Source organism: Solanum dulcamara, chromosome 6 (genome assembly GCF_947179165.1).
Source record: "Solanum dulcamara chromosome 6, daSolDulc1.2, whole genome shotgun sequence".
Taxonomy (NCBI): Eukaryota; Viridiplantae; Streptophyta; class Magnoliopsida; order Solanales; family Solanaceae; genus Solanum; species Solanum dulcamara.
Genome location: NC_077242.1, coordinates 25,334,962 through 25,407,050, shown reverse-complemented (window position 1 = coordinate 25,407,050; position 72,089 = coordinate 25,334,962). Strand labels below are relative to the sequence as shown.

The following is a 72,089-nucleotide window of genomic DNA, read 5'->3' as shown; positions in this document are numbered from 1 at the left end:
AATACAAGTTAATAGTACTGGTTACAGCAGTGTGGTTTGTTGTTTTTGTTTGCCTGTGCAGGTACCCCAAGAAGTTGATCACAACAAAGGATCTCACTCCTTGTGTAATTGACACCAACAAGCAACCTAATCACAAAGGAAGCAACAAGGAGATGCACATTTGCTGGTTTCTGTATTCTTCTGGTTTTGTTTGTCTATGCAGGTATCCCAAATCCAAAAGAGGGATCTACAACAAGCATATTACCACTTCAGCTACAGAGGAAACAAGAAATTAGTTATAGGAATGCAGCAATCTTCATTGCTTGCTTCCTTGGCTATTTGTATGTGCAGGTCCACATACCAGGAACTCTCCAGCACTCCCCAACATTCTTCATGACCTGCAGCAACACCAAATTATTTGGATTGCAGCACACAAGGAACATGGTTACAGCATCTTCCAGATTTCTTTGGTTGTGTGGTTTGTTGGTTTTGTTTATCTGTGCAGGTACTCCAAGAAGTTTAACCACTTCAAAACAAGCAACAAGGAGCTGCACACAAACTTGCACCAACCTTTTCACTTCCCACAATTGCTAGACCTTTTTTTAGTTGCTAAGGCAGGTTCACAGTTGCACACCTGCTACAACTTCAAAGTTGAGAATGCTTGGCTTCTCAGGGAACCTGCAGCCATCATCACCCACCCTCTGTACCTCCTATATGCAGCACAGCAGCAGAAGTACCAAAAGAGGGATCTACCACAAGTCCAAAATGCAAGCTCCAGCAACCTGCAGATTGGCAGGTTTGTATGCTTTCCTTTTAGGTGCTTGTGCAGGTATACTAAAGAACTCCTACACATGGAAGCTGCTGAACTGACACACTGCAACAACCGACAACATCAAACAACATATGGGAGTCTCTCAATATTGCAAATACAGAATTTGAGGAAGCCAGCTGCAACAGAGAAATGGCGCCACATTCAGAACTTTTGGAACTGCTCTTGGAATTGTGTGTTTGCTTGTTTGTTTGCTTGTTTGTTTGTGCAGGTTGTTGGAGATACAGGCAACAGTGGAACTCAGATGGAACTCCAACAACCTCATAGACAACATCCAAGAACCAACAACAATATCATGAGTAGCTGTAACATGTTACATCTCCATCAACTTCATATACATACTGTGGGAACACAACACCAAACAACTGCTCAACAACACACCAAACAACAACTCAACCACAGAGCTGAAGCTGAAAGTGCAGACTTGAAAGATGAAGTTCAACAGCATCAGCAACAACAAATGCCAAAACCAACACACTCCCATGTACAACAACCTCTAGACTTGGTTGCTTGTGTATGTTTCTGGTTTTGTCTGTCTGTGCAGGTATCCCAAGGACTTGACCATCATCCAACAGAGGGAGAGACAGCAAGGAGCTGGTTACAGAACTACAACAACCATGTTTTTTTGCTCCCTTGGCTACTTGTAGGTGCAGGTCTGCAGCAACCATACATTTGGAACCCCATGCAGGTGTTCGAATGCAGCTACACTTTTCTCCACAACAAATCCAAGGTTGTTGGCTACTATAGCTCCATATACTTCCTCTCCTTTCAGCCTCCTTAGCTGGTAATCATGATACTGATACAAAGGCACACTTCACCTGGATTTACTTGGTACGACAAGACTAAAAAGAGCAAAGATGAAAGGAATTTCCCATCCCATGCGAGATAGAAGTTTCGTATACTTGTTCTTCTTCAATGTAGCTATGTCTGGTATGTAGCATAGTTAAATAGGACTAGTGTAGGTTACTTTCCTTTTTTCTCATGGAAGGGGAGAGTCTCCCTCATTTATGCTTTCATAGTTGAATTGTACCGGGAGGAGTCCTCTCACAGGTTTACTGCTTTCTAGTTATAGTTAGTCTCTTTTTTGTATCGGGGATGAGTTAGCCGACCTTAATAGGTTAGCCGACTTATGAACCACCATAGGATCGGAGGTAAGGTTTATGTCCCCCTCCTTGTATTTTTATTTTGGTTATTTATGTTAAGGCTTGGGGGTGTTGCTTAACCCCTGACTGTGCACGAGAGGTGGGAGCCTCGTGTAGGGTCTGTTCCCATAAAAAAAAAAAGAATAAGACCACGGCTACCTCAAAGGAATAATATTACTAAAATAACAAAAACTAAAAAGAGTTCCCCCGAATACAAGGAGGCCTCGCCAAAAGCTAGATGGAAAATGATCTTCAATGATATGCCTATTGAGGATCTCTAACACCTGTATATGCATCATAAAATGATGCAAAGACGAAAGGCATGAGTAAATGAAATATACGGTATGTAAAATGGTTGAAAGTAAACATACTTATTGAAAAGAATATTGGAATGAATTTTGAATTGACTCAACTCGATAAAGCATGCAATTATGAAAATAAATCAAGTCTTTAAAATAGTCCCATTGAACTTTACTCAGTTTAACTCGACTCTTCTAAAACTCACTACAATCTCATAAAAAAGGTTATATTTCTTATACTCAATAAATGCATAAAATATACCTTTTGATTTCTCAAGTTAAGTACATGTATAAATGCTCACACTCATTTAGACACAATAAGAATCATGCTTAAAATCAGTGAATGAAAGACTTCACAACCTCAAGTAATATATAATGCTCAAAAATCCTTTCTCAATTAAGACATGAAATTTTATCATAAAATCAACTCAAAACAATACATAGTAAAAGCAATTGTAGATATTCAACTAGGGTTCATAAGAATGTAAACATGAACAACAATTCAAGCATCTCGTAGTATGAGAATAATTGCAATAAAATCAAATACACAAAGAACTCAATGAGAGATAATATAAATAACTCAAAAACTCAACATAAAGAGATTGAAACTCATGCTTGAACTCTTTAACTACGGAATTAAGATGTAGGGCGCGAGAAAGGACTCAATCCAACGCTATGAATAGTCTTACATACCTAAAAAAATGATTTTCTTGATGTGTTATATTTCTTGCCCAAATCTTTTCACCCTTGACTTCACCATAACGATCGGAGGCGTTGTTGCTTATAGATTCGCCAGTTTAATAAAATGAACTCACATTAATGAGTTGATAGTAAATTATTTATTTTGGTTTTGCTATTTAAAAATTGCAACCCTAGTTCATTTTTTATTATTGATTAAAATTGAAGTAGTTAAAGTAGTTAATAATTTCTCAATTTAACTTCCAATCTCCAATAGTGGTTACTAATTAGAATTGCAATAGAAAAGTATAATGATCTCTAACCATGCTCTCTATGAGATTCGACTTCAACCTAATTGGTTTACTATATTTGAGATTGACTGTTTTAATCTTAATTAAGGGTGTATTTTTGGTGACATGAAAATTCTGGTGTCGTTGTTGGAAGTGCAGTTTAGAGATTTATAGTTTGTAAAAACTAAATAAGTAGCTATATTTTTTAGCAAATTATATTATTTTTTTATTATATATTTTCCACAGTTTATGCTCGGTAGTAGGAGTCAAGGATCTCCTTTTGTACCATTTGATCCAAAAATTAAAGAACAATCAACCATTTGAGGTTAAATTTCAAAATAGATGAAGAGAAAGAACTGACAACGATAGCTGAGGCTATCGATGTAGCAGTGGATGCAGAAATGGGCCATGTTGGGGCCATTAGACCTCCACCAATAATCGAAAATACAACTTTTAAGAGCTCGTTTGGATGGGCCATTTTTAGCTTATTATGGTGCCTAATGCTAACTTTAAGCCATAAAGTTCTTAAAGTCAGCCAAAAATAAAAATTTAGGATTTCTAACATTTTTTTCTAAGTGCTTATAGCCATTTTCTTTGACCATGAAATTACTTTTATATCCCTTATATTTTAACTAAATTTCTAAACTAGCCTTTTTATTCTTTTAACCTTAAAATTCACATTATTTTCCTCATTTCTTCGGCATAAGCACTTTTATCCAAACACTCAACTGCTTATTTATAAAAATAACTTTCAGCACTTTAAAGTTCTAAAAGCACTTCATACATAAAAGTTATTTTTTTAAGCCCATCCAAACGGGCTCTAAATCACTAGCTTGATGTTCCATATACTAGTATGGAAAAATTGTTCGGTGGTCTACCTTTTGAAAATCCAAACAAACATCTGAAGGAGTTTTCTAGAGTATGTTATAGCTTACTACATCTCATGTATCTCTCAAGAAGACATACACTTGAGGTTGTTCTTATTCTCTCTGATCGGAGAAGCGACTACATGATTAGGAGAGTTACTAAGAACATCTATCTCTACTTTGGTAGAACTTACGGAAGCATTCTCTGAGACGTTCTTTCATCCAAGTAGATGTATTCAGATTAGAGATGAGATTATCAACTTCAACCAAGTGTCAGGTGAAGCGCTATATGAGGCTAGACTCAAATTTTTAAAAAAGGTAGTTCAATGTATTAATCATAAGCTATTAAATGAGACATTGCTAAACAAATTTTTTACAGATCCTAGATGTAGTCAACAAGTCAATAGACAATAATATTTTAAAGGATTTACTGATGGGCCACAGTTATGAGGAGGCTAGTGCTATGTGGATGACTGAGATGAACACAACTTGGCACACTAGAAAAATTAAGTTCATTAGTTTTGAATCAACAAGGAAGCTATAAGAAGTACTCAGAAAAGATGCCAAGGAAGAAAAGATGGCATAATTGATGACACAAATGGAGATAATGACTAAGCATATGATGGATTATCCAACACAAAAAATGAACGTCGTGACTGCTAATGATCAAGGGTACATGAATGATAAATCTTTCTAGACTTATAAAGAGGAGGAGGCTTACTATGTGAATAATCCGACAAGTGTTCCTTTTTAACCTATCAGGGTTTCAATCAAGAACCTTAGCAGCAAACACAACTAAATCAAGGGTCGACTAAAGAGTAGAATACAGGTTGGAGAGATAGGAATCAAGGCAATGGTGAACAAAGCTTCAACCACAGAAGTGTAAATCCATATGTCCCACCCTCAAGTGGTTGCCAAACTGCAGACCAATCATTAATTAGTGACCATATGACCTCAAAAATGGAAGAAAAAAATGTTGTCTTTTGTATTCAAAAAGGTCAAAATATAATGAGCATCATGCAAACACTACACAGTGATATTGCTACTGGGAGACAAGTGTTTAATTCTTGTGCTATCTCTATCAAGCAAATTGAAACTCAACTGAGCCGGATGTTGGTAAAAATGAATCAAAGGAAAAAGGGCACTCTTTCAAGGGACACCGTAAACAATAAATTTTCGAGCCGAGAAAAATAAATAATCAAGATCAGAAAATTAGAGTAACAAAGTGTAATATTTAATTTAAAAATATAGTGCGGGTTACAATCTCTATGATAATCCTCTGGTTCTTCAAATAATATGAAACACGTTGAACTTGAATTTGATTTAGAGTCAAGGGCTTGAATAGCTTATCTTGAATCTTCGTCTTCAAATTTGAATTTGAATTATTCGTCACGAACACTTGTTTGGTTATGAAGAACAGTAAATATGAACAAGTAACTTGATCTTGATATTCTTGATATTCTTCTTCGTTCTTGATCTTGAACTTGAACTTGAATTTGATTACTTGAACTTTGTAGCTTTGTAGAGAATTTGCGGTCTTTGATCCACGAGCTCTCTTCTTGCTTCTTATTCTTGAAAACCCCCCTTTCTCAGAATAATGAGGACCCCTATTTATAGTTGTAGGAAGTGGTATGAGGGTGTGATTTGATTGGTTGATTTGAACTGACCAATCAGATTTTTTTTTGTGAAGAGTTTTAATTTGATTGGTCAGAACATGTCACATATACACGTGGCATTATTCTAGTGGGTCATTTAATTTGACTTAGATTGCCACATAACTTCGACACGTGGCATGATTTTAGTAGCTTATTTAATTTGACTTGGATTACCACATAATTTTGGCACATGGCATAATTCTAATGGCTCATTTAATTTGACTTGGATTGTCATATAAATTTGACACGTGGTGTGATTTTAGTGGTTCATTTAGTTTGACTTGGATTGCCACATCATTTGGACTATTTTCTTGAATTTAATATAGTATAAATTAATTTACGGATTTAAATCCAATATAATTCTAATATTTATAAATGCCCCCTACTTCAAATCTTGTCGAAGTATTTTATACAAAGACTAGACTTGAAGTATTAATTAAACGATTGGAGTGACGTAGTTGGAGTAAATGACGAGACTCCAATTGGAGTATATATATATTATTATTATTATTATTATTTGAGCCATTTTATTATTATTTTTTTGCAAATATCTACCCTTTATTCTGTCTTCCAAATTTAATTAGAACTCCGAAAGGACACACTCCTTTTAGAATGTGGATAGCCCAAATTTTCACAATTTCACATCCAATTAAGATTTGGAGAGAATAAATTTATATCATTCTACTAAAGTCCTACCCAAAAAGTAATTATAATTACTTTGGAAGAAGGACTCCCTCACCATCACTACTTGTCTATAAATAGACTCTTTCCTTCTATTTATTTTCATCATTGGTATTGACAATTTTGATACTCCTTTGCATATCCTCTTGAGTTCATCAATATACGAGGTACGTTTTTTTTTGTTTGTTTGTTTTAAAAAAAATTGAATCATCATACATATGTACTCACAGTGATGTTGTAAACGACTTTTGGAAGGGTAAAACACAGATTATTATTTTTTTCATTTTTTTTTTGCAAATATTACTTCATATACAATAAATTTTTATTCTATTTGAGTCAAAGGCATCACATAGTCCAAGTAAAAGACTTTACACCGTTTGAGATAAAGACTTTACATAATTTGTGGTAAAAACTTTACACCGTCTGAGTCAAAGGCATTCCATAGTCCAAGCTAAAGACTTTACATCGTCTAAGGCAAAGACTTTACATAATTTGTGGCAAAGACTTTACACCGTCTGAGTTAAAGGCATTTCATAGTTCGAGCTAAAGACTTTACACCATCTAAGGCAAAGACTTTACATGATTTGTGGGAAACACTTTGGCGTTCCATAGTCCGAGCTAAAGACTTTACACCGTCTAAGGCAAAGACTTTATATGATTTGTGGCAAAGACTTTATATGATTTGTGACAAAGACATTATATGATTTGTGACAAAGACTTTACACCGTCTAAGTTAAAGGCATTCCATAGTCCAAGCTAAAGACTTTACACCATCTAAGGCAAATACTTTACATGATTTGTGGTAAACACTTTACACCGTCTGAGTTAAAGGCATTCCATAGTCCAAGCTAAAGACTTTACACCGTCTAAGGCAAAGACTTTACATGATTTGTGGCAAAGACTTTACACCGTCTGTGTCAAAGGCATTCCACAGTCCGAGCTAAAGACTTTATACCGTCTAAGGTAAAGACTTTACATGATTTGTGGCAAAGACTTTACACTGTCTGAGTCAAAGGCATTCCACAGTCCGAGCTAAAGACTTTACACCGTCTAAGACAAAGACTTTACACCGTCTGAGTCAAAGTCATTCCTTAGTCCAAGCTAAAGACTTTACACCGTCTAAGACAAAGACTTTACATGATTTGTGGCAAAGACTTTACACCGTCTGAGTCAAAGGCAATTCATAGTCCAAGCTAAAGACTTTACACCGTCTAAGGCAAAGACTTTACATGATTTGTGGCAAAAACTTTACACCATCTGAGTCAAAGGCATTCTATAGTCCAAGCTAAAGACTTTACACCGTCTAAGGCAAAGACTTTACATGATTTGTGGCAAAGACTTTACACCGTCTAGATCAGACATAGATTTTGCTCAAAGAATATAATCGTTCATTATTGAGATTCATTACCATGATTATTGAATTACTAATTTAAGCGCTAACATTTTTTCTTTTTTTACAGATTGAATCATGGTTTACTTTAGAGATTTGACTTCCTATTCTTCAGAGTTGCGATACCTTTTATGTTTCGATAGTACAAGAGATATATCATTATATGAGAGCACCAAGCTAGGAGAGACTTAATTTATCATAAACCAACCTTCTTAATCTAAAACATATCCAAAATGTATAGCTCAAGTCCCTCAGGATCATTCTAAACAAACTTCAAAAATGAACTTCACATGCAGGAAAGCTGACAGATTCATATTCGCATGATTTTATTAAAAAAAATACTCATATCTCAGCATAGAGAAGCCAAAAAGAAGGTTCTTAAAACTACACTGTGTACAATAATCATAGCTAATAGCTTTATAGATTTGTATAAATACTTCTTTGAAGTCAATTCAAATTCTGTCTTGATTGGCCTTCTCTAATTCACACGTTATATATGATAATCTACAAGAACATTGTGACGCTCAAATAATAGCGTGATTCATTTCTTTTGAACTTATGAGACTAAACTTAGGATGTAACTCACGGATTACGGTGAAGAGGGTCAAGAGAGACTATGAGTTCTTTGGATACTCATGCGACTGAACTCAGAATGTAATTCTAAGCGCCTACGTACATCAGCGAAGAGGATCAAGTCATAACGTAGTTCTGAGAGAATGATTTTTTTTTTCATTTCATTTTTTTTGTCCTAACTTTTGCCTAGGCCGCCTCTTTCGAGATTTTCAACCTAGCGGTCATTTTTATTTTGGATGCTGTGCACAGTTTATACTCTTGTGGGCCAGGAGTAATATGCATTTTATACTCGTACCTTAAGGAGTGGGTTTCTTTTCTTCAGGGATAGTATCTCTTTATGAACTTTCCGTTAATGGGGCCAATGCGCAATCCTTCTAAGTCAACCAGTTTGTAAGCGCCACTTGAGTATACTTCTTGTACCACATATGGTGCATCCCATTTAGTGGAGAACTTGCTTCCAGACCGACGAGAAGTAATAATGGGCCTTCTTACAACAAGAACTTGATCACCCACTTGGAAGAATCTAAGACGAACCTTCTTATTAAAAGATCGAGCTAGACGAGCTTGATAATATTCCAGACTTTGTTGGGCCTCTAGTCTTTTTTCATCAAGAGCCTCCAATTCTTCAAGGCGTAACCAAGCATTTTGTTCATCTGTGAGCCCTTCTTGAATGGCAAGGCGCAATAACGGAATTTGACGTTCAAGTGGAAGAACTGCTTCAACTCCATAAACAAGAGAATAGGGAGTCGCTTGTGTTGGCGTGCGATACGTGGTCCTATATGCCCAAAGAGCCTCTTACATTCTTTTATGCCAATCTCTCTTAGACTTGGAAACAACTTTTTTCAACAAGTTGCAGAGTGTCTTGTTAAATGCTTCAGCGAGACCATTAGCAGCCGCATAATACATAGAGAAATTGCGTTGCTTGAAGCCAAAAAGATCACATATCTTTGTCATTAACTTGTTATCAAATGGCTTTCCATTATCTGTCAATATGTATCGAGGAATACCAAAACTGTAGATAATATTGACTCGAATAAAGTTGGCGACATTCTCTTTCTTTACTTCTCTGAGAGAAACAGCTTCTGCCCATTTTGAGAAGTAGCTAGTTGCAGCCAGGATGTACAAATGTCCACCAGAGGACTTAGGCAATGGTCCAACAACATCCAAACCCCAAGCTTTAAATATCCATGAGGCAATAGTTGGGTGCAATACTTCTGGGGGTTGATGTATAAAATTTGCATGGAATTGGCAAGCTTTACATCTTCGGACGTAATCCAAGCAATCTTTCACCATGGTTTGCCAGTAATATCCCATCCTTTTTATGTGAAAATGAAGTTTTGGCCCAGACTGATGTGCTCCACATACTCCAGAATATGCTTCTTGCATAGCTTGAGTAGATTCATCTGCCCCCAAACATCGTAAGAGAACTCCATCGAACGACCGCCTATACAGTGTATTTTTATAATAAAGAAAACGAGGGGCTCGTCATCGGATTTCTATTTTTCTTTGAAGGTTTTTTGGCAATATTCCATAACACAAATAATCTATTATTGGTTATCGCCAATCGTCAATTTCAGCTTCCGAAGTGGCGATAACTTGTTGAAATTCTTTTTCATGCTCATTTGGAGGCAGAGTTATCCATCTTTGGCAAACCACAACCTGCATTTCATTAGGAGATACTAATGCAGAAGCTAAAGCTGCCAATGCATCAACCTTTTTATTTTCCATTCTTGGGACATGTTGAATAGTCACCTCTCCAAGCCACCCTATCATTTTTTAAGCGTAATTACAGTATGGGATTAACTCAGGCTTCTTTACTTCATAATTACCCAAGACTTAATTGATCACCAACTTGGAATCCCCAAAAACTTGTAGTTGCAATTATTTCATATCAATGGTCATCTCAAGCCCAAGTAAGAGTGCTTGATATTCAGCAACATTATTGGAGCAGTTTTGTGTTAGAGTGAAGGAGTATGGCAAAACTTCTTCATGGGAAATGACAAATACCACTCCAGCACCGGCTTCTTCACGATGTGCAGCACCATCAAAATACATCTTCCAAGGTGACTAAATTTCCACTAGCATTGCATCTTCATCAGGTAATTCATCAGATAACTCCCAATCATTCGGAATTGGATGATTGGCCAAGAAATCTGCTAGCACTTGTCCTTTTACTGCCTTTTGAGATATATACACAATTTCAAATTGTTGAAACTGGAGGTACCACCTTGCTAGTCTATCATTAAGACAGGCTTGGACATGACAAACTTGATAGGATTCACTTTAGAGACAAGTTGCACAATATGAGCTTGGAAGTAATATTTCATCTTTTGAATCGAGAATACGAGTGCCAGACATAACTTCTCAATAGGTGAATACTTGATCTCGTTTTGTGTCATTATCCTACTCAAGTAATATAGGGAATTTTCTTTCCCTTCATCATTTTCTTGTGCGAGAAGTACTCCTACTGACCTTTCTTGGTACCTTAGAATGCTTCTTAAGCTTCTCAAGTTTCTGGGAAGGCTCTTAAGTTTCTTAAAAATCATTATGTGAGTCGGATAGTTTATAATGCTATCAAATAACTCCAAGGAAAGGAGAATGAAATGCTTCATAATAAGGAATATTGTAAATAGGGTTATAAAAATTCAAAAGGAGTTGGAGGCCGATAAATGAGTCGTAGGACTCGATTTACCTACGTAAGCTACCAACTTAGATGTCTTACATACTTGAGTTGCTTAAGGACATACCAAGCTTACGTAGCATGGATTACATAGGCTCCTAAAATAAGATGAGATTACGAACCCACGAGGAAGGGGAAAAGATAACACGTGGAAGCCAATGGAGGAGTGACATGTGGCAGCACCTCAAGAAAGCAGGTGACCCACCTACTTAGGGTCAAGTAGGTGACCCACCTACTTGGGAGATGGGGCCCACAAGGACATGTGGCAGCCTCTCCTTAAAAGCATGGATTTGTGGCCCAATAAGGGTTTGACACGTGTCACCCTTAGGGGATGACATGTGTCACTTCCTAAGGGACCCTATATATGTATGTTAATGACTCTTAAGTCATTTGAATTCCAAAAATCAGCCAAATTATAGAGAGAAACGTGAGAGAAAGAGAGCTCACAACAGCAGCCACAAATTGGAGGAAATTAAGGTAAGTTCTTCACTTTTCTTTCGTGAATTAATTATCTACGGTGTTCCTCAATTACGTGGAGGTGTATATATGTATATTACGATTCCTACGAAACCATATTTTCAGTTCTTCACTTGGAAAACTAAGAGAAACGTAAAGAGAAAATGCTAGGGAACAGACCCGTTTTTGGAGGGGACAGTTGTTAGTAATATTGGTATAACTTCTTGTGTATAGCATAGTTTCAGGTGATTAGATATGTTTTGGAAAGGTATTTCATAGTTATATAACTTCTATTTAGACCTTTAAATCCAGTTTTGCTTTTAGCTTCGTGAAACAGGGTGATGAAGTGTAGAGGAGGTACTGCCCAGATTTTGTTTTGGAAATCCTACACGGATAGCTGTGAGTATTTTGGGCATATATTTTCGTACAAAATTGTTGTAGGGGTAATTCAAAAATTTTTGCGACCTTGATACACATATATATAACTTTCATTGAGGCCACAAATCCTGTTTCCCTCAATTACCCCTCCAAAACTAAGCGACAATATAAGACAGTGGGCTGTCCAGATTTCGCGTTTTGATAGTTTTGGCGAGTTTGACAAGTTTAACGTAAGGTAAGGCCTTTCCTTTTAAATTGGAGTTTATGGTGTTGTTATAGAGGATATTATACGTTGTGTAAGTTTCTGGAAATGTGAAAATATGATAAATATGCTTGACGTCCGAAATAAACCAAATTGGAATCGCTATAGTTAAATTGTAGTCGAAATGAGGCGTTGTGCGTGTGGGGGCTGTTGCAGGTGTGTGATGGTGTGTTGCAGGGACTAAAAGTATTCTAAAAGAGGTGTGGGATCTGCTGGTTGCAGCCACATGGTCCTCCGCTTCGTACGGTTAAAGGTTTTGCAAAACGGAAACTAGAAACCTTATTTTGGTATCGTGGTTTCGAGCGAGTCATTTGGAGTTTATGTGGTATAATATTGGTGTGAATTGCATATATATATGCTGTAGTTTATTGTTGTTGGTTGTTTGTATCTATTAGGAGTATAATTGGAAATTCGGATAGGGCACATTATAGGGGAGATGCTGCCCGATTTTCGTTAACTCTTTAACTAACTAAAGAACTAGTCGAGAAGGCGAGCAAGGAGATGAGTTCTATAAATATTTGTGTGTAACCTAAGGTGGTGAAAAGACTAAGGTTTTTGATACTTGTATTTCTTCTATGTTACTTAGGTTTAAAGGATGACGAGATAAACGGGATAAGAAGTAACCCGTAACAAGTATGTAAAGCTAACGTTTCCTTCTTTTGGCATATTTAGGTATACGTATGTAAGGCTTATAATTTATTTTAGTATTTCTTTTGCATAAGTATGTAAATCTTATTCCTTCTCTTAGCATGATTTTACATAAGTATATAAAGCTAATCTCCCTTTTTGGCATGGTTTTTACGAAACAAGTATATGATTTCCATATGATTCCCAAAAAGTCCTATTCTTAAAGCCACTAGGATGGCCAATTTTTCGACTTCCAAAAGATATTTTGTTATGCCTTGATACATATATATGATTACCAGAAGTTCTATTTTGATATAGTCCATAGTGACTTTCAAAAGGTACTTGATATGACTTTTGTCTCGATTTTGAAGGAAAGCTCATTTTGATTATTCCATCGAGTCTCAAATATGATTTAAATTGCATATAGTTTATCACTACTCCACTCGTGGATGCCTCAATATTTCCTTCACCGAGCCCGATCCAGGTTTTGTTATCTTGCATACTTCTCTGTATTGTTCGTCGTGCCCCGACGTGAGGGGGCAGGTACGACCTGTACATGGGTATTGTGGAGTTATGATGTGCCATGTACACATATGGTATGATATGATCTGATATGACCATCTGATATGATATGATCTGTTACGGAGATATTCCCTACTCTAGTGTTATGATGTGTTGTGGCACCAGTGAAGGGGCGGCGACCACGTTTTGTAGTTGTTCACCGAGTTCCTTAATGGGGCCGGATGTGGCATATGTTTTTCTGCATACATTATCTTTGATTATGAAAAGCATTTTGATATTCTGGATATTTTTCTCATTTTTGCACATTCTGCTCTGGTAACAACTTTACTTATTACAGTCCATGCTTTATATACTCGGTACATTTTTTATGTTGACCCTCTTTCTTCGGGGGGTTGCGTTTCATGCCCGCAAGTACAGACGCTCGGTTTGCTGATCCGCTCGCCTAGGACATCCACCCTGTTGGTTGGCAGTGCCCCTTGTCCAGAGCCCTATTTTGGTACTAGCATTTTGTTGTACATTTGTACATATTGGTTAAGGGTACGGCGGGGCCCTGTCCTACCATATGTTGTCGTTCCTATTCTTAGAGGTCTGTAGACATATATGTGTGGGTTGTTTAAGAGTTTATTTCGGTTATGCCTATGCGATATATTGTAAAAGCTATTATGTTGTGGCAGCCTTATCGGCTGTCTTTCCCCCTCATGACATGATGCAAATGAAAGAGGCCACACATGTATGAATATTTTATCACCCACTAGGTTCATGTGTTTGGTTCCTATATCTAGGAGGTTGTATGAACATGAAAATGTTTTAACCCATTGAGGTTTTTATGAGCAGTATCACGTTATACATAGTCTAATTTGACTATAGTTGATAGTTATGTAAACGGGGGTCCAGGTCGGACCCAGTCGCGGCCCACGGGGTTGGGTCGTGATAGAAGTGGTATCATAGTAGTTCATCCTTGGAGTGTCTACAAACCATGTCTAATAGAGTCTTTTTTATCGGTGTGTTGTGCACCACATCTATAGACAAGAGGATACAGGATATTTAGGATGTTATTTTTCTTTCATATCTATAATCGTGCGATAGAGCCGAGTCATAGGGAATGAAATTTCTCATACTAACTTGTGATTTCAGTAGAAGGACAACATCAATATAAGAAGGTTACTGACAATATTGGAAGTTACACAGCACGCAGGTAAGCAAGGCACGAATGATAGGTGCCAAGTAAGGTATTGAATTATGATTGACATATAAAGTTGAAAATTGAAAGGAAAAGTAGACGGAAAGTCTAAACAGGTGCAGTTCGAGTTAGACATACGAGGTAAGTCCATCAGTTTATACTGTTATTGATATTGGGCGCCCTGAGAGGCTGCGATATGACGTGATATGATACTTATATATGTATCTTTATGCGTATTGCCCTTGTGAGGCATTGTTGGTATTTTCTGCGTACAGGTGTTGAGATAGTAAGAAATACAGAGGAAACTCTGTCCAAATTTTCCTTAAAATAAAAGGAAAATGATTTAGGAAAGATTTGTAGTTCTGGATAGAACGATATATTAAGGATAAGACTAACTAAGAAGGGTAAGTAACCCATAGTAAGAATCGTGAAAAAGATTAAGAAGTGTTATACTATGGGGTAGAATGTGAACAGGATATGATGTGAATATAATGAGGATAGTTATGAAAATAAGTAAAGCCTTGTGAGAAAGTGGCTTCGCATAAATTGCTACGTGACTCGAGTACCCATAATTAGACTGGATTAGCACCTCATGATTGTGTTAAGTTGTCGTACCTAGGCAACCAAAGGTATGGAAGATATAAAGGAAGGCATAGATATGGTGCAGTATACCGAATGTGTTGGAAAAGAATCATTCGTATTGGAAAATTAGAAATAAGGGCGTAATGTAGAACACAACAGATAGTGACATGGGTACACCCTAAAGGGGGGAAGTGGCTTGAAGTGAGATCCCGTACTGGCACGAGTTAATAAGATCTAAAGGCCAGCAATAAATGGATAGAATCCATGATACCGAAGACAGTGCGGAGAATTAATAGTAAGGACTTGAATAGTATGACATCAAAGAATAGGTGCATACAAAGGGGATGAATACAACAAGAGAATTACGATGAGAACTTAAACATACTGTAAGAAATAGCCAGGCTATACTCGACTGAAGGTAAGACGTTGGTAACAAAGTTACTGACTACTAATATTGTGGTGTACAAGCAGCAAAACAAGGAAAGGATGAGAGATCTCTCCTATACTAGAATATGAGGAAACTCAAGGGTAAGTAGAGAAAGGAAGTAAGAAATGATACAGGTTTACGTACAGACTAGTATGGTGATGCTAAAGCATCTTTCGGGCTATTTTAAGCTCCTACACATGTTCGTGTAAAGGGTGTGATATGATGTGTGGTAAAGAAACTGGAAAGAAGTAATGGAAAAGAAATATCACTTGTTCCCTATGTCTACAGGTAATCTACCTTCTTAAATAGACCATATGAGTTGATACAAGGCCAATGAACGGCAGCCAGTACAAAAGAATCCTGAAGCACTCGTAAGACCTTATGAGGCTAGTTAACATTCGGGGATGAATGTTCTAAAGGAGGGAAGGATGTTACACCCCATACTTTGGTACCTTAAAATGCTTCTTAAGCTTCTCAAGTTTCTGGGAAGGCTCTTAAGTTTCTTAAAAATAGTTATGTGAGTCGGATAGTTTATAATGCTATCAAATAACTCCAAGGAAAGGAGAACGAAATGCTTCATAATAAGGAAGATTGTAAATAGGGTTATAAAAATTCGAAAGGAGTTGGAGGCCGATAAATGAGTCGTAGGACTCGATTTACCTACGTAAGCTACCAACTTAGACGTCTTACATACTTGAGTTGCTTAAGGACATACCAAGCTTATGTAGCATGGATTACATAGGCTCCTAAAATAAGACTAGATTATGAACCCACGAGGAAGGGAAAAAGACGACACGTGGAAGCCAATGGAGGAGTGGCACGTGGCAGCACCTCAAGCAAGAAGGTGACCCACCTACTTAGGGTCAAGTAGGTGATCCACCTACTTGGGAGGTGGGGCCTACAAGGACACGTGGCATCCCCTCCTTGAAAGCATGGATTCGTGGCCCAATAAGGGTTTGACACATGTCATCCTTAGGGGATGACACGTTTCACTTCCTAAGGGACCCGATATATGTATGTTAATGACTCTTAAGTCATTTGAAGTCCAAAAATAAGCCAAATTATAGAGAGAAACGTGAGAGAAAGAGAGCTCACAACAGCAGCCACAAATTGGAGGAAATTAAGGTAAGTTCTTCACTTTGCTTCCATGAATTAATTATCTACGGTGTTCCTCAATTATGTGGAGGTGTATATATGTATATTAAGATGCCTACGGAACCATATTTTCAGTTCTTCACTTGGAAAACTAAGAGAAACGTAAAGAGAAAATGCTAGGGAACAGACCCATTTTTGGAGGGGACAGTTATTAGTAATATTGGTATAACTTCTTGTGTATAGCATAGTTTAGGGTAATTAGATATGTTTTGTAAAGGTATTTCATAGGTCTATAACTTTTATGTAGACCATTAAATCCAGTTTTACTTTTATCTTCACTAAAAAGGGTGATGAAGTGTAGAGGAGGTACTGCCCAGATTTTATTTTGGAAATCCTAAACGGACAGCTGTGAGTATTTTGGGCATATATTTTCGTACAAAATTGATGTAGGGGTAATTAAAAAAAAAATTCAACCTTGATACACATGTATATAACTTTCATTCAGGCCACAAATCCTGTTTCCCTCAATTACCCCTCCAAAACTAAGCGACAATATAAGACAGTGGGCTATCTAGATTTTGCGTTTTGATAGTTTTTGGCGAGTTTGACAAGTTTAACGTAAGGTAATGCCTTTCCTTTTTTAATTGGAGTTTATGGTGTTGTTATAGAGGATATTATACGTTGTGTAAGTTGCTGGAAATGTGAAAATATGATACATATGCTTGACGTCCGAAATAAACCAAATTGGAATCGCTATAGTTAAATTGTAGTCGAAATGAGGCGTTGTGCGTGTGGGGGATGTTGCATGTGTGTGATGGTGTGTTGAAAGGCCTAAAATTATTCTAAAAGAGGTGTGGGAGCTTCCGGTTGCATCCATATGGTCCTCCGCTTCGTACGGTTAAAGGTTTTGCAAAACGGAAATTAGAAACCTTATTTTGGTATCGTGGTTTTGAGCGAGTCGTTTGGAGTTTATGTGGTATAAGATTGGTGTGAATTGTATATATATATGCTGCAGGTTATTGTTGTTGGTTGGCTGTAGCTATTAGGAGTATAATTGAAAATTCGGATAGGGCACATTATAGGAGAGATGCTGCCCGATTTTCGTTAACTCTTTAACTAACTAAGGAACTAGTCGAGAAGGTGAGCAAGAAGATGAGTTCTATAAATATTTGTGTGTAACCTAAGGTGCTAAAAAGACTAAGGTTGTTGATACTTGTATTTCATCCATGTTACTTAGGTTTAAAGGACGACGAGATAAACGGGATAAGAAGTAACCCGTAACAGGTATGTAAAGCTAACGTTTCCTTCTTTTGGCATGTTTTGGTATACGTATATAAGGCTTATACTTTATTTTAGTATTCTTTGGCATAAGTATGTAAATCTTATTCCTTCTCTTAGCATGATTTTACATAAGTATATAAAGCTAATCTCCCTTTTTGGCATGGTTTTTACGAAACAAGTATATGATTTCCATATGATTCCCAAAAAGTCCTATTCTTAAAACCACTAGGATGGCCAATTTTTTGACTTTCAAAAGATATTTTTTTATACCTTGATACATATATATGATTTCCAGAAGTTCTATTTTGATATAGTCCATAATGACTTTCAAAAGGTACTTGATATGACTTTTGTCTCGATTTTGAAGGAAAGCTCATTTTGATTATTCCATCGAGTCTCAAATATGATTTAAATTGCATATAGTTTCTCACTACTCCACTCGTGGATGCCTTAATGTTTCCTTCACTGAGTCCGGTCCAGGTTTTGTTATCTTGCGTACTTCTCTGCATTGTTCGTCGTGCCCCGACGTAAGGGGGCAGGTACGACCTGTGCATGGGTTTTGTGGAGTTATGATGTGCCTTGTACACATATGGTATGATATGATCTGATATGACCATATGATATAATATAATCTGTTATAGAGATATTCTCTACTCTGGTGTTATAATGTGATGTGGCGCTAGTGAAGGGGCGGCGACCACGTTTTGTATTTGTTCACCGAGTCCCTTAATGGGTCCGGATGTGGCATATGTTTTTATGCATACATTATCGGTGATTATGAAAAGCATTTTGATATTCTGGATATTTTGCTTATTTTTGCACATTCTGCTCTTGTAACGACTTTACTTATTACAGTCCATGTTTTATATACTAGGTATATTTTTTGTACTGACCCCCCTTTCTTCGGGGGGATGCATTTCATGCCCGCAGGTACAGATGCTCGGTTTGCTGATCTGCTCGCCTAGGACATCCACCTTGTTGGTTGGCAGTGCTCCTTGTCTAGAGCCTTATTTTGGTACTAGCATTTTGTTGTACATTTGTATATATTGGTTAAGGGTACGGCTGGGGCCCTGTCCCGCCATATGTTGTAGTTCCTATTCTTAGAGGTCTGTAGACATATATGTGTGGGTTGTTTAGGAGTTTATTTCGGTTATGCCTATGCGATATATTGTAAAAGCTATTATGTTGTGGCAGCCTTATTGGCTGGCTTTCCCTTTCATGACATGATGCAAATGAAAGAGGCTACACGTGTATGAATATTTTATCACCTACTGGGTTCATGTGTTTGGTTCCTATATCTAGGATGCTGTATGAACATGAAAAAGTTTTAACCCATTGAGGTTTTTGTGAGCAGTATCACGTTATACATAGTCCAATTTGACTATAGTCGATAGTTACGTAAACGGGGGTCCAGGTCGGACCCTAGTCGCGGCCCACAGGGTTGGATCGTGACAAATGGTTTTCCAGGTATAGGAGCTACAAGTACTGGAGGTTTCATCAGATAAGACTTTATGTTCTCAAAGGCATTGGTACAAGCTTGGTCCCATTCAAAAGGAACATCTTTCTTCATAAGGCGACTGAATAGTTGACATCTCCCAGCCAGATTTGAGATAAAACTCCTAAGATATGCTAATTTTCCTTGTAATTTTTTCAACTCATGAATATTTTTTGGCTCAGGCATCTTTAAAATAGCATCTATCTTATCTTTTTCAATCTCGATTCCTCATTGTCGAACAATAAAACCGAGAAACTTTCCCCGAAGTAACTCCAAAGGCACATTTTAAAGGGTTCATTTTCAGTTGATATCTTCGAAGTCGTTCAAACACCATTCTCAAATCTTGCAAGTGCTCATAAATCTTCTTTGATTTCACCACTAAGTCATCGACATAACACTCAACATTTTTATGAAGCATTTAATCAAAAATATTTTGCATGGCTCGTTGATAAGTGGCTCCAGCATTTTTTAAACCAAAAGGCATTACTTTGTAGCAATATATACCTTTAGGAGAGCGAAATGCAGTAAGTTCTTCATCCTTTGGTGCCATGTGAATTTGATTGTATCCAGATGAACCATCCATGAAAGACATTGCCTCGTATCTAGTTGTAGCATCAATCATAAGCTCAGGGATTGGAAGAGGAAATTCATCCTTAGGGCATACATTATTAATATCTCTAAAGTCAACACAAACTCGTATTTGGCCATTCTTCTTTCTTACAGGTACAATGCTTGAAATCCATGTAGGATATTTGACTTCACGAATGAAACCTGCTTCAATAAGCTTTTAACTTCAGTTTCGATCAAAGGAACCAGTTCAGGTCTAAAGCGACGTTGCCTTGTTTAATAGGATGAGTGCCTCGTTTCACAGTAAGACGATGAACTGCAACTTTAGTGTCTAATCCTGGCATTTCTTTATAACTCCAAGGAAATACATCCCTAAATTCCATAAGAAGCTCAATATATTTCTTCTCTTAATCGTCATCCAGTGAAGCACTTATATATGTAGGCCTTATATCATCATCAACCCCAAGATTTACTTCCTTCAATGCATCAACAGTATTCTTTATCCCTTCCTCGAGTTCAGGTGGTGCATCTTCAGCATCCTCATCTTCTTGAGGATCATCATCATTAAAAGATATGTGATTTGATGATCCCACACTTTTTTCATCTTCATCTTGCTCCTTAGTGTGAACTATGGTATGAGTTCTTGCTCTCAGGACATCTCCACATGAAACTACAAGTTTTGTCTCTCGCCTCATTCTAGAAGGGATCAAACTAGGCCAATTCTTGGGTGAATTATGCTCCCGAGCATGTAACCATTCTTCCATTGTTCTATAATTTCTTTGGTGCTTGTATCTTCTTCATTGGTCCCAATCGATCAAATATTAAAGTTTTTGGAGTTGATTCTATTAGCCGATCAGATGCAGAAATGTTAGGAGTCATGCCACTAAGTCGATCATACACAGAAGGCTTTTTGTTGAACATCATTGGTTCTTCCACAGGGTAATGTAGTTGATGCTCATCCTTTTTATAGATATTCGGACTAGTGATGGTTTTTTGTAACCCAAGCCTTCGCGCGATTGCTTGACATCATATCCTTTTTCTATCATTATCCTTTGAGTTTGATTTAGGCCACGATTTGCCCTTTCAATAACTTCATTTGGAAGCTTTCCTACTTTAGCAGCTTCATTAGGATTGTATCCCACTTTTACCAATAACTTATATGCATTCGGGTTAAAACCCTCATTTGTACGCTTTTTAGGAAGTGATTCATGTGAATCATGATTCGATGGTCTGACAAATCCTTGTATCATTTTTGAAGGTGATTTGATTGTATCAATTTGCTTGATAGGGAATGTCAACTTGCTACTCTACAACTCAGAGGGTGGGATCTTGACTTTGTTTGTCTTTGGGACATAGTGAGAAATAGGAATCATTCTCTTACTTGAAGATGCCTCACTTATCTTAAGTACTTTACTTATGTCTGAAAGGGTTTCTCTTTTCAATCATGACCCTCACATTATCAGGTGCTACATCAACACTTTTTTGTAATGTTAGCAGGTATCGCATTATCAACTTTGACTTCTTTTGAAGCATGGTTCTTTAAGTAGAATTTTGCATCAGCAAAGTGCGCTTCTGTCTCGGTGAAAGATTTATCATAAGCAACTACCTTCTTTTGAACCCCATTTTCAAAGTATTTAAAACATTGATGGTAGGTGGATGGCACCACTTTGTTCTCATGTATCCATGACCTTCCTAACAAGATATTATACGAGGTCTTTGAGTCAATAACATGCATCCACCCACTCGAATCCATATCTCCCATCGTTATATCTAATTTGACAGCACCAATGGCTCTCTGCCCCACTTGGTTAAATCCTTGAATCATTAGACGACTTTCAAATAGTTCATTTATCGGGATTCCAAGTTCTTTCACAGTACGAATAGGGAGAATATTGACCCCAAATCCATCATCCACCATGATCCTATTTACTTTATGTCCAAGCACAAAACCTACCATATATAAAGGATGATTATGCAACACTTTACCCAATAAAAGATCATCATTAGTGAATGTAAACTTCGTATCACAAGTGTCCATTTCTTCAGAGTGAGGCTTTATAGGGACTTCATGTGATGGAGGTAATGATGGTGATGAGATTTCTACCATTGTCTCTTCTCTATCAATGTTACAACACGAGGCCTTGGTGTCACAATGAGAAATCTTTTCACGAAACCAACTTGGCAAGAATTCCTCTAATGTCACCGGAGGACGTTGCTTTTGATAGTAATTTCCACCAACTCTTGACTTCTTCACATTCTTCTTTACCCTTTGAGTTTTAGGTAGTTTCTTCATCTTTGCTCTAGTCACTTGCTTACTTGGTTCTCTTTGCAAGCTCGTTTTACAATGTTTTCATCGTGTCACTAAAATCCATCCTTCATCATCAGTATAAGCACCGCAAGATTGGTTTTCCTATAGAGGTTTATCTTCCCTTATTACTTCATTCATCAAAGGAACAAGCGATGATACGTTAACATCTATTGGTTTGAAGTCACCAATTTAATCATCTTTGGTGGTGATGTGGCTAGGCCATCACCACTATCATGTATTTCGATAAAGTTGCAAAGAACTATGGGGTCGAGTGAACCAAAAGTGACAGAGACTTGATTTGAACTCTTCTTCTCATCTTCAAGCAATATCTTTCCTTCACGGGCTAAGTCCATGATCTTTTCCTTAAAGATAAAACACTTTTCAATAGGATGGCCCATCAAACGATGATATTTGCAGTAATTTAGATCATTAGTTCTCCCAGCCTCATCTAGATGCTTCATTTCAGGTAGCTCAAAGAGTTTTAACGCTAGAAGCTCTTCAAAAATTGCTGGAACATTTGAGTCCAAGAAAGGATACTCTTTTGCCTGCATTTCCTTCAAAGTCAGCTTTCTACCAGCATTATTCTGAAAAGTCGTGGTCTTCACCCTTTGATTCTTGCTTAGATTTATAGCCACTTTCAAAGGTACATCATTAACATTCATCGACTCCTTATTTCCAAACTTAGGTGCCGATTTTCCTCCTTTCTTTACCTCAATTTTTTCTTTTCCCTTGCGAGGCCCATAAATAAATGGTCCTTCAATCCCGCTTGCAAACATGCTCAACTCCATATAATGAGCACGTATGGATAGTTTCTCAAATGATTTGGCTTTAATACCCTGTAGGATATAACGAAGTCCCTAACGCATTTCTTGAATACACATTTCTATTCCGGAAGTTTCACTAAGCCTATCCTTACAATTGAGGCTTGCATTTCTCCATCGGTTGATGAACTCAATGACGGGTTCATCTTTCCATTGACGTGTATTTGTGATTTCAACCATGCTCACAATACACCTTGTGCTATAGAAACGATTAAGAAATTCATGCTCAAGTTGTTCCCAACTATCAATAGAGCCTGCCTCGAGATCTGTATACCAGTCAAAGGCATTTCCTTGTAAGGAGCGCACAAATTTCTTGACCAAATAATCTCCATATGTTCCAGCATTATTGCAAGTTTCAACAAAATGGGCAATGTGTTGCTTTAGATTTCCCTTTCCGTCAAATTGTTGAAATTTTGGAGGTTGATAACCTGCAAGCATCTTCAAAACATTGATTCTTGAAGTGTATGGCTTTGCATACGTAAATGACGACTTTGAAGATACATCATATTTATCTTTGATGGTTCCCATAATGAAGTCCTTCAGTTGATGAATGGGAATTCCTCCTTTAGCAGATACTTGCAGCTCATCACCCATATTTATTTGCTTTGTAACTGAATCTCCTTTTTCTTGTATCATCGGATGTTTTCTAGGTGCATGACTTGAGTCCCCCTCCATAACGTTCTCAACTCTGTCCGTCAACTTGACAATTCAATTATCTTGATCTTGCACATATTTTGTTAGACCTTCAATTGCCTTTGTCAAACTTGCCAATTGTTCTTCAACAGTTGATGTGTTAGTCATTATCGTTTGGATGACCGTTATGGAAGATGGAGCAAAGCATGGATTTTCCCTCAAATTGAAATTTGTCTGAAACAAATTACGTGGAGTGACTGGAGCAGATCTAGTGATCAGAACATCATCTTCATTTTGAATAGTGCAATTCCTTGTGTTAAAAGGACTAAGTCGAGCCAATGTCCTTTCAACAATATCAACTATATTCTCTCCTTCTTCTAATTCATTCGAAAAGAATCTTGCCCCCTTTGAAGATAAAGGATCAAAAACACGAACCGATGTGGACGGCACTTGGAGTGCTTGTTGTCCTAGCAAGTTTGCTCTATTCCTAGTGATGGGTCCTAAACTTCCCATAGTCGCATCCAGTATGTTCTCCACCTCAGAGGAGAATTTGGAATCAGTAGCCTTAGCAATAATAGCCTTGGAGTCAAACTTCTTAGATGCCATTTTAAGTAGTCTTGAAGTTGGATGATCGATGTAAAGAGATGAGAGGTAGAGATTGTCCCACTGGGCGTGCCAAAATTTGTAAACAACAAATTTTCGAATCGAGAAAAATAAATAATCAAGACCAGAAAATTAGAGTAACAAAGTGTAATATTTAATTTTAAAATATAGTGCGGGTTACAATCTCTATGATAATCCTCTGATTTTTCAAATAATATGAAACACGTTGAACTTGAATTTGATTTAGAGTCAAGGGATTGAATAGCTTGATCTTGAATCTTCGTCTTCAAATTTGGATTTGAATTATTCATCACGAACACTTGTATGGTTATGACGAACAGTAAATATAAACAAGTAACTTGATCTTGATCTTCTTGATCTTCTTCTTCGTTCTTGATCTTGAACTTGAACTTGAATTTGATTACTTGAACTTTGTAGCTTTGTAGAGAATTTGCGGTCTTTGATCCACAAGCTCTCTTCTTGCTTCTTGTTCTTGAAAAAACCCCCTTCTCAGAATAATGAGGACCCCTATTTATAGTTGTAGGAAGTGGTATGAGAGTGTGATTTGATTGGTTGATTTGAACTGACCAATCAGATTTCTTTGGTGAAGAGTTTTATTTGATTGGTCAGAACATGTCACATATACACGTGGCATTATTCTAGTGGGTCATTTAATTTGACTTAGATTGCCACATCACTTCGACACGTGGCATGATTTTAGTGGCTTGTTTAATTTGACTTAGATTGCCACATAACTTCGACACGTGGCATGATTTTAGTGGCTTATTTAATTTGATTTGGATTACCACATAATTTTGGCACATGGCATGATTCTAATGACTCATTTAATTTGACTTGGATTGCCATATAAATTTGACACGTGGTGTGATTTTAGTGGCTCATTTAATTTGACTTGAATTGCCACATCATTTGAACTATTTTCTTGAATTTAATATAGTATAAATTAATTTACGAATTTAAATCCAATATAATTCTAATGTTTACAGACACAATAGCTAATTCAAAAGAAAAGAAGGGTAATGTGAATCAATGCATGTTTTAGAAATATTGTAATCATGATCCCTTTTGTGGCAAGATATAACACTTTGGTGGCTTTTATACATTTTTATGATATTTTTTATTCTAAATTGTGATACTCGAGAAGTGTTGAATTTGTCTATTGGGTAATATATCTTTATGTATCTTATCACGATTCACAAATTTGGATCGTGACACAATAAATCAATTTTTCTATTGCATGTTGCAATTCACCCATAACCGTCATAAATTTGGATCATCACACACATAATCGGTTTTACTATATTATGTATTGCAATCAAAAAAAAATTCCACTCAACTTTTTCCTTTTTAATTTATTTTTTTTGGATTAGACCCCACAGAAAGTTTTTGAAATGTAACCATGCTAGACGAATTGATCGGATGTCATACTTACTCCCTGTATTTGCAGGTGTCTTGTTAGATCACCTAGTTGGGTGATCATGAATATATGTATATTTAAAAATGATATCAGTAAAATTTATGTTTTAGCTACTGAGAAGAAATTACTGTATTCACAATAATGTTGAATTCTAGTAAAATTAGCAATCTCTAGTGAAGAATAATATCCAATTGATCTAAAAATCCTAGGTGGAAGTTTAAAATCTTACCTTGATATTCAGTCAAAGATAAATTCACTTAGTAATAAATTAAATCTAAGAAATCTCTCGATGTAACTGAATTTAAGATTTCTTATATTATTAAGGCAATAATTAATGAATTAAATATCACTTGTAAAGTGTGAGGGAAAATGAAGGTATATATAAACACAAGTGAAGAAAGAAAAACAAAAACAAAAAGTAATGACTTCAAATTATTGTTTAGAAATAGTTTTTATTATCGGCCTTGTTCTTGTATGCACTAATGCTGAGGGAAAGATCTTCAATGTCCTTTCCTATGGTGCTAAAGCAGATGGAGTGACAGATGATAGTAAGGTGAGAACCTATCATTTTTTTAAAAAAAATGTATCTGTAATTATTGTCGACTCGATATAAGTAAAAAATTCTAAAAGATCTACATATAAGTTCACACAAAAACCTTCCATTTCCTTTTTTTAATTGTCCCTCTAGTTGATTTGACACTCCTCGAAAAACTATTTCTTTTGGTCCATTTTACTGGATTTTATTTTGCACGACTAATAAGAAAACATTAACTACAAGAATAATTTAACTTACTTACCCTTATTTTCCCTTTGATATTTATTTTATACTACTATTTCTTTTACTAAATTAATCTCTCTTTGTAATTATTAGAATAAGGGTAAGGTGGATAATACTAATAATTATATATTGACTTACAGAACTGACAAATGCTTTGTACTAAATATTTATGTAACCACGGCAGGTAAAATGGGCCAGAGAAAGGATTTATAAGGAATTTATTTTACTAAATTACCTTTATTCATTATGCTTTTAAAATCTAACTTTGATTAAAAATACTTTTAAGTAGTTACTTAATAATAATGAGAGTAATAGTGAAAGAAAGTAATAATTTTAATTTTCTAAAATTAGATAAATAAAAAGAAAAATTTATTTAAAGTATAATTAATGAGGGAGTACGGATCACAAAAGTTAGTTACGCCTTTATTATAAATATTCTTTCTAACTATGAAATCATTCATAGTCATTACTATATGTATGACAAAGTGGATTTTGCTTAAATAACTTATAATATAATGGTCATCTTATCTATAACAAATTCAGTGTTTGATTAAATCTACTTTTTTTTATTTATTTATTTATTGTGGAAGGCATTTTCGAATACTTGGACGGATGCATGCAAATGGAATGGAAAAGCCACATTGTTGATACCTTTAGGAGTATACAAGGTACATGCTACAAATTTTAGTGGACCATGCAAAGAATTCGCCTTGACCTTCCAAATCAAAGGAATTATTAAAGCTCCATCACACCCTACACTAAACTGCAATATGTCTTGGATTTCTTTTCAATATATGAATGGATTAGAAATTGGAGGAGGCGGAACGTTAGATGGACAAGGACCTTCTGCTTGGGGAAAGCATCACTGCAAAAATCTTCCTTTAGTAAGTTTTTTGTATAATTTATTATCATATGTTTTTATAATTTTGAGTAAAATTATTTGTGCTAAATTCCACTTTAGATATATTTCTTTTTGATAAAAATATTCTTATTTGATAAGGAATTAGATGAAAAAACAATGAAATTCTGAATCAAATTATTTGATGTAAAATTTGAAGGGGAAAAAAATAATCTAATATTGATTCATCATTTGTCACAGTTGAAGTTTTAATTCTGGTCAGTAATATCAATTTTCTTTTATAATACATTTTATTTTTTATGTTCTTTTTAAGCTCTAGTTGTCTTGTGCTTAACGTGAAAAAGGGTAAAGATACTCTTAACTACTATTATGAGGTCTTAAACATGTATGGGGCATCTAAACTCACCATTTTTGTCATAAAAGAAATGATAAATTTAACAAATATTTTATTGCCTTATCCATCATTTTTGTGGTAACATTGATTTTTATTTTTTGATTATAATATAAAGTTAAAAATTAAACATTATTTTTGATGCTTTTTAAAAAATTTTGAACCAGACACTAGGATTCTCTTTTATCAACAATGCGGTTGTGCGTGACATACATTCAATCAATAGCAAGCATGTACATTTCAAGGTCTTTTCTTGCAATAACATGACATTTAGTCATGTTAACATAACGGCACCAGGCAACAGCCCTAACACGGATGGCATTCACATTGCCCTGTCCACCAACATTCATGTCTTGGATTCCAACATTGGCACCGGAGATGATTGTATAGCTATAATCACAGGAAGCAAAAATATCAACATTTCAGGAGTCACTTGTGGCCCTGGCCATGGAATAAGCATTGGTAGCTTAGGAAGTTCACCAAATGAAGTTGTTAAGGACATACATGTCAAAAATTGCACTCTCATTGCTACTCAAAATGGAGTGAGGATTAAAACTTGGGGATCATCGGATGTTGGTAACGTTACCCATATAACTTTTGAAGATATTGTCATGAAAAGAGTTTGGAATCCTATGATTATTGACCAGCACTATTGCCCGAATCATAATTGCAGCAGTCAGGTACTTGCATTTCATTTTTTTTTAATCTTAAAATTTAATGTGTTGGATATGTCGAAAGTCGTCATTTTTTTGGATGCAAATAATTAATAATAATGTCTAAGTCTTAGTTGAAATAATTAGCACGTTATAAAATTAAATTAGTTAGAGGAAAAATAATTTATGTCAATAAACGAGAGAAGTCGTTGAATTGTTTTCCATGGGACATATTATGATTTGACGTTTCTTTAATTATCAGGAAAGTTCAGTACAAATCAAGAACGTGACATTCAAAAACATAAGGGGAACTTCAAGTTCACGGGCAGCAGTTACTTTATATTGCAGTGCATCATTTCCTTGTAAAGAAATCATCCTTAATGATATCAACTTAGTCTACCATGGCCCTCATGAACCTGCGATTGCATCCTGCACTCACGCCAAAGGGAAAGCCACCGGCAAGGAGTTGCCTCCAAGTTGTTTAACGAAATCTCTCAATTCATGAACTTAGCCGTCTTAGGTTTATATATATACATATATTATATATATATATATATATATATATATATATGTGTGTGTTTATATTTACAAATTGTTATTCAAAAGTCATAAAGAAAATGCTTGATGATTCTTATTTAACGATAATATGATTAGAAAGTTCAAGTTTTTTTTTTCTTATCTTGGATAAGTTTTATATTACTTGGTCATAGAGAAACTTTTTGTAATGACCCTCATAGTCATTTTGAATTTTCAGTGTGTTGTCCTAGTTTGGCCTTTCCTATAGCTTTTGTTTATCACTTGCGACTTGCAGGGATGGGTGGCATGAATTTTGAGGTGATTGGGGTGAGATTTTCAATTTTGAAGTTTAAGAAGTTTGACTAAAGTCAATATTCTAGGTTCGCATTCACGGGGTGAGGTATTCCATACATGATGGGTTTGGGTCTGGGTCGGGGATGCATTCACGAGGGTCCATCATGTTTGCGATGAAGGAATTACTTCCTCAGTGATTTAATTCACATTTTCGAACTTAGACTTCATAACTCAATATTGGGAGAATGAGAGTTCAATTTAGGGTGATTTCAAATAGGTTTTGCGCAATCAAAGGCTAAGATTATAATCCTCTAATTACCAATACCCAGCTAATCCAATATTTAATTAGTAATTTAGTTGGGTTTTTATTTTTAGTTGGTGTTTGGGATTGGAGGTTTGGGGGGTTCGCCCAAAGTAGATATTTATGAAATTCTTGAAATGGGGCGTCATTTAGGGATTCTTTTTATCTAACTTTTTTGGGTTTAAGATTTGGGAAAATGACATGGACTACCAAATATATATTAGTTAATTAATATACCTAGCTATAGTTTAAGTTAATTCCTACTCGCTATTAACTTTTTCCCGTAATTAATTAACATAATTATAGTTATCCAGAATTTGAATAATTAAGCTCCAATTGTATAAATTTAGAATTTGTTTATAAAAAATCAAAATTTCCTTATTGAATAAATCCAGAATTTGAATATGTTTACCCTAGCATGTATATAATTATAATATTGATACGTTTGATTTAATAAGTTCTGGAAAATTCCTAAAATGTGCAAATATAGAATTTCTATATATTAGCCCTGTTTGTATATTGCCACGCATTAAACAAATCGATTTGTATATTTGCAGAAAATTATACAAACGAATATGCAAATTATACACAAAGTTGTTATAGCAACAATTACAGAATGTAATTACCTAAACTATAGTTATCTCGCCCTATTAAGTTTTAGGACTAAGCAATTTATGAAAATTTCACTTAAGATTTTCATCTTTGTGGTAAACTAATTTTGAAATAAAATTTCATATGCAACCTTGAAGGCCTAGGGTTAACGTTTTGATCCAATTTTTGGATCAAACTTTTATATGGCAATATGTGTGTCCAAGAACTTGCAAACTCATGTAAAATACATATTTGACTATATTAGGACCATTTGTAGGCGTTGTGAAAGTAAAAGCCATAATTTTACTTTTTGTGCTCCAATTAAAGAAAGTTAAAGACTTATTTTAAGGGAAAAGAACATTTAAGTAAACGTATTTACCCTTAAATGCCTCATTATTTTTAGATATTTTTTTATTTTAAAATGCCATAAATTTATTTTAAAATTCGTGTGCCGACGTCATGCTGACGTCAGCACCCACCCTATATGATACCGATAGAATATCAATATATTGACGGAGTATCACAGAGGATTAAACTCAGTTCTATATGATATCGCTATATTGTAACAATATACCATAGGAGTATCACAAAGAATATATTTTCTACTAATTTAGAGATAAATAGATAAGATTGTGATTTGAATAATTTTTCTCTTAATTGTTTTAATTTTTTTTTCTTAAAAAAAAGTTCAATCCTATATGGTATTGATAGGGTATCAATATACTAATGGAGTATCACAAAAAATTAAGCTCAGTCATATATGATACCGATATGGTATCAACATACCGATGGAGTATTACAGAGAATTAATTCATAACAGTGATGCTAATGTCATGCGCCAAATAAGAAAGGAGAAAGTGGGGTAAGAGGGTAAATAGTTAGGATCATGGATCTATTAAGGATAAATAGTTTGGATTGAGTCCAAATTGAGTAAATAGTTTCACAATTGGGTCTATTTAGAGAAGTTTTCCCTTATTTTATTCTTATACAATTTTAGTGTATTAATTTGCTGAATTTAGGGGTAATGGGTAATAGGGGTCTCATATACATGAGATGATGACTATTTATCAAATATTGATGCCATTATACAGGTAAAATAATTATTGTTTTCGTGATTGATGAATTATGTGACTATGTGAACATGTTTTGTAGCATATTGACTTTGCTTGATGCGTATATGTCACGATCTTAATCCGTCGTGATTGACACTCACTCTAATTCTTCGGTGGGAGAATCACTATTACAATCTAAACTAATCAGCAATAAGAAGCGATGAACAATCTAAGATATGGAAACAAGTTAAACATAGAAAGAAAATATCGAGTCCCCATAAATTTAGTCAATCCAGGTAAAACATGCATAAATATGCCTAAAATCTGAAGGGCATTGTACCAAAACTGTAATAAAACAACAAGTCTAAAGAAAGGGGATACAACCCCAAAAAGTCATAACCAAAGTGTCCAAAAATCTAAGTTCGAGAAGGAGGGACCAAGATAGAGAAGAGTTCATGGTAGCCTGAAAGAACCGGCTCACCCTTGAACTCTGTAAATCAACAATCTTCTATACGAGGTCTCTCAACAGTAGCCTGAAGATGCCTTGTACTCAACAAAAAAAAGCAATTGCAGTCTTATTACAAAAAATAATGGTGTACTAGTAGAATCATGTGGGTAGTCCAGTAAATAAGATACAAACAAGTAACTACAATACCGTAAACATACATATATAGAATACCTTACTACTTATCATCTCATAACAGTACAAATATATACACAGGCTAACAGTCTCAATTTCAATACACATCCAAGGATAGTTCTCTCATGGAACCTACACTTCACCTATTAGTGTGTCAGAGTGTGACACCCGATCTAAGGTTGTGTCAGAATGTGACACCCCAATTCAATTATATGTCAAAATATGATATCCGGTCCAGTTATGTATCGGAATGTGACACCTGGTCCAAGCAAACACAACACAATCACATATACAATGAATAGTTTCAACAGTCATAACTACCAAAAATAGGTTCATTGCATGCTATTGACAAGAACCAATCATTTCACATAGTTCATTTCAACTTTTCCTATTCAAATACATATATGCGTACAAATGAAGCAGCTAACAAGAACATAATGAGAAGAAAAAGTTGTCACCTACCTCAAAATCAAGCCTTGAAAACTATAAACTACTGGAGTTTTGTTTTTTCGAAGCTTTTTGTTTTGTTCGCAGTCTAAAAACAATCACACATATACAAAAAATAAATAAAATGGTTTAATTTATCTAAATTATACCAAAATTCCCAACTTTAGCAAAATACATGATCCTAACACCCATCTAGGTCTTCTTTCCACTATTAAATTCAAGTCAAGAACTCTCTCCTAAGTTATCCCTCATGTATTCTAGGTACTAACAATCAAAATATACATTAGGAGATCAATTAACTTACCTTTAGCATGAAATTTGGTGGAAACTGCAAGAAATCGCTATAGGTTGCTTCTGGCCTCTTAAGAACGAAGTGGGATGATTAAAAATAATTATGGTACTTTTTACCATATTAATTTTTGTCTATCCCGCTACAGCAGCCCCGTCTTGTCCTGAATAATCCCGCTCTGGTGGGATGCACGAAGACAAAATGTATGTGTTTGAGCCGCAAATTTCCCATTTTGTAACACACCCTCATCCCATGACGTTGTAATATCTATACTTTATGCCAAGTTTAATTTTGAGAGTTTTACTCACAAGAAAATAATTTTGTAAAGTCGTACAGGCTTCATATCATTTTTGTCACGAACTGAACTAGAAACCTAGTTGTGACATGGCGATCGGGAACCCGAAGGATCCTAACCAAGCCTCTTAGCATATATTGCATTCATAAGGTAGGATAAACATAATAAAAAAAAGTGGAAGAATAATCTTAAACATGGAAGTACAGAAATAAAATGAAATCTAAATTCATATGTTTAAATGGACTACATCAACTCTATGTCTAAACATGCCTCTATCATACTAACATAGGTGGGGGCATAGAACAAGCCACTAGCTCCCCAATCAAGAAAACAAATGTCTCAAAATAGAAACATAGTCTAGAGATAGCAAGAAAAGAAATAAGCTCAATAGGTAGTTCCCAAAATATGAGGACTTACCTAATAAAGTAAACCAATCTTCTATCTAGCCACGAGAGTATGTAGGGTGATCGCCGAGACCTACATTATTATACAATGTAGGCAAACATTGTGAGCAATGGAACATGTGACATAAAATCCATGATGTATTATCAAGGCTAGAACATATAATAAGTAGGCCAATTACACATAATAGTGAATCATGAGTAAGGCTAATGTCATTTTAAAACCATAATGCAACCTTATGAAGAAAACTATACAATGCATGAATAGTCATGAGTTATAATGAGAAACCATAAGAGAGCTTGCAAGTTCATAAGTAGTAGTAAGAATCTTAAGTAAAAGTGTGAGTCATAAAATCATAAGTGAGAGAACATACTTTACTTTGTAAGAGATATATTAGCCATAGTAACAAAACACCTTAAACGTTGAGAGAGGGACCTTATACTTTGTGAGAGCGACCATTAACGGACATAAATCATATGAGCTATAACATGGAGTCTCGAGTTATCCATACACTAGAAGAATGTGGGAGACTACTTTCCAAGGTAGACTCCGTCATACCTAAGTGGATCCACTAAACTACATGAAAGATAGAGACTCAACTACGGGTGACCCTCAAAGGAATCAAGCCTCTACTACAGGTGATCCTTTATCCTATGGTGTAACGTAGTTATAGGATAATGGGCTCTTTCTACGGGTCTCTTGCCTCTTCTAAGGGATAAAATACCTATCCCAAGTTCCACTTGGTGCTAGGTAAGCTCTCAATGGAATGGAGAAACCATAAGACATAAACTCGACATCTTGTGGGAGGGGCCATGTGTACTACCCGTCCACTATTCATAAAAATGCAATCATAGAGTAGCTCTTTAATCTTATCTTATCTCATTTAATGTGAGTATAGGCCTTACATCATTACATATCTTTATTCATAAAAATATTTAGGGCTTTAAATTACCTTGTCATTAACTTGCTTGAAACATCATTCATAACCTCCTTTGCATAAAGAATCTTTAAACTCATTCATAGACCTTGCCAAACATTCATAAAGCTTTCGTTGGATATAACTTGAAACTCTAGATCATAGCTTATACTTATAAATTTGGGTAAAACAGGCTTACACGATCAATTGACTTGAAAATCATGGAATTTGAGTGAAAGCATCCATGAACATATACTTTACATCAACCTACACATATTACATGAAGATGACATCAATTCGAAGCAATATTACATGTACCCATAACCCATATCATAACCCTAAAGATCAATGTAGGGAATTTGTAAAAAATTATTGAAATCATCATTTATAATCTTCACCAATATTTCATAAGTCTCAAACATCATCTGTAAAAGCCTTCATTGAAAAAACCCTTTGAAACTAATCATAGTTCATTAAAATCACCATTGAAGATAACATTATGCATGAGCACTGTAATATTCCTCAAAATGCTCAAAAGTGCCTTAAGAATGCCTTTGGAATAGGCCGCTCGCGTAATGCATTATCCTTATTCTTTTTGGCAAATCCGAGTCTAGAATATTGATAAGGGGGTCAAAACCTGCGGAAAAATAGTCTCGGCGGATTTTTAAAACCCGTATATCAAAATATAATTTTTTTAAGAAATTATGCAAACTATTGAGGTGGCGGCAGCTCCGCGTCTCCCACTTGTTCCTGTTTAGTGTAATTTTTCCCTGAGTCAAAATTTGGCCAAAAATCTCATTCGCTAAAAATTAGCCCTAGTAGCGAGCAGCTCCACGTCGCGGACCTGGCCATGGTTTTTCTTCAAAATTCATATTTTAAGTAGTGCACTTTAGACTTTTTCCAAACTGTTAGTTAGTGAACCTGAACGTTTTTAGGGCCTAATTCTACTCTATAAACTATCCTAAGCCCTTAATTCCATTCAATATTCTACAATTCACCTATTCAAATATTTTCCTCTCTACAAAGGCTTTCAAGGACTCCATTGAAGATCTCCATCATAACTCTCAAATTCTTCCAAAATTCTTGATCTTCTCACTCAAGGTATAGGGTTAATTGATCCTAGGGTACTTTCACCCATGGAACCCAACCAATTTCTTATTTTTTAATTAATTAAAGTATCTATTTTTATGGATTTTATGATTTCTATTTTAATTGGATTAAGTTTTATTCCAATTATGATTATGTGTCTCTTTTGATATAAATTGATGGTTATTGCATTGAATTGAAGAGTTTTTTCATAAATTTTCCTATATTGATCTTTAGGGTTCATGTTATGAATTATGGTATTTCCGATCATACTTTTAAATGATATTATCTTTATGAATTATATGTGGGCTGATAGAAAATATATGATCATGCATGTTTTCAAGTCAATTTCATGATTTTCAAAACAGTTGATCATGCATTCATATTTTATCCAAATTTCTAAGTATGAATTATGATTATATATTTTAATTTTGATCATGAATTATAAGTATGTTTATAATTATGATTTTCATGCAAATTATGGAAAAGGGTAACTTAGTGCCCAATGCGGTGCCTTAAGGAATGATATGAATTATATATGTATGTATGTTATGTAATGTGGAAGGCAAATACTCATAGTGCACTTATGTTATGAAAATGAGCTACTCTATGATTTCAAATCTATGATCATGACTATGATATGTTCATTACGATTACTATGCTATGTATGTATTACGTGAGATTTGACTTAGCACCTAGTGGACTTGAGGTGGGGACCATATCAAAAGCCCTAGTAGCAACCTATGTCTCTTAAACTACATTCCACCATAGGTTGCCTTCATGGCCTAGCTAGTGGATCCACATATAGCGTATGTTATGACCCGTCAAGTGGGGTAGAGTCTACCTTGGCAAGTAGATTACCCTTTTTTTGGTATAGGGGTAACATCAAGATTCCATGTTATAGCTCGCATGATCTTATTGCCAGATATGGTTCCTATCCCATATATGTACGATCTCTTATGAAATTTCATGATCTAAATTATACTTTTCAAATGCTTTGATCATTATGACTCTCTCATGACTTTACTGTCACGACCCAAGCCTAGGGCTTAGACGTGACATGGCGAATGAGGAACCCGAAAGTACCTCAAATAAGCCTCTTAGCATTCTTTTAGCCTTTCATAGGTAATGATGATAAATAAACAAGCGGAAATTATAATAAATCTTCAACTTACATATGTCCAACAATACCTCTAACTATTAGATTTAACGGGGCTAAGACAAGTCCCTAGCTCACCCTCAATCATAATAGAAGAAATTCCATAGTAAAATATCTTAACATATTATAAACTAGAAAGATAAAGGAGTATTGTTCCCGGAACATGGGAACTCACCAAAAGTAGTCTTCAATAGAATATCAACTAGCAACGTGGAGGAGAATGAGGAGGAGCACTGATCCCTACATGGTGATATCATGTAGACAAAAGAGTATGCGTTAGTACTTTGAATGTACTAAGTATGTAAGGATGCATGAACATTGAGAAAATATTATAACATTTATGTAATATGGAACATAATGTAATACATGCATAATAAATCATATGGATATCCTTTAAAACATTTATTTTGTGGGAAGCTAACCATAACCGACATTTAAGACCATGCGAGCTATTACATGGAATCCAACATAACCCCCTACGTTGGCCGGGGAGACTACTTGCCAGGTAGAACTCCATCAACTTCATTCATTTCTTTAACTTTAACTTTAAGGGCTATTTATGGATCCATTAGCCTAAGCCTACAAGGGCTCCTATGTTGGCACATAGTTAATGAGACAAGGGGTTGCTACTAGGATTCCCTTACCGAATCCCACCTCAATGCCTCATTCGGTGCTAAGTCAATCCCACGGAATAGTTTAATACTTCAAAATATTCATAGCATATAACTTGAGAATTCAAACATCATATTCGGTAGAATAGCTCATTAAAATATTTGATAATTCAAATATGCAAGAATTGTCCTTATTGCATAAAGAATCCATGATTCATATCATTTCATCATTCTTTCATTTCATAAGACTCCCTTTTTGATCATAGATATTACTTTCATAAATATTTATTTGGAGTCAAAGCTTTCAAGTCAAACTTTGTTAAAAACATAGTAAAACTAGGTGGGTTCAAATCACTTTAACTTGCAAATATGTATGTAAATAAATATACATAAATACTTTGAAATCCATTAATTAAAAATCATGCTTTAAACAACCCACCATGAATTTCAAGAACCTTTAAATAAAAGAATTACTTGTAAACCATCAATTCATACATATGAAATTATGTTGCATCAAAATAGAGCAATAATCATTAGTTTAACCATGATTCATACTATTAAGTAAAATTAAGAATTAACATAAGAAAATATTACTTGAAATCAAGATATTTAATTGAAAGAGTTTTTGGACTACATAGGTGGAATAACCAATGGATAAACACCCACATAACTTAGAGTAAAACTTAAAGAAAATAAACATAATTTATTATATAATCAAAATAATTTAGACATGAGAGTGGAAGGAATACTCTCATTGAAACCTTACATACCTGGAGACCGAAGCTTTAGTTGGTACCGAAAGACTTAATGAACACTCTTGAGTCTTAGCTTCTCTCCTCGCCGGAACGTTTTGTGTACTACCCGGAGTATATGAATCACCGGAATAGTATTTCTTCACTACTAAGAACTAAAACTATATTTGAGAATGTATAAAGAAGTGTATAGAGAGAAGATTTGCTTGAGAAAGCTTGATGAATAAAATGAGGAAATAAGGTGGGTATTTATAGGTGGGAAAGATGACCTAACAATAAATAAAATAATTATAAATAAAAATCTGAAAAATTAGTGGAATATATTGATGTCATGGATGATGTTAAATGGAGGACAATTTATGTCATGAGTGATGTCAAATGTATCTAGATCTTTCTATGGTAGGTGAAATGAGTTATCTTTGACAGAATACTCTTTTTGGGAGCTGCGTTTGAATAAGATAAATTCCTTATTAGGATTTGGTGTCTTCATAAGAATTGTAGATATGGAAGTCTAGTTTCATATCGTTTAAGAATCAATCAATTTGGATAAACCTACAGTGACATATGATTTTTCTTCTATAAATACTCATTTCCGTAATAGCATCCTACCTTACAAAGATTAATTTATTTGACCTACTTAACCTCCGAATCTTAAAATATGGTCTTCATAAAAGTTGTAGGTAATGATCTTGTGGTTACTCAGAAATTTGAATCACTCAATTTGGATATTTCTATGAAATGTTATGACCAAAATACAAAGGCTGTATCATGTTTAGGCAAAAATTGAAACATCGTATACAATGTTTTTAGGGGATATTACATTATCTCCCCCTTGGGAACATTCGTCCTCGAATGAGAAAAAACTTAGCTTGAGTAGAGTAGAGTGTTAAGAAACAACCTATCATTAATGCAACAATGTAATTTAAAATATCATTTAAAATATATTTCATAATTTTGCAAGCATATGACAAGAAAAGTTGAGATGTAAGGATTTCAAGTAATTGAGCAAGGACAACTTAATACCTTAGGTTTGGGTAGAGGGGAAAAGATGAGGGTATCTCTTAATCATATCCGCTTCCGCTTCCCGTGTTGCACTTTCTATTTGTTGATTCCTCCAAAGGACTTTAACAGATGCAATTTCTTTGTTCCTCAATCTCTTAACTTGCCGGTCCAAAATTTCCACAGGAACTTCTTCATAGGTCAAATTTTCTTCAATATTCACTACTCCCATAGGTACAATGGAACTAGGATCACCCACATGTTTTTTCAACATAGACACGTGAAACACCGGATGAACCATGGCCATTTCCAATGGTAATTCCAACTCATATGCAATCTTACCAACACGTCTCACGATTCTATAAGGCCCTACATATCTAGGGCTCAATTTCCCTTTCTTACCAAATCGAACCACACCTTTCATGGGTGAAACCTTCAGATACACCCAATCATCCACATTAAACTCAAGATCCCTTCTTCTAGTGTCAGAATAGGACTTTTGACGACTTTGAGCCGTCTTCAACCTTTCTCTAATGATCTTCACCTTCTCTAAAGCATCAAGTACCAAATCGGGGCCCAACAAGGTCATCTCACCTACTTCGAACCAACCAACCAGTGATCTACATCGTCTCCCATACAAAGCCTCAAATGGTGCCATCTCAATACTTGAGTGGTAACTATTATTATAGGCAAACTCGATGAGAGGTAGATGATCATCCCAATTCCCTTTAAACTCCAACACACAAGCCCTTAACATATCCTCTAGTGTTTGAATCGTCCTTTCGGCTTGCCCATCCGTTTGAGGATGGAATACTGTGCTCAACTTTACCTTAGTACCGAGGCCTTTTTGAAATGATCTCCAGAAGTGAGAAGTGAATTGGGTACCACGATCCGAAATAATGGATAATGGCACACCATGCAACCTCACCAACTCCCGAATATACAACTTGGAATAGTCTTCGGCACTATAGGAAGTTTTAACCGGTAGGAAGTGAGCTGACTTAGTCATTCTATCAACAATTACCCAAATTGAGTCATGACGCTTTCGGGTATGAGGCAAACCCACTACAAAATCCATATTCACATCTTCCCACTTCCAAGTTGGGATTTCAATGTCTTGGGCTAGGCCACCCGGCCTTTGATGTTCGGCCTTCACTTGTTGGCAATTCGTACATTCGGACACAAACCTTGCTATGTCCTTCTTTATGCCACTCCACCAATACAACTCTTTTAAGTCTCGGTACATTTTCGTTGAACCGAGATGAATGGAGTATGTAGAATTATGAGCCTCCATCATGATCAAACTCCTTAAGCCATCAACATTTGGAACACATATCCGACCTTGATAGTATAGTACCCCATCTCCCCCTTGGGAAAAGACCTCTATCTTCTTTTCCTTTACCAACTTCTTTAACTCGATAAACTTTGGGTCAAGATCTTGCTTGGATTTAACATCCACCACCAAAGAGGATTCGGACCTATTTTGAACAACCATACCCCCATCATTAGTACCACACAACTTCACCCCTAATCTAGCCAATCGGTGAACATCTTTCACCAACTCCCTCTTACTTTCATCCACATGGGCCATACTCCCCATAGACACTCTACTAAGTGCATCAGCAACCACATTAGCTTTACTCGGATGATAGTGCACACTCATGTCATAGTCCTTAAGGAGTTCTAGCCACCTCCTTTGCCTTAGGTTAAGTTCCTTTTGGGTGAACACATACTGAAGACTCTTATGATCAGTATACACATCCACATGCACCCCATAAAGGTAATGCCTCCAAATCTTCAGAGCAAAAACAACGGCCGCCAATTCAAGGTCATGGGTAGGGTAGTTGCACTCATGCACCTTTAATTGCCTAGAAGCATAGGCTATGACCTTGCCGTTTTGCATTAAGACACAACCTAAACCAATCTTTGAAGCATCACAATAAACTACAAACCCCTCTAATCCTTCTGGGAGAGTTAAAATAGGAGCAGAGGTAAGTCGATCTTTTAAGGTCTGGAAACTCTTCTCACACTCATCTGTCCATATGAATTTGGATTTCTTTTGGGTCAATTTTGTCATAGGAGATGAGATGGAAGAAAAGCCTTTGACGAACCTTCTATAGTACCCGGCTAGACCTAAGAAGCTCCTAATATCTGAAGGAGATAATGGTCTAGGCCAATTTTTGACTGCCTCTATTTTCTTAGGATCAACCTTGATTCCATCACCGGACACTACGTGACCAAGAAATGCTACCTCCTTTAACCAAAATTCACACTTACTAAATTTTGCAAATAATTGTCTATCCCTCAGTGTTTGAAGCACAACTCTCAAGTGATTTTTATGTTCTTCCTCACCCCGAGAGTAAATTAAAATATCATCAATAAAGACTACTACAAAGGTATCAAGGTAAGGTTTGAACACCCTATTCATCAAGTCCATAAACACCGCCGGTGCATTCGTCAACCCAAAACTCATCACCACAAACTCATAGTGACCATACCTTATTAGGAAGGCTGTTTTGGGAATGTCACACTCCCTTACCCGTAGTTGGTGATAGCCGGACCGAAGGCCGATCTTGGAGAAGTGACTTGCCCCTTACAATTGATCAAACAAGTCATCTATTCTAGGGAGTGGGTACTTATTCTTAATGGTCATCTTATTTAATTGCCGGTAGTCTATGCACATTCGAAGTGACCCATCCTTTTTTCTTACAAATAGAACGGGAGCACCCCATGGAGAAATACTTGGTCTTATGAACCCCTTCTCTAACAAGTCCTTTAACTGTTCCTTCAACTCTTTTAATTCTGCCGGGGCCATACGGTAAGGAGGAATAGAGATAGGTTGGGTATCAGGGAGGAGATCGATACCAAAATCAATTTCCTTTTCGGGAGGGACACCAGGAAGGTCATCGGGAAAGACATCGGGGAATTAATTAACTATAGGAACTGACTCAAGAGAAGGACTTTTGGAGTTCACATCCCTAACCCTCACAATATGGTAAATACATCCCTTAGAAATCATTTTGCGGGCCTTAAGATAAGAAATAAACTGACCCTTCACCACCGAATCATGACCCTGCCATTCAATAACAGGCTCATTTGGAAATTGGAATTTGACTCGACGATTCCTACAATCTATGGAAGCATAAGATGCATGTAACCAATCCATCCCAAGAATGACATCGAAATCTATCATGTCAAGCTCAATGAGATCACAAGGAATAACTTTATGCAAGACAGACATAAGGCAACCCCTATAGACCTTTCTAGCAATAACTGACTCACCAACAGGGGTAGACACCAAATAAGGCTCTAATAACATTTCAGGTAAAACATCAAATCTATTAGCAAGGAATGGAGTAACAAAAGATAAATTTGCACCCGGATCTAATAGTGCATACACATCAAAAGAAAAGACCTTTAACATACCGGTAATGACATTGGGTGCATCCTCAACCTCTTATCTCCCATGCAAGGCGTAAAAGCGATTGGTGCATTGGACACCTCCTTAGACTTGTTGACCATGAGCAATTTGTCCTTGAGTCCTACCACCACCATCTCTACAATCCTTAGCATGGTGGCCCAGCTTGCCACACTTAAAGCATGCATTGGAGACAGCTAAGCATTCCCCTTTGTGAGTCCTTCCACACTTCTTGCAAGTAGGGAAAGTTTGAGTAGCAACATTCTCTCTTGGAATCATTGGTTTACCACTCTTGTCCTTGTTGAACTTTGGAGGAGGAGTATTGGTGGAACCTTGTCCCACAAATCTTTGCCCACCTTGGCCTTTGCCATTGTTACCATGATCGGACCTTTGAGGGTTAAACCCTCCACCATCCACTCTAGCCTTTTTGAACCCCCTTGATTTCTCTCTAAGCTTCTCTTCTTCGATTTGTTCTGCATAAGTCATTAACCGAGAGATGTCCATCTCCTTGACCAAAATGGCTGTTTTGCACTCCTTAGACACCAAGCTTGAGACACCGGAAATAAACTTGCTCATTCTAGCTCTTGGGTCGGAGACCATGAAGGGAGCATACTTTGACAACTTAGTGAATTTGAGAGCATACTCCCTCACGCTCATACTTCCTTGACGGAGGTTGATAAAATCTTGGATTTTGGCCTCCCTTAGCTCCAATGGGAAGAAGCAATCTAAGAAGGCACCTTTAAACTCTTCCCATCCTATCGGCCCTATTTCTTCATCCCTCTCAACAACCCATTGTTCATACCACACTCGAGCCACACTTTTGAGTTGATAGGCCACTAGCTCGGCCTTCTCATTTGGTGGCACACCCATGATGGACACAATCTGGTACACGTCATTAATGAACTCCATAGGGTCCTCATCCATTTTAGAACCATCAAACTCGGGTGGATTCATCCTTTGGAAATCCCGAATACTAGAGGCTGCATTTTCCATTTGGGGAGGAGGAACACCTAGATTCCCTTGGTTAGCTACGACTTGGGCTAACAAAGTAATAACACTGCGAAACTCAGCATGGGTTACCCCATCCTCATGATGTTGGGTATTGGGAACCGGAGGAGTTTGGTCCTCATCGTCAACCCTGGCTCTTCGAGGTGGTCTTCCACGAGTCATTATCTAGAGAACACAAAATAGGTCGTTAGTTAAAGGAAAGCTTAGGACACTCTAAGGCACGACATGAATTTGAAGTAGTGAAAATTTTCCTAAACGCCTCATAGTCTCTTATTCATAATTGTGACGCGCTTCACAACCATGAACAAGAACCTATTCGACGCCGCATGTTGGACTTCCAAGGATCATTCAAAACCTCGGGCTCTGATACCAAGTTTGTCACGACCCAAGCCTAGGGCCTAGACGTGACATGGCGAATGAGGAACCCGAAAGTACCTCAAACAAGCCTCTTAACATTCTTTTAGCCTTTCATAGGTAATGATGATAAATAAACAAGCGGAAATCATAATAAATCTTCAACTTACATATGTCCAACAATACCTCTAACTATTAGATTTAACGGGGCTAAGACAAGTCCCTAGCTCACCCTCAATCATAATAGAAGAAATTCCATAGTAAAATATCTTAACATATTATAAACTAGAAAGATAAAGGAGTATTGTTCCCGGAACATGGGAACTCACCAAAAGTAGTCTTCAATGGAATATCAACTAGCAACGTGGAGGAGAATGAGGAGGAGCACTGATCCCTACATGGTGATATCATGTAGGCAAAAGAGTATGCGTTAGTACTTTGAATGTACTAAGTATGTAAGGATGCATGAACATTGAGAAAATATTATAACATTTATGTAATATGGAACATAATGTAATACATGCATAATAAATCATATGGATATCCTTTAAAACATTTATTTTGTGGGAAGCTAACCATAACCGACATTTAAGACCATGCGAGCTATTACATGGAATCCAACATAACCCCCTACGTTGGCCGGGGAGACTACTTGCCAGGTAGAACTCCGTCAACTTCATTCATTTCTTTAACTTTAACTTTAAGGGCTATTTATGGATCCATTAGCCTAAGCCTACAAGGGCTCCTATGTTGGCACATAGTTAATGAGACAAGGGGTTGCTACTAGGATTCCCTTACCGAATCCCACCTCAATGCCTCATTCGGTGCTAAGTCAATCCCACGGAATAGTTTAATACTTCAAAATATTCATAGCATATAACTTGAGAATTCAAACATCATATTCGGTAGAATAGCTCATTAAAACATTTGATAATTCAAATATGCAAGAATTGTCCTTATTGCATAAAGAATCCATGATTCATATCATTTCATCATTCTTTCATTTCATAAGACTCCCTTTTTGATCATAGATATTACTTTCATAAATATTTATTTGGAGTCAAAGCTTTCAAGTCAAACTTTGTTAAAAACATAGTAAAACTAGGTGGGTTCAAATCACTTTAACTTGCAAATATGTATGTAAATAAATATACATAAATACTTTGAAATCCATTAATTAAAAATCATGCTTTAAACAACCCACCATGAATTTCAAGAACCTTTAAATAAAAGAATTACTTGTAAACCATCAATTCATACATATGAAATTATGTTGCATCAAAATAGAGCAATAATCATTAGTTTAACCATGATTCATACTATTAAGTAAAATTAAGAATTAACATAAGAAAATATTACTTGAAATCAAGATATTTAATTGAAAGAGTTTTTGGACTACATGGGTGGAATAACCCATGGATAAACACCCACATAACTTAGAGTAAAGCTTAAAGAAAATAAACATAATTTATTATATAATCAAAATAATTTAGACATGAGAGTGGAAGGAATACTCTCATTGAAACCTTACATACCTGGAGACCGAAGCTTTAGTTGGTACCGAAAGACTTAATGAACACTCTTGAGTCCTAGCTTCTCTCCTCGCCGGAACGTTTTGTGTACTACCCGGAGTATATGAATCACCGGAATAGTATTTCTTCACTACTAAGAACTAAAACTATATTTGAGAATGTGTAAAGAAGTGTATAGAGAGAAGATTTGCTTGAGAAAGCTTGATGAATAAAATGAGAAAATAAGGTGGGTATTTATAGGTGGGAAAGATGACCTAACAATAAATAAAATAATTATAAATAAAAATCTGAAAAATTAGTGGAATATATTGATGTCATGGATGATGTTAAATGGAGGACAATTTATGTCATGAGTGATGTCAAATGTATCTAGATCTTTCTATGGTAGGTGAAATGAGTTATCTTTGACAGAATACTCTTTTTGGGAGCTGCGTTTGAATAAGATAAATTCCTTATTAGGATTTGATGTCTTCATAAGAATTGTAGATATGGAAGTCTAGTTTCATATCGTTTAAGAATCAATCAATTTGGATAAACCTACAGTGAGATATGATTTTGCTTCTATAAATACTCATTTCCGTAATAGCATCCTACCTTACAAAGATTAATTTATTTGACCTACTTAACCTCCGAATCTTAAAATATGGTCTTCATAAAAGTTGTAGGTAATGATCTTGTGGTTACTCAGAAATTTGAATCACTCAATTTGGACATTGCTATGAAAAGTTATGACCAAAATACAGAGGCTGTATCATGTTTAGGCAAAAATTGAAACATCGTATACAACGTTTTTAGGGGATATTACATTTACTTATCTTATCTTGTCATGTAATTTACTTGATCATGGTGTCTCACTATTTATGTTGCATGTCATGCCCCTCATACTTAGTACATTCAAATGTACTAATTCATATTGTTGCCTACATTATCTCATAATGTATGGGTTGAGGTTGAGGATCATATCCATCCACGTGGCTAGTTGAGCTTTCCTATCCGATGAAGTTGTGGTGAGTCTTAATTTACTAGAGACTAGTTATCGAGTTGGTTATTATTTCAAAAGACTTTTATTATGTTTCGTTTTGAGGGTGAACTAGCAATATGTCTTAGTCCCACCCATGTTAAAGAGTAGAGGCATCTAGTTTGACTTATGTTTTGAGTTTATGTTGTCATGTGATATTCTTCATTTACTATTCATTCTTTACACTCTCTTATGATGTTTCCATTTTTACTTTACTTTTTTTATGGTTATGATATGAACAAGAAGCTTAGTTGAAACCCTTTGGGGTTTTGATCATCGTGTTACGACTAGGCCCTAGGTCAAGTCATGACAAACTTGGTATTAGAGCAAAAGGTTCAAGTGTCCTAGGGTGTCCAACATGACGTGTCAAGTAGAGTCTTATTCATGATTGTGAAGCGTGCCACATCTTTGAGTAAGAGGCTATGAGATATTTTAGGGATTCTTTATTTCTTTCATGATCTATGTCGTGCAGTAGAGTGTATTCTAAGACTTCCATTCCATAATGATTATTCTCTGCGATTTTCTGAAAAATGACTCCAAGGAGACCACCATTGCCAAGGGAAAATATGCTAATGAGGCCTAAGTTCTGGCGGCTCCTCAAGACAATGGTCCTCTATCGAATCAAGTGACTAATGCGGAGTTTCAAATCGCCACTACTATGCTAGTCCAAGTGATGACTTCCTACTCCGGCCTCAAGAGTGAGGGACTTTGGATGGATGAACCCTATGGATTTTCATGGCTTAAAGGTGGATGAGGATACGCAAGAATTCATAAATGAGGTCTACAAGATAGTGAGTATCATTTGGATGACTTCGAAAGAGAAAGCGGAGTTGGAAACTTACCAACTTAAGTGTGTTGCTCAAGTTTGATACACTCAATGGAAGTTGGAGAGGGTGGATGAAAGTCTTATTGAATGGGAAACTTTCAAACTTGCTTTTCTTGATCACTTTTTCCCTCTTGAGCTAAGGGAGGTTAAAGTGTTAGAGTTCATAAATTTTTGACAAGGCACTATGGGACTATGCCCTCATGTTTACTAAGCTATCCAAGTATGCTCCTTCATTAGTTGCTGATCCATATGCCTTAATGAGTCAATTCATATCATGAGTGTCCGACTTGGTTGCTAAAGAATGTCCTACCTCTATGATTATTAAAGAGAAGGACATATCTCGACTCATGACTTTTGCCAATATAAATTAAAGAAGAAAAGCTCAAGGAGATGAGGATGAGGAATTCTAAGAGGGACTGGCATAAATCTGGGTTCTCCAATGTTAGGATCGGTGGTATTAGTGGCCTTTCTCAATAAGGCCAAAGTTCGGGGAAGAAGTTTGCTAAGAATAGGGTGCCATACCCTAAAGCTCAAGGAGGAGGAGGTGTGAATGCTAGTCGCCTTCTTTTTCTAAATTTGTAAGGTGTAAAAAGTATCATGGAGGGAAATGCTTGATGGGAATGAGTGCTTGTTTTAAATGTGGCAAAATTGGCCATAAACAGTTCGAGTGACCTTTTGTTGCTAACAAAGGCAGAGAAGGTCATCCTGAAGGATGCCAAGGGCAATAAGGCGCTAAGCTCAACCTAAGGGAGGTCAATGCAACAACTAATTATATGCTATTCATTTTAGACAGGATGTGGATGAGACTCCCGATGTGGTCACGGGTATGTTACGGGTCTTTAACTTTCATATTTATGTATTGCTTGAACCCGGTGCCAACTTGTATTTTGTTATTCCTTACCTTGCTATGAGATTTGATGTGTGCTCCGAAGTATTATTAGAACCTTTTTCAGTTTATACTGCCGTTGGTGATTTTGTACTATCCAAGAGAGCTTATAGAAATTATCCCGTGTCTATCTTGCACAAAGTTATTCCATGTGATCTTGTTGAACTTGACATGACCAATTTTGACATCATTCTTGGTATGGATTTGTTACATGCCGCTTATGCATCTATATATTGTAGGACCCATGTGGTTAAGTGTCACTTTCCTAATGAGACTATTATTGAATGGAAGGGTAATGATTCAGTTGTTAAGGGTCGATTCATTTCCACCTTTCCAGTCATTCTCGATACTATTTTCTTTTGTCTTAAGGCCTGAAAAATAATTTCTAAAAGGTGCATTTATCATATTTGTGTGAGTTAGGGATGTTGATTCCAAAATTCCTAACTTTTGATTCGGTCCCTATAGTTAATGAGTTTTCTGATGTGTTTCCCAATGATTTTCTCAATATTCCTCCCAAAAGAGAAATAGACTTTGGCATAGATGTCCTTCCCTGTACCCAACCTATTTCTATTCCTCCTTACCGTATGGCGTTGGTGGAACTTAAGGAGTTGAAAGAGCAATTTGACGGATTTGTTGGATAAGGGTTTCATAAGGCCAATTATTTCACTATGGGGAGATCCTGTGTTATTTGTTAGGAAGAAAGATGGGTCAATCCGAATTTGTATATACTAACGACAGTTGAACAACGTCATCATAAAGAACAAATATCCAATTTCGAGGATAGATGACTTGTTTGATAAATTACAAAGAGCAAGTTACTTTTCTAAGATTGATCTCCGTTTTGATTATCATCAAGTGAGGGTAAGGGAGTGTGATATTTCCAAAACGGCATTACAGACGAGGTATGGTAATTTTAAATTCGTAGTAATGTCATTTGGTTTGACAAATGCTTCCGCTATTTTCATGTATTTAATGAATCTTATTTTTAAGCCATACTTAGACATGTTTGTTATGGTATTTATTGATGTCATCATTATTTATTCTTGAAATGGGGAAGACCATATGGGTTACTTGAGGATTGTGTTACAAACATTGATAGAGAAGAAATTATTTGCCTAATCTAGTAAGTGTAAGTTTTGTCTAAGGTAAGTTGCATTTTTTGGCCATGTGGTGTCCGGTGATGGGATTAAGGGAGATCCAAAGAAAATGGAAGTGGTGAAAAATTGACCTAGAATATTATCCCCTTCGGATATTAGAAGTTTTTGGGCTTAGCTGGATACTATAGAAGGTTAGTTGAAGGGTTTTCGGCTATTGCCTCGCCTTTAAAGAAGTTGACCGAAAAGAAGGTGAAATTTCAATAGTCGAATGAGTATGACAAAAGTTTCCAAATATTAAAGGATCGTCGTACGTCGGCTCCTATTTTGACATTGCCAAAGTTTCAGATGGGTTTGTTGTTTCTTATAATGCCTCACGTATTGGTTTGGGTTGTGTTTTGATGCAACATGGTAAGGTTATAGCCTATGCTTCTAGGAAATTTAAAGTTCATGAGAGGAACTATCCAACCCATTATCTTGAACTTGCGGCGGTTGTGTTTGCTTTGAAACTTTGACTCCATTATCTTTATGGGGTTCATGTTGATATGTTTACCGTTCACAAAAGTTTTCAATATATGTTTAGTCAAAGAGACTTGAATCTTAGGCATAAGAGGTGCTTTGAACTCCTAAAAGACTATGACATGAGTGTATGGTACCATCCAGGTAAGGCAAATGTTATAGCCTATGCTCTTAGTCAGTTGTCTATGGATAGTGTTTGTAACACCCAAAATATTTCTACACCAAGACCCGAACCATTATTCATATGCGTATAGAATCAAACTCGATGACTTCTAGTTGTATGTATGAGTTAGGATTAATTCCTAAGTGTTTGAAGTGTATTAGATGTGCTTTAGGGTCATAAGGTATCTCTAATACCAACCCAAGTCCAAATAATTTCCATCGGCTAAGTTTTCGTATGAGTCCCGAAATAGGGTTAAATTCAACACTTATATCTCCTATTATATAATGAATTAGGTGTTGCATGATCTATCAAATTAAATTTCTTTGAGTCCTCTTTCCAACGCCACCAAGTTTGCCTCATTACGAGTTTGGAGTAAAAAGTTATGACCATTTTACTATAGACTATCACTGTAGTGATTTCAGGCTTGGCGCTGGAGTGGCACCCGGTGCCACTATAGCGCCCAAAATCAGCTGCAGGAGTTTGGCCTTTGGCTCGGTGCACCACTATAGCTCCTGCAGGGTTTTTAGCTCATTTTCAAGATTTTCTTAATGAAGGGCATCTTGGACAATTACCTAATAACATATATACGAACTTGGATGCGTTTTGGGTTCATTTTTGCTGTGTTTTGCCTCCCAAAACCCTAAACTTCATCCTCCTCTCTCCCAAATCATCTCTTACAAAAATAATCCTCTCAAATTCAAAGGGTTCAAGCTTCCTATTGAAGGCCTAATATCAAGACTTCTTCAATTTTTCTTCAAGTTCCTCTCTACGATATGTGAGTTTTCATCCATGGGTTCTTCCACCCATGGAGCCCAACTAGTTTTTCAACTTAGTATTTCAATTTTAAATAATGAAATCTTATGGGATTTTACATGATGATTCCAAATGCATAGATTATGATATATTTTAAGTTTGTTTACTCCTTTTGATATATATGTATATTGACTCTCAATTTTAAGTGATGAGTTTTTTTATGGGTTTTCATACAACGATTCCAAATCTATAGATTCATGAATATTTGAAGTTTATTTACCTATATTGACTTATGTTGATTCTTATTTACATGAAATGGATAGTTTATCAAGTTTCTTATAAGAAGGTTTGAAAGGTAGTTTTAAAGTGCATATTGTGGGTTGTTTTTAAAATATTTGAATTGATGTATTTGTATCACTCTCATGCATACAAGTATTCTTTAAATGTATTTGAAGGTCTTTATGAAATGAACCCACCTAGTTTCCTATGGTAAAGTAAATTTGAAATAAAGTTTGACTCCAATGAATGTTATAAAGTAAATGTTTATGAAAGAGAGTCTTTATAAAATGATTGATTGATGAAAGGGCTTCTTAATCAAAGTAAGGTTACAATGTGAAAGGAAAATCCTCACATTTAATCACATGAAATGTTTAAGATTATGGTATGACATGTATGACATCTCTATAGGCCATCAATGCTTTTGAATATTATTCCAAAAAGGAAGGTCCGATTAGCATGGTACCCGAAATACCATCACTGATTGTAGACCTAATTTCTTATAAATCAAGGTTCATTAGTAGAACGATAAATAAGGCATGGAAACCATGATGATATTATAAATCAAAGGTTTGAATGGGCTATTCCACCGATTGATATTTAAAAGTTAAAATTGTTATATTAATGTTCAAACGTTATTTCGTGGGATTTGACCTAGCACCGAATGTAGAATGTAGATTAGGACTTGACCTAACGAGTTCTTAAGTAAAGTCTCATGTTACATTAACTCTGTGCCACTATAGGAGCCATTGTCGGCTAGGCCTTTGTAGCCACCAAATACTAAAGTTAAAGTTAAAGAATGTTTTAAAGTTGATCAGACTTCTACCCTGGAAAGGTAGCCTCCCCTGTCTCTATGTAGGGGTCATTGGCATGCCCCGATGCAGAAGTCATCGGATTCCACTGAATAGCTCGCATGGTCTTAAATGTCAGTTATGGTCACTTCCCCACAAAATGAATGTTTTAAGGTTTCATATGATGATGTCTAATGCATGAATTCACTTACGCATATTGCTTACTCATGTCTCTCTTTTATGTTCTTCATTTCATAGCATACTTCCATACTTATTATATTCAAGGTACTAACGCATACTTTTAGCTACATGATATCACCATGTAGGAACCGATGGCACTCCTTGACCTCCTCCACGTGGCTAGCTTGAATTAGTTTGAATATTGCTTGTGGTGAGTTCCCATATTTCGGGTACAACATCCCTTTTATTCTAAGCTTATGTTATGTAGAACATAAGACTTTTATTAAGGCATTTTTTGATTCTTATTTTGAGGGTGAGCTAGGGACATGTCTTAGCCCTACCAAGTGTTTAATGTAGAAGGTATGGATGGACATAGAAAACTATGTTATGTTGTCTTTGACTCTTATTAAATGTGAAGCCCCTTAGTCCCTACATCCCTTTTGTTTTCTGCTTGATTTGTTTATCATTACCAATAAAATGCTTAATGAATGCTAAGAGGCTTGGGTGAGGTACCTCAGGGTGTCTCATTTATCGTGTCACGTCTAGGAACTAGGCTTGGGTCATAAACAACTTGGCATCAGAGCACGAGGTTTTGGAATGGTCCTCAGAGTCCAATATACCACATCAAATAGGGTCTTGTTCATGGTTGTGAAGAGCACCACAATTATGAATAGGAGACTAGGAGACGTTTAGGAAAATTTCCCTTTTTTCATGATTCACCAAGGAGAATACATGGCTGGTAAGGAGGGTTTCTACATGTATGGTGATATGGGGCATAAGATGAGGGATTGCCCGATGGCTACTAGAAGAGGAAGGGAGATGTCTTAAGATGCTTCATCCGGTAAGTGTGAAATCCCTTTTTGAAATGGTAATAATTGGTATGGATTGGTTGCATGCATCTTATGCTTCTATAGATTGTAGAACTTGTTGAGTCAGGTTTCAATTACCAAATAAGTCTATTCTAGAATTCAAGGGTCATAATTCAGTAGTTAAGGGTAGGCTATTTCTTGTCTTAAGGCCCAAACGTTGATTCTAAGGGTTGTATTTATCATACTGTGTGGGTTAGGAATATCAACTTTGAAAGTCCTGATCTTGAGTCAGCTCATGTGGCTAATGAGTTTTATGACATGAGTGTGCATTCTCATCTAGGTAAGGCCAATATATGTCCGGTGCACTTAGTAAGGTGTTTATGGAAAGCGTGGCTCATGTTGATAAATGGAAGAGGGAGTTGTAAGGGATGTCCATCGGTTGGCTAGATTAGGGTGAGGTCTAGTTGTTCTAATTATGTTAGTGAAAATTCGGTCCAAGTCGTCTTTGGTAGTAGATGTTAAGTCAAATAAGACCTTGATCCATCATTGGTAAAGTTGAAGCAATTGGTGGGAAATAAGAGAGTAGAAGTCTTTACCTAAGGGGGAGATAAAGTACCTAGTTATCAAGGTCGGTTATGTGTTATGAGGTTGATGATATTAGACGAGTCATGATAGATAGAGAAAGAGTAGATATTCCATAATATGATGATTGAAGTATGCTTATTTCATTTAAGGCTATGGATGTAGAGAAAGAGATAGACGGGATATTGTTTTGTGAAATAGATAGGTAAGATTATATTGGTGTTCTCTTGGTAAGATTTAATGAAAATATGGATGTAGAGATACTAAGGTAGGCATGAAAACTCTTAGGTGTTTACGACTTCAAGGAATCCATAAAGTGTTTAAAATAGTAGGCTTGAATACTAGTTGTAGGTATACGAGTGATGGTAGTAGGCTATTGATAACTTCTCGTTAAGGGTTTCAAATGAGTGTATTAGAATGGTTATGGAACTAGACTTGAATGTGGTATTAATGGCATATAGGTGAATATAATGTATTGGGTTTTTCATTATTAGGTCTCGAGGTTTGTGAAATATGATAGTAAGGGGTAATACTTCTGGGATATATTTTCCTATAGGGGTATAGGATCCTAAGGCTTTTTGGTAAGGTGGCCTATGAATTTGATTTGTTATTAGAGTTTGCCCAGTTCATTCGGTATTCCATGTGTCTATGTTGAGGAAATGTGTAGGAAATCCTAGTTCCATTGTGCCATTGGAGATAGTGAATCTTGATGATAATTTGACCTATGAAGAGGTTTTGGTTAAAATCCTAGACCGGCATGTCAAGAGATTGAGGAACAAGGAAGTTCCATCCGTCGAAGTCCTTTGGATAAATCAACAAGTTAAAAGTGCTACATGGAAAGTGGAAATAGATATAATAAAACGTTACCTCTCATATTGTTTACTCTACTAAAGCCTAAGGAACTAAGTTATCCATGCTCAAGTGTTTAAGGCTTCTATGTTTCAGTTTTCTTAAGTCCTTATATGCATGCATGTTCATGAAGTTAAATTTTAAAGTTAGGTTTTATGCCGAGATTAAAGATCTTATGTTTTATGCATTGCAAATATCATTTTGTTCATATTGGGTTGCTAGTCATCGTGCCATGTCCCTTTATATGCTAATGATTCTCATTCAAGGATGAATGTTCCCAAGGAGGAGATATTGTAACAACCCAAATATTTCTACACCAAGACCCAAACCATTCTTCATATGCGTACAGGATGGAACTCGATGACTTCTAGTTGTATATATGAGTTAGGATCAATTTGTAAGTATTTGAAGTATATTAGATGTGGTTTAGGGTCATAAGGGATCTCTAACACCAAGCCAAGTCAAAAGAATTTCCATCGGCTATGTTTTTGTATGAGTTCAAGATAGGGTCAAATTCAAACACCCATATCTCCTATTATATAACGAATTAGGTATTCCATTACCTATCACATTAAAGGTCTTTAAGTCCTCTTTCTAACGCCACCAAGTTTGCCTCATTCTGAGTTCGAAGTAAAATATTATAACCATTTTACTATAGACTATCACTGTAGTAATTTTAGGCCTGGCACAGGAGTGGCGCTCGGCGCAACTATAACGCCCAAAATCAGCTGCAGTAGTTTGGTCTTTGGTGCGGCACGCCACTATAGCGCCTGCAAGGTTATGAGTCCATTTTCCAAATTTTCTTGATGAAGAGCATCTTGGATAATTACCTAATAACATATATACGAACTTGGACACATTCTGTGGGTCATTTTTCCTCTCTTTTGCCTCCCCAAAACCTAAACTTCATCCTCCTCTCTCCCAAATAATCTCGTATAAAAACAAAATCCTCTCAAACTCAACGGATTCAAGCTTTCCATTGAAGGACTAGTATTTCAATTTTTAATGATGAAATCTTATGGGATTTTACATGATGGTTCCGAATGCATAGATTATGATATATTTTAAGTTTATTTACTCCTTTTGATATATATGTCTATTGACTCTCAATTTTAAGTGATGAGTTGTTTTATGGGTTTTCATACAACGACTCCAAATGCATAGATTCTTGAATATATGAAGTTTATTTACTTATATTGACTTATGTTGATTCTTATTTATATGAAATGGATGATTTATCAACGTTCTTATATGAAGGTTTGAAAGGTAGTTTTAAAGTGCATATGGTGGGTTATTTTTAAGATATTTGAATTAATGCATTTATATCACTCTCATGCATACAAGTATTCTTTAAATGTATTTGAAGGTATTTATGAAATGAACCCACCTAGTTTCCTATGGTAAAGTAAAGTTGAAATGAAGTTTGACTCCAATGAATGTTATGAAGTAAATGTTTATGAAGGGGAGTCTTTATGAAATGATTGATTGATGAAAGGGCTTCTTAGCCAAAGTAAGATTTCAATGTGAAAGGACAATTCTCACATTGAATCAAATAAAATGTTTAAGGTTATAATATGACATGTATGACATCCCTATAGGCCATCAATGCTTTTGAATATTATTCCAAAAATGAAGGTCCGATTAACATGGTACCCAGAATACTATCATTGATTGCAGACCTAATTTTCTTATAAATCAAGGTTCATTAGTAGAACGGTAAATAGGGCATGACAGTCATGATAAAATTATAAATCAAAGATTTTAATGAGATATTCCACCGATTGATGTTTTAATGTTAAAGTTGCTATATTGATGTTCAAATGTTATTCCATGGGATTTGATGTAGCACTGATTGTAGCATGTTGATGGGGACTCGACCTAAGGGTTTTTTAAGTAAAGTCTCATGTTGCATTAACTATGTGCCACCATAGGAGCCCTTGTTGGCTAGGCCTTTGTAGACACAAAATATTAAAGTTAAAGTTAAAGAATGTTTTAAAGTTAATCAGACTTCTACCCCAGCAATGTAGCCTCCCCTATCTCGATGCAGGAGTCATCGGCCTACCCCGATGCAGGAGTCATCGGATTCATGTAATAGCTTGCATAGTCTTAAATATCGGTTATGGTCACTTCCCCACAAAATAAATGTTTGAAGGTTTCGTATGATGATGTGTAATGCATGCATTCAGTTATGAATATTTCTTACTCATGTCTCTCTCTTATGTTCTTTATTTCATAGCATAATCCCTTACTTAGTACATTCAAAGTACTAACGCATATTTTTGCCTACATGATATCGCCTGTAGGAACCGATGTTGCTCCTCGACCTCCTCCACATGTATAGCTCGAATTAGTTTGAAGATTACTTGTGGTGAGTTCCCATGGTTCGGGAACAACATTCCTTTTATTCTAAGCTTATGTTATGTAGAACATTAAGACTTTTATTAAGGCATTTCTTGACATTTATTTTGAGGGTGATCTAGGGAAATATCTTAGCCCCTGTCATATCTTTAATGTAGAAGGTATGGCTGGACATAGAAAAATATGTTATGTTGTCCTTGAATCTTATTGAATGTGAAGCCCCTTAGTCCCTACATCCCTTTTATTTTTTGCTTTATTTATTTATCATTACCAATGAAATGCTTAATAATACTAAGAGGCTTGGGTGAGGTACCTCCGGGTGTCTCATTCGCCATGTTACATCTAGAACCTAGGCTTGGGTCGTGACAGTGTTGCATATGTTGAGGAAGGTAAGAAGGAGTTGATTAAAGAGGTCCATAGATTGATACATTTAGGTGTGCAGTTTGTTGACTCCGATGATGGAGGTGTTTTTGTACATAATGTCTCAGAATCATCTCTTGTGGCGGTTGTTAAGGTCAAATAGGAAAATCATCCGGTCTTGGTCAAATTGAAAAAGTCAATTGACAAAAAAACCATTGAGGCTTTCTCCCAAGAGTGAGATGGGGTATCATGTTAACAAGGTCATTTGTGTGTTCCTAATGCTGATGGATAAAGAGAATTGATATTTAATGAGGCCTATAGTTCTCGATATTTAATTCATCCGGGAACCACCAAGATGTATCATGATTTGAGGGAAGTGTATTGGTGAAATGGCATGAAGAAGGACATAGCGGAGTTTGTGGCTAAGTGTCATAATTGTCAACAAGTTAAAGTTGAGCATCAAAAACTGGGAGGTTTAGTTCAAGACATTGAGATTCCTACTTGGAAGTGGAAGATGTGAATATGGAATTTGTAACGGGTTTGCCTCGTACTAGGAGACAACATGATTCTATTTGAGTCATTGTGGGCTGAATGACTAAATTGATATATTTTCTACCGGTTAAGACTTCTTATGGTGACGAAGACTATGTTAAGTTGTACTTTTGTGAACTTGTGAAACTTCATGGTGTTCCTTTATCAATTATATCGGATATATCAATTCACTTCACAATTTTGGAAGTCATTTCAAAAAGTTCTTGTTATTAGAGTCAAGCTAAGTACCACTTTCCATCCTCAAACTGATGGACAAGATGAAAGAACAATTCAAAATTTGGAGGATATATTAAGGGAATGTGTGACCGATCTTAAAGGAAGTTGGGATGAGCATTTTCCATTGATTGAGTTTGCTTATAATAATAGTTATCACTGTAGCATCCAAATGACTACTTTTGAAGCTCTGTATGAGAGAAGATGTAGATCTCCGGTGGGATGGTCTGAAGTGGTTGAGATGGCATTGATTGGTCCTGATTGGGTAGTTGAGTCCTAGATATATAAGACCCTATAGAATATTGAAGCGCATTGGCAAAGTGGCATATGAGTTAGACTTTCCATTAGAGTTGGCTATAGTTCATTGAGTATTTGATATGTCAATGTTGAGGAAATTTGTGTGTGATCCAATTGCTATTGTTCCATTGGAAATTGTGGACATTGAAGGGAATTTAACTTATGAGTAAGTCTCGATGGAAATTTTAGAACGACAAGTGAAGAGGTTAAGAAATAAAGACATTGCATCCATCAAAGTGTTGTGGAGGAATAAACAAGTAGAGAGTGATACGTGAGAAGAGGAAGCGAACATGATGAAGTGCTATTCGTATCTCTTTCCTTCTACTCAAGATTAAAGGTACTAAGTTGTTCATGATCAAATCGATTAAACTCCTACGTTTCAGTTCCATATGTCATTCATATGCATGCATGATTCATGAAAATGATTTTTCAAAGGATATGCTTTATGTTAAGTACGAAGTTTACATATTCTATACATTTTAAGGTGCCCTCATGTCCATGTTAGATTTCTAGTCCTCTTCCCATGTCCTTCCGATGTTGGTTAAATCTCATTCAATGACGAATGTTCCCAACGGGGAGATATTTTAACATTCCTCAAAATACTCATAAGTGTCTTACGAATGCCTTGGAAATAGGCTATTCGTGTAATGCATTCTCCTTATTCATTTTGGCAAATCCGAGTCTGAAATTTCAATCAGGAGGTCAAAACCTACGGGAAAATGGTGGGATTTTTAGGACCCGTGTATCAAATGTTAAATTTTTAAAGAAATTACGCAAAATAGTGAGGTGCGCGGCAACTCCACGTCGCCCACCTATTTTGTTCCCATTCAGTGTAAATTTTCCTTAAGTCAAAATCTGGCAAACAATCTCATTCGCTAAAAAATGGCCTAGCAGGGTGCAACTCCGCATCGCGAACCAGGGCATGGTATTTCGTCTGAATTCAATTTTTAAGTAAGGGCACTTTAGACTTTTTCTAAATTGTTAGTTAGTGAACTAGGACGTTTTTAGGGCCAAATTCTACTCTATAAACTATCCTAAGCCCTTAAATCCATTTAGTCTTCTATAATTCATCTATTCAAACATTTCTCTCTACAAAGTCTCTCAAGGACTCCTTTGAATACCTCCAAGAAATTCGCTCAACCTCTCCATCAAAACTCTCAAATTCTTCCAAAATTCTTGGTCTTCTCACTCAAGGTATGTGGGTAATTGATTCTAGGGTACTTTCACCCATGGAGCTCAACCAATTTCTTATTTTTTAACTAATTAAAGTATCTATTTTTATGGGTTTTATGATCTCTATTTCAATTGCATTAGTTATGATTCTAATTATGATTATGAGTCTATTTTGATATAAATTAATGGTTATTGCATTGAATTGAAGATTCTTTCCATTAATTTTTCCATATTGATCTTTAGGGTTCATGTTATGAATTATGGTATTTTCAATCATACATCCAAATGATAGTATCTTTATGAATTTTGTATAGGCTGATAGAAAGTATATGATCATTCTTGTTTTCAAGTCAATTTCATGATTTTCAAATCAATTGATCATACATTCATGTTTTAACCTAATTTCCAAGTATGAATTATAATTATGTATTTCAATTATGATCATGAATTATAATTGTGTTTCTAATTATGATCTTCATGCAAATTATGGAAAAGGTAACTTAGGGCCCAATGTAGTGCCTTAAGGAATAAAATGAATTATGTATGTATGTTATGTAATGTGGAAGGAAAATACTCACATTGCACTTATGTTATGAAAATAAGCAACTCTATGATTTCAAACCTATGATCATGACTATGATAAATGTTCATTAAGATTACTATGCTATGTATGTATTCCGTGGGATTTGACTTAGCACCGAATGGACTTCAGGTGGGGGCCCTACCAAAATCCCTAGTAGCAACCTCATGTCTTTTAAACTACGTGCCATCATAGGTTACCTTTATGGCCTAGCTAGCGGATCCACATATAGCGTACGTTATGACCTGCCAAGCGGGGTAGTGTCTACCTTGGCAAGTAAATTTTTCTTTTTTCGATGTAGGGGTAACATCGGGATTCTATGTTATACTTGCATGGTCTTATTGTCGAATATAGTTTCTATCCCACACGTATACGATCTTTTATGAAATTTTATGATCTAAATTATTCTTTTCAAATGCTTTGATCATTATGATTCTCTCATGACTTTACTTATCTCATCTTATCATGTAATTTACTTGATTATTGCGTCTCATTATTTAGGTTACATGTCATGCCCTTATACTTAGTACATTTAAGCGTACTGATGCTTATTATTGCCTACATTGTCTCATGATGTAGGGGTTGAGGTTCAGGATCATATCCATCCACGTGGCTAGTTGAGCTTTCCTATCTGGTGATGTTTTAGTGAGTCCTCATATTTCGGGGACTAGTTATCGAGTTGGTTGTTGTTTCTAAAAACTTTATTTATATTTCATTTTGAGGGTGAGCTAGGGACATGGCTTAGCCCCTACCCATATTTAAGAGTAGAGGCGTCTAGTTGGACAAATGGTTTGAGTCTATTTTGTTATGTGACTTTCTTTATTTACTATTAATGCATTAGACTCTCTTATGATATTTTCGCTTTAAGTTTACCTTATGTATGCTTATGATATGAACAAGAGGCTTGGTTGGAGTACTTTGGGGTTTCGATTGCTGTGTTATGACTAGGTCCTAGGTCGAGTTGTAACAGACACTTATAAACCAACTTGAAATTATTCAATTAAGTAGAATCATGCTTAGAATAATCATTGAAGTTAAGTAAAAACTTAATTGAAACAACCCAATAAAATTCATCAAAACTGTCATGACCCAAGAGTAGGGCCTAGACATGACATGGAGAATAAAAAAATCGAAAGTACCTCAAACAAGCCTCTTAGCATTATCTTAGCCTTTCATAGATAATGAAAATAAATAAACAAGCGGAAATCATAATAGTAAATCTTCAACTTACATATGTCCAACAATACCTCTAGCCTTTTGATTTAATGGGGGTAAGACAAATTCCTAGCTCACCCTCAATCATAATCGAAAGAAATATCATAGTAAGTGTTTAAAGATTTCAACATATCAAGTTAGAAAGATATGGAGTATTTTTCCCGGAATATGGAAACTCACAAAAAGTAGCCTTCAAATAAAATTACAACTAGCTACATGGAGGAGAACAAGGAGGAGCATCGGTACCTACATGGTAATATTAAATAGGTAAAAGAGTATGCATTAGTTGTCACGACCCAACCCCGTGGGCCGCGACTAGGGTCCGACCTAAACCCCCGTATACGTAACTTTCAAATATAACCAAATTGAACTATGGGTAATGTGATAAAATACCCGAAAACCCTAATAGGTCAAAACTTTTTCACGTTCATGTAGCCTCCTTCATTCGTATCGTATCATAAAAGACAATGCAAGCCGATAAGGCGGCCATGACATAAAAATATTTACAACGTGTTGTATAGGCACAACCAAAATAAACTCATTAACAACCCACACATACATATGTCTACAGACCTCTAAGAATGGTAACGATAAAATATGGCAGGACAGGGCCCCCGCCATACCCCTGAATAAATAAATACATATATACATCGAAGGACTAGTACAAAAAACTAGGCTCCGGAATAGTGGAGCACCTCCAATCATAGGTGAGCAGAAATCCGGAGCTGGCGGATCTCTAAATAGGACATCTGTACCTACGGGCATGAAATGCAGCCCCCCGAAGAAAGGGGGGTCAGTACGATACATGTACTGAGTATATAAGCATAACATAACTGAAATAACAACTGAAACAGGGATGCAGGAAATCAAGTACAACATTTAATAGGGTACTGTACCTGCACCTCACAAAATAAAGTCCTGTATACCAATGTCACATACCGTATCCGGCCCGCACGGGGGCTCAGTATTACAAATACAGCCTCTATCACAATAGGCATATGCACATTATTAGCACTGAGGAATGTACAATGCGATCTATATATATAACAAGCACATGCCGAGGAACGACGGCCCGATCCATATAATGCATAATAATGATAATAATACCGAGGAATGATGGCCCGATCCATATGTGACATGATAATGCCGAGGTACGACGGCCCGATCCATATATGACATGATGATGCCGAGGTACGATGGCCCGATCCGTATAATGCATAATAATGCCGAGGTACGATGGCCTGATTCGTATAATGCATAATAATGCCGAGGTACGATGGCCCGATCTATATATAATGTAATATACATATACGTACATGTAGGACTCAGTAGCATATCAACTATCCCTCAACCATTATCGTAAAATATGCCCAAGAACCCCAGGTTTAGGAGCTTACACATTCAATCACTATTCAGCCTATAGAAGGCTCGAGGGTCGTAGTTTAACTACTTTAAGACCCTTATCATTCAAGAGTGAGTACAAGTCATGAGTCACATCTAGAGCCTATACATGGAACTTTTTCTAACTCATATCATACATCGTTTCACTTACATTAAGCCATTTCAAGAAAAGGAAGAGATAAGCTTCACGTGTATTACTTGTTATCATGTAAAAGGCTTACAAGACCATAATTCAACCATCATGGGAGTTCTAACATCAAGAAGTGAATAAGATTAATGAATCATGCTCGGGGTTCTAAGAATGGGACTATCTCCACATTACATATACCAACCACTTATGGCTAAGACATGCCAAAAGAAAAGAAGATAAGCTTTACATACTTATGCCAAAAATATACCAAAAGAAAGCTTCACATACCTCGTATGGACTTCTTTCAATCACGTCCATGTCGTCGTCCTACGAACCTATTTAACATGGAAGAAATGTAAGTATCAACAACCTTAAATTTTTAGTGCCCTCAGTTGCACCTTAGTATGCATGGAACCTATTTCCTTATTCGTCTCCTCGACTAGTTCTTTAATTAGTTAAGGCGTTAACAAAAATTGGGCAGCACCTCCCCTATAAAGTGCCCTATCCGAATTTCTGATTACATCCCTAATCACTACAGCCAACCAACAACAACACCCTACAGCATATATACACATGAAACATGGCGACATCACACAACACAATCTCCAAACAACCTGCTGAAAATTACGACACCAAAATAGGGTTTCTCGTCTTTATTTTGCAAGGATTTATTTATACGAAATGAGGGATCGTATGGATGCTACCAGCAGAACCTACACACCTTTTAGAACAACTTTACTCCCTGCAACAATCCCCCACACACCTGCAGCAGTACACCACAAGCACAACACTTTACTTCGACGACAATTCAACTATAGCGACTCCAATTTAGTTTGTTTCGAACGTCAAGCATTTCTATGATATTTTCACATTTCCATCCACTTAAACAACATATAATACACTTCATAAAAACACCATAAACACCACTTTTAAAGGAAAACCCTTACCTTAACCTAAACTCGTCAAACTCTCCAAAATTATCAAAGCGTGGATTCTGGATAGCCTACTGTCTTGTATTGTCGCTTAGTTTCGAAGGGGTAATTGAGGGAAACATGATTTGTGTCCTCAATAAAAGTTATATACATGTATCGTAGGTTCGCAAATAATTTAGAATTACCCCTACAGCACTTTTGTACAAAATGATATGCCCAAAATACCAACAGCAGTCCTTGTAGAATTTTTAAAACGAAATCTGGGCAGTACCTCCTCTACACTTCACCACCCTTTTTTGAGAAGATAAAGGCAAAAATAGATTTTGAAGTACACATGAAAGTTATATAACTATGAAATACCTTTCCAGAACATATTTAACCACCCAAAACGAAGTTGTACACAATAAGTTAACTAGTTTTTAACGTTTTCCCTCTTTGTTCTTTCAACTTTCTCTCAAGTTCCAAGCTAAAGAATTAATTCTGTAGCCATCGTAAGATACATATATACACCCCATGGGGTTGAGGAACATAATAGATAATTAATTCGCAGAGAAAAATTGGAGAACTTACCTTAGTTTCTCCAAAACTGCCTCTCTTATCTTCCTCATGTTTTTTCCTCTCCTTGGCTGATATTTTTGGATAGAAACTGAAGTTATACATCACATAACACACATATCTATATCTCCACATGCTTGAGTAACACCGTAGATATTTAATTTACAGAGGAAAAGTTGGAGACTCACCTTTGTTTTTCTTGTTGTCGTAGCTAGCTTCCCTTAGGGTCCAAGTTTTCCTTTCCTTTGTTCTCTCTAATTTTCAGCTCAAGTAGAATAGGAAATGAATTAGTAGTCATCCAAACACACTTATATACACCTCTTTAAAAGGTGCCATGTGGCAGCCCCCTAGGGTGACACGTGGCAGCCCCCTAGGGTGACACATGGCAGCCCCCTAGGGTGACACGTCAACCCATGTGGCCAATCACATGCTGCCATGTGGAAGCGGGGTCCACCCCCCAAGCAGACAGGTGAGTCACCTGCTTGCTTTTCACCTGCTTGTCTTGAGGTGCTTGCTTGTCACCTGCTTGCTTCACTTTCGTAAGTTCAGAAACTAGTTTTTGCTCCCTCTCGTAGGTTCGTCATCTCACCTTATTTTAAGAGCCTATATAATCTGTGCTACACAGTCTTGGTATGTCCTCCAGTAGCTCAAGTATATAAGACTTTTACATTAATAACTTACGTAGGTAAATCGAGTCCTACGATTCCTTACTTGACCTCCAACTCCTTCCGACTTCTCATGACCCTATTTCCAACCTTCCCTACCATGGGGCATCACATTCTCCCTTCCTTGGAGTCATTTGATAGAGTTATAGACTATCCCACTCACATGACGACTTCTAAGAAACTTAAGAGCCTTCCCAAAAACTTAAGAAGCGTAAGAAGTGTTCCAAGGTACCAAAATACGGGGTGTAACATTAGTACTTTGATTGTACTAAGTATGTAGACTTGCAATACAAAGTAAAACATTTACGATATTTATAAGGTAGAGTACATAAATGAGTGCCCTCATATGTAATTAAGTATATATCATTTAAATAATACATATGTGGATATATACATGCATGAGTAATCATGTAAATAGTATTTGAAAAGTTTATTTGTGGAAAGTTGACTATAATCGACATTAAGACGATGTGAGCTATTACATGGAATCCAACATAACCCCTTATGTTGGTCGGGGAGTCTACTTGCCTAGGGTAGAACTTCGTCAACTTTACATTTTAACTTTAACTTTAAGGGCTTTCATGGATCCATTAGCCTAAGACTACAAGGGCTCCTATGTTGGCACATAGTTAATGAGATAAGGGGTTACTACTACGATTCTCATATCGAATCCTACATCAATGATCCATTTGGTGCTAAGTCAATTCCATGAATAGTTTAATACTTCAAAATAGTCATAGCATATAGTTTGAGAATTCAAAATATCATATTCAGTAGAATAGCTCATTAAAATATTTGGTGATTCAAATATGCAAGAATTGTCCTTATTTCATAAAGAATCCATCATTCATATTATTTCATCATTCTTTTATTTCATAAGACTTCCTTTTGATCATAGACATTGCTTTCATAAATATTCATTTGGAGTCAAAGCTTTCAAATCAAACTTCATAGAAAATATAGTAAAACTAGGTGGGTTTAAATCATTTCAACTTTCAAACATATATGTAAATGAAATTATGCATAAATACTTTGAAATTCATTAATTAAAAATCATGCTTTAAACAACCCACCATAAATTTCAAGAATCTTTAAAGAGCTAAATAGAGAAAATACTCGCAAACCATTAATTCATACATATGAAATCATTTTATATCAAAATAGATCAATAATCATTAGTTTAACCATGATGCATGCTATTAATTAGAGATAAGAATTACCCATAAGAAAATCTTATTTAAAATTAAGAGATTTAATTGAAAAAGTTTTGGACTCCATGGGTGGAAGAACCCATAGATAAACACCCACATACCTTAGAGTAAGGATTAAAGAAAATAAAAATAATTTATCATATAATCAGATTACTTTAGGCATGAGAGGAAGGAATACTCTCATTGAAGCCTTACATATCTGGAATTCGAAGCTTTACTTAGAATTGAAGGACTTAATGAACACTCTTGAGTCCTAGCCTTTTCTCCTCGTCGAAGCATTTTGTGAGCTATCCAGATTATATGATTCATCGAAATAGTATTTCTACAATACTAAGAACTAAAACTATATTTTGAGAATAAGTAAAGAAGTGTAAGAGATAAGAGTTGCTTGAGAAAGCTTGATGAACAAAATGATGAAATAAGGTGGGTATTTATAGGTGTGAAGAAGGGACGTAACAATAATTATAAAGAAAAATCTAAAAATTTAATGGAGGATTATGATTTCATGGGTGATGTCAAATTGATATAGATCTTCCATGGTTTGTGAGATGATTATTTTTACGGAATACCCTTTTTTGGATCTAAGTTTGAAAAAGATAAATTCATAATAAGGATTTAGTATCTCATATGAATTGTAGATATATAGGTCACCTTTTATGTTATTTAAGAATCAACTAAATGGGATCATCCTATAGTGATATATGAAATTTCTTCTACAAATACTCTATTTTATCATAGCACCAGGGCTTGCAAAGGTTAATTTATTTGACCTACTTAGCCTCTACATCTTAAGATATTATCTCACAAAATTTATAGATAATGACATTGGAGTTATTTATAAATTTAAATTACCTAATTTAGACAACCTTATGAAAAGTATGTCCAAAATACAGAAGAAATATCATTTTCATCGAGAATTGGAATACCATATACAATATTTTTTGGGGGTGTTACAAAAACTAGGATTAGAAGGTAATTGAAAGTCAAGAGATCTTTTGAGGAAACCTTGGGACTCAATGGGTGAAAGAAACCAATGGATCAATCCCCATATACCTTGGTTAAAAAAGTCTTAATGCAAGCTTATCAATGGATATTTGAAGGACTTGGAATTTTGAAACCCGAACCTTACCTTGGAGAAGAAGAAGAATCATTGAGAGAATAATCTTTTTGCCTTAGATAAATTATTGTGGGGAATTATGAAGGGTTGTGTAGATATAGGTTCTGGACATTGCTTAAAATGTGTCTAGATACATTGAATTAAAATTAGGAAAACACAATAATAGCCTTTATTATACTCAGATTTGGATCATACGAGTTGGTTTTTATGAGTCGTACAAACTCCTACAACTCATCAACTTGAGTCATCCAGCAGGTATGAGAAATTCCCAAATTTTGAATCTCTAAAGTTGCTTCTACGACTCGTTCTTATGATTCATAAGTTCCTCTATGGGTCGTAGTACCAACTTGTCAAACCCCATTGACAATTGGCCAAAAATCATACCTTAGGATTTCCTTTATGATTCTTCCTTATGACTCACCGACTTCTGTAAGACTCATCCTATTGAGTTGTAGGATCACTTCTAAAATTCCTGAGCCTTTGATCCTTTCTTATGGGTACCTTTTATGTCTCATCAAGGTGTTTATAAGTCATGAACTTCACTCATAGACCATTACTCTACCTCAAATTCTTTCATTTACTCAGTACCCTCCCAACGAGTCACTCCTATGACTCATAGGAGTGCCTATAACTCGTAGGTTGAGTTGTAAACTAGAGATCAGGTCAAATTTCCTTGAAATATTGCTTTGTTCTGACCTTCCAACTTTCGGGGTCTTACAATCTTGGATATCAACTCAAATGATCAAACTATGATTTAATCTCCCATCCATTCCCGGATTACCATGGACCTTACCTGACTTATATTTCGTCAAAGTTTGGCCTACGCTTCAATTTTTCAAGTCACTATCCGAATGTTTTCTGGCCTGATTTCCTTCCCTATTATCTAATCTGTAATGATGGAAATATGTCATTACATTATGTTGCTTAATTTATATTAATAAATTGATTTCGGTTGAAAGCCCATTTATGAAATGCTTATTTGATCATTATTTCACTTTCTTACTCTCATTGTTAAATGGTTTAGAGTTGATTGTGATTTGTTTGTTGTTAGGATTAAATTTGGTGTAGGATTTGTTGTGTTGGCATAACATCTTATACATATTGATAATGTCAAAGTAAATGGATAAGTTATGATATAGGGTCACCTAGGGTATTCATGATATAAAGGGTTTGCCCGATAAATGGTGTTGCAATCAGAGCATCCTTTTAGTGTTGAATAACGAAAGGTGTGTATATGGAGCTCACTAGTTCCCCATGTGGCCCAACTATCTAATAGAGCACAAGGTTCAAGTGTCTTAGGGAGTCTAAAATACCGCATCAGTTAGAGTCTTGTTCATCATTGTGAAGCGTTCCACATATATAAATAGGAGGCTATAAGTCATCTTAGGAAACACTTCACTTTTTTCATGAATTGATTATTCTATAGAGTTGAACTTTAAGGTTATCTCCTCTAATGCTTTCTCTTTGCGATTACAGAACCATGCCTCTAAAAAGATACCCCATCCAAAGAAATATTGAGGGAGAGGGGCAACAAGCTCTGAATGGCCCTTTGGATAATCTAGTGACTAATATGGAGTTTCAAGTGGCTTTCCAAATTCTAGCACAAGCCATGAATACTTAAGTGAATCGAGGGGTGGATGCTCCACAAATTGTCACTACTCTGGCTTCAGAGGTTAAAGATTTCACCTCGAGTTTCATGGATCCAAGGTTCATGAGGATCCCCAAAACTTTGTGGTTGAGTTGTACAAGATCATTGATATTATGGAAGTGTCTAAGGAGGAAAAGATGGAATTGGAGGCCTACCAACTCAAGGGTATTTCTCAAGTTTGGTACAACCAATGGAAGGTCGAAAGGGTTGAAGAGGGTCTTATAGGTTGGAAAAAGTTCAAAGTTACATTTCTTGATCACTTTTTCCCATTTGAGTTAAGGGATATGAAGGTGTTGGAATTGATAAACCTCAAGCAAGGGTACATGAGTGTGAGGGAGTATTCCCTCAAGTTCATGAAGTTGTCGAAGTATGCTCCATCCTTGGTATCCCTTTCTCATGCTCGAATGAGCAAGTTTATTTCAGGAGTGTCGGCCTTGGTCATGAAATAATGCAAGACCTCTATGCTTATTAAGGATATGGACATATCTAGTATCATGACCTATGCCAAGTAAATTGTAGGAGAGAATCTTAAGGAGAGGATCGAATGCAATAAAGTCCAAGAGGGCTCGGTATAAAGGTTGGTTTTCTCACAATAAATCCGGTAGTGGTAATGATCATTTCCGACAAGGCCAAAAGTTTCAAGGAGAAAATTCTTCACAATCTTTGGGTTAAAGGTTTGATAAAGATAGGGTCCCAAATCCTAAGGTACAAGGTGGTGTTAGTGGATCTACTTATCCTAAGTTTGCCAAATATAAGAGAAATCATGGACGTAAATGTTTGGTTGGAATGGGTGCATGCTTTGGATGCAGTAAGATGGGGCACGAGATATCCAAGTGTCCTAAAAAGGGAAAAGAAGGGCGTCCAAAATAGGTTCTATGTCCTTCAAGCTAGGCAAGGAGTTGAAGAGTCTTTCGATGTAGTCACGGGTATGTTGAAATTCTTTGACATTGATATTTATGCATTATTAGATCCATGTGTTACTCTATCATTTGTTACTCCTTATCTTGCTATGAGAATCATTGTTAGTCTCAAGATCTTACTAGAGCCCTTTTTGGTCTACACTCCATTTAGTGATTCAGTTGTGGCAAAAAGAATCTATAGAAATTGTCCAGTTTCAGCTTTTTATAAAGTCACCTACGTTGATCTTGTAGAGCTTGATATGATTGACTTTAAAGTTATTCTCAGTATGGATTGACTTCATTCATGTTATGCCTCTATATGTTGTGAGACCCATATGGTTAAGTTTCAGTTTCCTAATGCGCTAGTCCTAGAATGGAAAGGTAGTAATTCCATATTTAAGGGCAAATTCATTTCATGCCTTAAATCTCAGAAAATGATTTCCAAAGGTTGCATCTATCATCTAGTTCAGGTTAGAGATACTAACTCCAAAATTCCTACTCTTGATTTAGGTTCAGTTGTTAATGAGTTTTTAGAAGTTTTCCTTGATGATCTCCTAAGTATTCTGTTATACCCAGCACTTTTTGTACATATGAACATTTATTTAGATTGTCTAAAGCTATCATGTGATCCATGTCATCCATGAAGCTATCAACTAATTCTAAGGAAGGGAGGATGAGGCCGCCCCAAATATTTCATAAGCTAGCTCTATTTGAGTAGTGACGATTGGAAATAGGTTCGGAAGGATGTGAAAGGAGTTGGAGGCCAAGTAGTGAGTCGTATTAATCGACCTACTTGCGTAAGCTACCGACTTGAATGTCTTACATAATTAAGCTACTTGAGTACACGTTGAGCTTAAGTAACGAGGATTACGTAGGTTCTTAAAGTAAGATGAGATTACGAGCCTTCAGAAATTAGAAATTAGGTGATGTACCTACTTGAAGTAGGTGATGCACCTACTTAGAGTAACTAGGTGATGCACTTGCTAGGGTGGACCCCACTCTGCCATATGGCAGCAGTGGAGTAGACGCATGGCTAGACAAATGTCACCCTTAGGGTGGGCCACGTGTAGCGGATGGACACATGTCACTCTTAGGGGATGAGCCATGTCACCTTCAAAGATGTGATATAAAAATAAATAATGACTAAGAACAAGTCATTTGTTCATCATTCTCTTAACTTAAACTTAGAGAACCCTAGAGAGAAGAAGAAGAATAGAGTTCAAGACATGCCACCTTCGTCCATGGCTGCAACAACGTAGGACTTTGAGTTTTGGTTTGTAAATTTATTCTCTAGGATAATCTCGACCCATTGAAAGGAGATTAGCTACATGGGTTTCATTTTTCATCTTTCAACTTGGACAAAAATGGAGAGAAAGAGAGAGAGCTAGGGCGCTGCCATGGTTACAACAAAGGAGCTCTAAAATCATGAACCCTAAATTAATTTTCTAAGGTATTTATCAACTAATTGAAGTTGATTAACAACATATATTAATAGTTGGGGCAGCGAGGGAGTTCAACATGAACCTGCAACTTTCGGCAAGCTTCGAAAGCTTGTTTGTTAAGGTATGGCTTGATTTCTTTTTCAAACATTTGAGTAAGGGTTTAAGCATATCATGGATGTGTAAATATGGGTTGGAAATGTGAAAATATGCACGTTAATGCTGAAGGATGTTGCAGGTTGTGTAGGGGTTGTTTTGATGCTATTCCTGCGGATTAAAGTTGAGTAGTATTGTTATTATTGTGGTATTGTATTTGAAGGTGGTTTGTATAAGTTGAAGGGATGGAAATATGATAATAAATGATTATAAGTGCTGCTGTTGAAGACACATTGTGTGCCCTTCCGTGTGATTGTAATTTTACGAAATAAAGATTGAAAACAGTATTTTAATGCCATAGTTTTGAGTGGGCTGTTTGGAGCTTGTATTTGAGTAGTATTGAAGTACTTTAATTGTATATGACTGCTGGTTGTTGTTATTGTTATGGATGCATTGATTGGAGGTTAAATGGAAGTTCGGATTGGACAAGTTATATAGGGGACATACTGCCCGATTTCAGATAACTTTTCAACTAGTCAACATACTAGTCGAGAAGCATGAACAAGGAAATGATTCCTAAGGATGATTGGTTGTAGATTTAGAAGCTGGAAAGTCAAACTTTATTAATGATAATGCTATCTTCCTCTTAAATAGGCTAAAGGAGTAACAAAGCAGGCTTTGTTGCGGTTAGTCTACCAAAGGTATGTAAAGTTGTCCTTCTTTACTCTTGGCATGTCTTAGCCATAAGTGGATTGTATATGAAATGTGTGGATAATTCCATTCATAAAACGAGTATGATTCATAACTCTTATCCACGTCTTGATGTTAGAACTCCTACAATAATTGAGTTATTACCTCTCAAGTCTTCTATATGAAGGAAAGTAGTGAGTATGTAAAGCCTATCCCTTCTTTCCTTTGGGCATGTCTTAGATATAAGTGACGAATGATATGTATATGAAGCTTTGGGTAATTCTATTCATAAGCTCTGAACATGATTCCTGATTCTTTTTCACTTTTGAATGTTAGGGTCTTAAAGTAGTTGAACTAATACCCTCGAGCCTTATATATGTTGGATAATAATGGGATATATAAGCTCCTATCCCTAAGGAATATATGATGACATATGTCTTTGATCCCATAAGCTGTTTAGTAGCATCTTGATATATGTCTATGATTCCTGAGGCTCCATTTGATATAGTCCTTAGTGACATCTAGAGGGTACTTAAGATAATTCCTACCCTAACCTTCAAGTGATGGTTCACTTGGTTACTTCATTGAGTCTCAGATAATGATTTAAATTATGTGTGGTTACTCACTACTCTACTCATGTATACTGTAAAACATCTTTCACCTAGTCCCGGGCCAGATATATTATCGCGCTTAGTTTCACAGCATTGTTCACCGAGTCCCTCACTAGAGGGT

The 72,089-nt window shown here is 36.0% G+C and overlaps 1 protein-coding gene across 1 annotated transcript; it reads left to right on the top strand.

Annotated features, from left to right (window-relative positions):
• The first annotated feature begins 26,158 nt into the window (after positions 1–26,158).
• Positions 26,159–28,923, top strand: LOC129892795 (exopolygalacturonase-like). The gene is made up of 4 exons (XM_055968343.1): positions 26,159–26,290; positions 27,106–27,399; positions 27,933–28,445; positions 28,681–28,923. The coding sequence occupies exons 1-4, from the start codon at positions 26,159–26,161 to the stop codon at positions 28,921–28,923; spliced, it is 1,182 nt and encodes a 393-aa protein (XP_055824318.1).
• The last annotated feature ends 43,166 nt before the right edge of the window (positions 28,924–72,089 follow it).

Excerpts from the sequence above, each read along its gene's own strand:
- LOC129892795 (XM_055968343.1), top strand. The coding sequence starts at position 26,159 with ATGACTTCAAATTATTGTTTAGAAATAGTTTTTATTATCGGCCTTGTT. Across the intron at positions 26,291-27,105 it reads GAGTGACAGATGATAGTAAG|GCATTTTCGAATACTTGGAC; the intron begins GTGAGAACCTAT and ends TTATTGTGGAAG. Across the intron at positions 27,400-27,932 it reads ACTGCAAAAATCTTCCTTTA|ACACTAGGATTCTCTTTTAT; the intron begins GTAAGTTTTTTG and ends ATTTTGAACCAG.